At 41.6% G+C, this 56,380-nt stretch overlaps 2 protein-coding genes across 2 annotated transcripts in view; one reads left to right on the plus strand and one right to left on the minus strand.

The window, feature by feature from the left end:
* Nucleotides 1-2,122: 2,122 nt before the first annotated feature.
* LOC306756851 (calmodulin-binding transcription activator 1-like) lies at nucleotides 2,123-52,063 on the minus strand (the record flags this gene model as incomplete). The annotated part of the gene is made up of 21 exons (XM_079241745.1): nucleotides 2,123-2,198; nucleotides 2,879-2,950; nucleotides 3,029-3,174; nucleotides 3,558-3,626; nucleotides 3,839-4,085; nucleotides 4,192-4,337; nucleotides 4,624-5,156; nucleotides 5,465-5,732; nucleotides 5,810-5,888; nucleotides 5,972-6,156; nucleotides 6,466-6,614; nucleotides 10,740-10,874; nucleotides 11,321-11,447; nucleotides 12,515-14,391; nucleotides 19,091-19,244; nucleotides 21,153-21,224; nucleotides 23,324-23,459; nucleotides 29,331-29,398; nucleotides 45,451-45,554; nucleotides 49,982-50,077; nucleotides 52,039-52,063. 21 exons carry the CDS (start codon nucleotides 52,061-52,063, stop codon nucleotides 2,123-2,125), a joined length of 4,764 nt encoding a protein of 1,587 aa, XP_079097871.1.
* Nucleotides 52,064-55,462: 3,399 nt separating this feature from the next.
* Nucleotides 55,463-56,380, plus strand: part of LOC306757760 (dnaJ homolog subfamily C member 11-like) — a gene marked incomplete at its 5' end in the record, with an annotated part of 8,515 nt that continues 7,597 nt past the window's right edge. The window contains 1 exon segment of the mRNA XM_079242889.1: nucleotides 55,463-55,537. Within this exon segment, the coding sequence (XP_079099015.1) occupies nucleotides 55,463-55,537 (75 nt within the window).

The following is a 56,380-nucleotide window of genomic DNA, read 5'->3' on the forward strand; positions in this document are numbered from 1 at the left end:
GCTGAAGCACAACCACATTGTAAAGAATGTAGCACCCTCTTCCCTTTTTTGGGTCATTAGTCATTGCATTCACATTTGTAAATCATAGTCATCACCACCCTAAGCATCCTTTTCATACTTGCATCATCACCATCATCATCCTTGGATAAACTTCAGAACTTGCAGGTCTACGGTTGAGCTAATACTAGATGGTTTTCTACTGTTTAATGTCAGTGCGTGCTGCCTCTGTGAATCTAACTGTTATCTTCTGGGTAATGGTTTCCCCAACGTTACATACTGTACTGTTAGGCAAAATAGCATTCATAATAATTGGCACTACTGGCAAAAAGGGTTTAATTTTTGCTAGCCAAGAAACAAAAGCACAAAGTGTAAATGTTTTGTCGGAAAGATCGATTTCAGCTAACTTTGATTTTCCCACTTATAATTCTAACATTAGATTTTTCATTTGCATGCTTGAACAAAATGTCCTTTTCAGTAACACTTATACTGGATACTCTTAAAGTGAAGAAGTTAAAATCCTCTCACAGTCCAAAGCCACTAACATGATCTTTTTGCTGTTTCTTTGTCTTAAATCTCATGCACATTACTCCGTTTGTATCTACATTATTTACAAGCAATACAGCCATCCTGTGTACCCAGGTCTCTGTCTAAAGTTCTCATTATGGGAGTAAAATAATTTATAATCTTAAATACAGTCCTCTTATGAAAAAGTTTCAGGGTCCTCGTATCCCTTTACCTCGTCAGTTTATATACAGTAATATGCAATAGTCCAAAATATGGATTTGATCGCCCATATGGGCTACTATGGGGACCAATGCCCTATATAGGGGCAGGTTTAGGACCCATGTCCTGTACAGAGCAAGCATAGAGACCTCTCAGAGTCAAGAAGAAGTCAAGGCAATGGTATGTGACTCTCTCCTCAAAACCACAGTTAGGATTTAGAGGTTTACGCAGAACAAACTAACAGACATTTAACCATTGGAACATGTCATAGTTTATCACACGGGGCGAAACTTGTCTCAAGCTAAACCGCTCTTGAGCCAGTCAAAATAAATAATTAGACCCTTAAATAAATAAATAAAAAAAGCACCCAAAATAAGTCATTTGTCCTTACACAGTTCACATTACACAGGGCAAGGATAAGTTGATGAAGACATAAGTGAGACACAGTTACACATAGAAATACAAAAGAAACAACACTAAAGCAGTTTGGCAAGCATGCAGGAGCTCATAGCTCAAACACATGCATTGAATTGAACAAACACGGACACACCACATCAGGCAAGCAAAGTGCTGCCTCTAAGAACGACTCCATACAAAGTCCATGTAACAAATTAAGACATCGTTGTTCAGACCACTTCCCTTTATCTAACAATGCCCCTCTTACATTCAAGTGCAGTTCCTCCCCTTTTGATTGGGTGACTGTTTAGTAGGTTTGTAAGCCTGTGAGTGTTTGACGATCTTGTGAAATACTTAATCAGCAGAATGATTTGCCACTGTAGCTCTGCAGCATGATGGAGAGGAGGAATAAGCGAAAAAACCTTGCATGCAAATGCAACATAGTAGTGAGTTTTTTGGTTTATGTTTTCTTATTCTTTCATGGATTTCTGCTTGGATACAAAACACAGTAGGTTTTGCGTATTTTCTGATAGTCAAAGTAACCTTTTTTCTCGAGCCATCTGTTCTTCACTGGAACCTTTCAATCACTGCCTCGGACAGCGGGTTGTCGTCGTCGGGCGCTTCCTCTCGTTCTCTCCGCTGACTCGTCGACTTGCTCTTGTAAAGAAACATACCCATGAAGAGTGCAAAGAATGCCATGAGGTTAATGTGATGACCTCCCAGTGAAACTGTGGAGGAGGATCAGTGCTGTGGGCAGAACCAGGTCTCTGGGCTCTGTCCAGCAGTCTGTCTGTCTGAGCTGCCATGATGGACACCTATCCTGTCCTCAGTCTGTCTGGGAAGAGTTTTTTTTTTTTTTCCCCCTCTTGAGATAAAAGGGCAGGGAGGGTGAGAGAGAAGGGAAGGGAGCGAGGAAAGAAGAGGGCAGGGAGAGGGACTTGGGAGAAAGTTTGGGGTAAGTGGAGGCGAGAAGAAGATGGAAGGGGGAGGGTTTGTAGATTGCTCACAGGCTGAGGGTGCTGTGTGCAGGGCCTGGCGGTGGGCTCTCAGGACCCCTGGCCCTTTTCTGCTCTCTGGCCCTAAAGAAAACCAAGCATACGTCAGAGGCACAACCAGAGAGAAGTCTTCCAGCGGTTACGCATGTTGTTGCACGTCTTTGAGCTTTTTTCCATTTTTACACCCAAAGGCCATACCCGGTGCAAAAGGGAAAAGTTAGTCATCAAATTCCCAACCAGCACACACACACACGCATACACACATTCATATACACACACATACCATCCTGTTATTTTCCCCACCCATCAAGGCATACAAATAAAAAAATGGCAGGCCAAGCAACAATCAAAAGTCCCTCAATCAGAACATGCCCCCAAGACCATGTGCAAGAATTGCTCTTCTGTCTCAGTCATGCACTGGATATCACTCAGCAGTCCTCAAAGAGAGACAGGGAGGGAAGAAGAGAGCGAGAGAGTGGTAGGGAAAGATGACAATCCAGGATCTCCTCTCCCCCTCCCTCCACTGACATGCAAACAGGCATCAGCCTCCGGGAGAGAGGGAGCAAGAGAAGGCTCACCTGTTTCAGAGGCCTATGGTCCATCAAGGGGCTTCACAGGAACAGCAAAACAACACCAAATATTAGCACCACTGTAGTGTGTGTAGGTGTGTTAGTGGGCTCTATGTGTGAGCGTGTCTAGTATATGAGTGAGCCTTTGTTGTTTGTGCAGATGGGATTGAGGGGTTTTAGAGGTTTATGGCTCACCTGTGGCGGCAGCGGAGCAGGAACCTCAGGATCTTGCGAGCAGCCTGGTTCTGTTTTTTAGTTAGGAGGCTGCTGTAAGCAAAATGCGGTGTAAGACATTTAAATAGGATGGGAAATGTCGACGTATGTCCTCTAAGGTGTCAGAGGTACCTGAGGGAGTGCCTGTAGGAGCGGTAGTATTGCTGGATGAGGACCGCTGCTCTACGACTTTGTTGGAACTTCCTCTGTTCGTGGAAACTTCGGAAACGACTCTGGATCAGGATGGCTGCTAAGGTCATCCTCTTATAAAGTGCATACTGAGAGAAAAGACAGAGGCACTGTTCACTATTAGATAACAAAAGACAATACCATAACAAGAAAAATAAAATCACATGTATAGCACTTTTCTTGCCTTGTTGATCACTTCATTACCTCCAAAGACATCTATTCAATTTTTCCTCTTTAACACACTTATGTACAGTTTCTTTATCACAAATATTAACACAGATGGTTACACTGAAATGTGCAAGTTACACTAATATTTACACTGCAATTAAATGAACTTGTTATCCATATTGGAGATTTTAACACTGAAAAAAGAAAATTTGTCTCCTCTTTGTTGTTTCTGAATAAGACTTACTGCAGATCTGTAAAGCATCTTTGTGCCAGATGCTGAATGGATTTGACTTGTTGCTCTTACCTGCTTGTATCTTTTATAGCAGCGTTGAATCACTGTTGCAATCTCTTTGTGTTGTTCCTGAATGGGTCCCTGGAAAAAAAAAATGACAGAAGCAGCTTGTTAGAATAATTTACATATAAAACGGCTGCCATCACGATGAGGCTTTTCATTAAACTGGATTGTGAACAAGAGCGACTGAAAGATAGAAATGAATTACTCCTAAAATCCAGTTCAGCAGTAAGACAAAATGCATATCTAAAGGATGCAGGATTTAGTTTTGTGAGGGGTTGAGTCATACTCGCCTTGCTTTTTCTGAGGGAGTGCAGAGCATGCCTGATGGTTTCATGCAGCTCTCGTTGCTCTGCCTCGGTCATGGCTAGACAGGACGAGTTTGTTTTTAACCTCTCTCCCTTCATAGCTGCACAGAGGAAGGAGCCCCATTCAAAGGGGGAGGTTGGGGCTTGGTTAGCACGAGGACTCTGCTGATCCTCCAGCCCTGAGAGTGCATTTGGTTTGGGGCTAGGAGTCTGAGGCTTGGATTTTAAGAACCTGGAGAATTAAAAAGCAAAACAAAACAAAACAAAGGCATTTAGGTTAAAAAAAAAAAAAAGGGATTGGGAGGTATATAATAAATTATAGTGATATTTAGACTCACCTTTGCACCTCATCAAGGTAACCAGACAGTAACCTCACATCACTGCTGATCCCCACATTCCCAGTATCTGTCTCAGTGTCCATAGTCTGCTTAAGCCTACCAGCTGAAGCATCCATGATGTGATCAGCTAGCATAGTAATGTCCACCTGCAACATATGCAAAGCAGACATCCATCAAATATTTATAACACTGCCCTAAACTTCTATTTAAACTTTAATTCAGGCCCTTTTCCCACAACCTTCCTGATTAAACTTCACTGTGTGTGTTTAAAAAACTAAAACAAATGTCTGCTTCCACTGTGATGCATTTAGGCGGGCAAGTTTCATTTTCTGCAGGATTCTGAGTTGTGCCAATCTTCAATCATAATTATTTTATTTCACACAAATGCATTATTCCCTTGTAAGAGAAGAAGATTTAAGCTGTTTTTCGTACCTGAAAGTCCTCCGTGTTATCCTGATAGGTCAGCAGTTCTGTCTCTTCTCCCCTGTCACACAGCACTCTCCGACGCAGATGAACAGCCAATCGTTCTTTTCCAAGAATCCTCCTGGCTAAGCTACGTTGCCCAAGAGCCTGTCTCAAACTCCATCTGGAACCCCCGCCAGAACCCCCTATCCTGGCCTGCAGGTGGGAGAATGGGGCACTGGGGAGCTGAGACTGGCTGGGGCTGGAGGTGGCGAGAGGTGCATTCTGATAGCTGAGGTTAGAGGACTGAGTTTGTAAGGTCTGAGGAAGGAGCGGATGTTGAGGATCAGTACTCAGAGAAGAACAGAGGGGGGACTTGATGGGGTTGGTGCCAGGGGTTGAGTTCGCAAGCTGTTCCTGGCCTTCTGGGCTGGGTTTGAGTCTCTTTGCTGGAGGTGGACTTCCTTGCTCTCCTTGGGTTCCCTGTGGGGCTCTGTGTCCATTTTGGCTCCAGCTCTGGTTCTGCGTGTCTTGTTGGCTTTCTGCTCTGGTTCTCTTCAGCTCTAGAGAGGAAAAGATGCAATGGCATCAGAGATTTGCCTACGCACATCCTCTATTGTACCAATAAAATATGCATTAGAGGTCACACCAGCTTTGTGCAAACCATTCACTAAGCATCACAAAGAAAATCGATACACAAACACAGTTTTAGTTTGTAAATCTGTAAAACCTATATATGTAAAACTGAAGCCTCCAGCGCAGTTTCCACTACTGAGGGTTCAGGAGAAATTTGTTTTTTTGTTTTGGGTAAAATTAACCTAAACATGAGAACATTTTTAACATATTAGCCGAATGCAGCATGCTTTTGCACCTGAGTTTGGATTAGGGCTCGGGCTTTTGCTTATTCCACTGGTCTGTGACCCTCCTCTCCATCTGTCCATCCATGCATCTGTGGGCTGGCCCTGAGTTTGAGGACTCTGTTGCAGCTGCTCCAAGAGCTCAGCCAGCCGAGTGTGGCCCCGGGATCGGGCGATGTTCAGTGGTAGACGCCCCAATGAGTCAGGAATGGCTAGAGCTCTTGGGTCCCACTGATAGAGCACCAATGCTGCCTCTGTATGCCCCAAGGCACAAGCCCACATCTGTGAAGGACAAAGGAAAATAAATGTCCCACATTCAACATCAGACAGAAACACACATTACAGTACTGATTTCTCACCAATGGGGTGCAGGAAAAGTGGTCAACATTGAGAGGATCCACTTCCAGCTCAAGGTCAATACTGTCGGCATGCTTCGTGCTGCAGAGCAAAACAAGAAACGTGAAATTTACTGTCTCAGTTTGTGTCCTCACAACGGTGTGTCAGATTTCTGTGTTACTCACCGCCAGCGAATGAGTGTCTGGATGAGTCCTGCATAGCCCTGAGCTGCAGCCAGATGCAACAAGGTCATTCCTCTTGAGTTCTTGCTATGGACGAGCTGATTAGAAGAAGCCCAGCAGGGCTGAGACATCATCTTCTCACACACCACCACGACACGACCCTCAAATGTACCCTGATCAGGAGAGATCTGCAGGATTGTATAAAGAAAAGACAAGACTATGTACATCTTTGGCATTTTCTTTTCCTTACTGTATTTTATTTATTTCTGAAATGTTTATGGAGGTGTTTTTTTTTCTTTTGTTTAAAACAAAAATCCATCACAACAACTTTACACCAAATATTGGTTATAGTTTAAAACTACTATGTTCAAAGTCTAAATGGCTAACATTCACTTCAGACTTGTTTTTGTTGTCTTATCTTAGTTCTGTGTGTTTGACACTGTTGTTCAATCTATACACATTAATATAGCTGTACAGGGAAACAGAATCACTCTTACTTGAGACTGCTGATCAGTGGCTCCTCCCCCCTCTATTCCTCCGCCCTTGGTTGCCATGGCTTCTGAGCTGGGGTTCTGATTGGTTATTTCAGCCATCCTCTGCTCCATCTGCTCTAAACGCTCCAAGATGGACATCCTGAACTGGGTATCTACAGAAATGTAGTTGAAAAGGGCAAAGTGTTTGTTTGTTAAATATATTATTGTATATCAGCATTATACTTTGGAAATGCTACTTAAAGAGAGCCTCATCTGGATGGCTCAATACTGGAGAGTAAATCAGAGCTTGAAATCAATACATTTCCTGAGTGAAATGGCAAATTGAGAAACATACAGCAAGTGTGCATATGAATGAATGTACATTTAAAAAGCACAAGTACTTCCATTAGTTTGGCCTGGCTTTGTGTGATTGTGACCCCTTGTTTCACTGCTGCTGCAGTTTTGCTGCAGTGCATATTATGTCATCCCACCTGCTGCTCTCTGATTCAGTTTTCTGTTTTCCTCTTCTTTCATTTCACTCTTTTTTTTCCTTCTGCTGTCTGCAGCACATCAACAAAGAGGGTGGAGCCATGTGAGTTGCAGAAAGGCTCGGGCTCCTCCTTTTGCACTCTGACCTTGCATAGCTCAGCAGAATCTAAAGCAAAACACGCTTGGCAAACATATGAAAACAACTTTCTTCACTCAATATAAATCTGAATACAACAAGCCATTATACAAATACAGAAGCATAAACACACTTTTACAGGTTTTTTTTTGTCTTACAGCAACACATTTAAGCTACACTTATCATGAGTAGTGCAGATGTTATTTTTGTGGAAAATTACCTCTGCTTAGGAAACCTCAATAAGTCTGCCTGCCTGTCTGCAGGATCACAAAAGCTACCATGCTGATAATCATGAGACTTGACAGAGTTGTAGTTTAATGCTAAAAAATAAGTGACCTGTGGTGCTAATATGTATGGGGAATATCCAGATACTGAAGCTTTGAGTGGACTGAGAGGATTCCTGTAGCAAAACTGCAACAATCACAGTTTTTAAATGGATGAAACATGACATTAACAGGAAGGGTGATGTAAGAGAATAGCAAACATGTCTCTTTTCCACTTCTTTAAAATAAACTTTTGAGTGTGTTGCTTCTTCTTATAATTAGTTTATAATTTCCAAATAAGATAGTCAGGAAAGACACTAAATTTCAAATTTAATTCAACAATGCTTATTTCTTCCCCCAATAAGGAAACACAAGATTTAGATTTTAGCATTTCCACTTAAAGCAGGTCTGTAAGTTCTTGTTTGTGTGTATTTGCTTCAAACCCCAAGTATATAAATTAAGCATATTAAAATGTTCCTCCTCTTAAATGCATTGATCTTCAAAGGTTGTTTTATAATCACCTACAAATGATTTAAACACCCTGGTGTTGCTGTCCTGTTGTGTTTTTACACTGAAACACCAAAAAACACAAACTAGTCAAACAAATTTTCAGTCATTTTAGAATTAGGAAAAGTAACAACAAGTAATAGCTTAACTCCACATTAAACTTTTGGCAGCATCAACAAAACTTCTGTCAAAACTTAGAAAACAACTGATCTAAAACTTATGGCTTCATTAATAATAAAAATACAAAACAACTAACGGCTTAAGTTACAATGTTTTCCTCACATGCAGATAAATGATTCTCTGAATCTTTCAATGAATCATATATCTCAAAAACACACTTGGTCACGATTCAAGCTTTCAATAATAAACAGAACAATCCAACAACAATGCACTGCATGCAACCATGCAGCTCCACGCTTCCCTCTTTGTTTCTATCTGCTTGTTGTTGTCTGGGCCTCCTTCACCTCTGCTATTGTTGTCAGAGGGCTCGCGGAACTGTCCACTCCTCGTGGTGCTGAAGCTAAAGAAGTCCTCATGCACCATAACCAGGTCTGCATCATAGCACGTTCTTCTGGGTGATACAGTTAAATTATCAAGAATGACTTGTGGCATTTCTGCCTCTTTGTCTTGTTAAACTGTCTGCGCACCACCTGCCGCACATCTCCTGCGTTTCTACTCAAACCAGCCACAAAGAAAGATAACTTAACGCAGCTGCAAGCACACAAACAGCACACACCTTCACTCCAAATAACAGAGCTCGTTCAGAAGTTTAGCGTCGGTTTGAAAAAAACACAAACATGCTACGAACCCAAAACTGCGAGTCTGCTGCGCTCTTTGTTCTCGTTCCCGTTTCTGCAAAAACCTCCGATAGTTTGAGGCGTGCGACTCGCAGATCGCTACTCCAAACGTGCAAAACACAAATAAGAGAGGGAGAGGACGAGAGAGAGACACACAGAGAGAGACAAGCAGCAGCCTCCCCTCCACGTTGTGTGAGAGGGGGGAGCAGCGCTTCAAATCCGCCCGCCACACTTTGAGCTGCGGGAGGTTCGGTCGTCATCGGTACAAGAGTCTGCACGCGAGCTAAAACGAGACAATGGCATGTGGGATCGTTGTGAGCTGAAGAGGGTTTTATTAGAAAAGAGCAAACATAGCCTATATCTCTGTTTTCTCGTTGCAATGTTGAGGCCAAACAAAGGATTTGTGCAAAAATATGCAGAGCGAATAAACTATCTATCTATCTATCTATATCTATATCTATCTATCTATCTATCTATCTATCTATCTATCTATCTATCTATCTATCTATCTATCTATCTATATATATATATTTATATATGCTTAGTTATGCGCAAATGCATGCGCATATGTAGCTGATGTCCGACACTTTGAATGTCAAATGGAGCGAGATTGTGCATTCATGTCCTTGTCCCTCATTCCAGCAAGCAGCAAGCCTGCTGTGACTGAGCGCCGCATTGCCGCATTGCGCAACGCGGAGACGGGGGCGAACAGAGAGTAACCTAGGACAAGCCTTGCAATGAGACCCGTGCGTTTCTAGGCTGCAACTGCATCAGGAGATATATTTACACACAGAAGCTGATCCCGGAGCGGAGCAGATATTTGCAGTTATAGCCCCACAGAGCTGACTGGAATGACATTTAATTATCCTTCAGCTGCTTACATCATGTTTTTGTGAGTTTAACTCACTCTACTACAACCTCGCAACGCTCATATTCGTTTTTTTGCCTCCAATATACAAGCAGAATATTTATGTTCCATCAGAAATGTGAAGTCTACGGAAATCTAACATAACTTAAATGATATTGGCAATCGCTCACAGTATTAGACCAACAGGCCTCAGGCCTGTTTAATAGCAAAAACAATAAAATACTGGCCAGTAAGTCTGTAACTGTAGCCATCAACATACAAAACATACAAAAACCCAGCTTAACACGCCACAACAGCTTTTACTGGACAGACAATGAAAAGAATTACACCCAAATATAGGTATGATTTTAGCTTAAGTTGCTTACTGACAAAGTAGCACAAGCCATGAAAGGCTTTTAAAACACTTAGTACAACAGGAAAGTTCACATAAATGTTCCTTTCATTCAGAGAATCACAAAGATACCCATTACACTATTGGAGCACGTGCGCTGTGTCTTGTGATATGTACCAATCATTCAGACAGTGTGGAAAACAATAGAAGGTTTAAAGCATAAAGTTAGAGTTTCCACAATATAACAGCTAGATATGTGGTAATCTAGCTGTTTTTCTTCTTGTTCCCCCTCCCCCCCCCCCCCCCCCCCCCCCCCACCACACACACATACACACACACACGCACACACAAAACAAAACAAACACAAACAATGAAACAGTTTCTTCTAATGGCAGTGAAAAATATAAATTCTATTTATTTGACAATGCAATCTGTAGGATTCCTCTAAACAGCGGGCTCATATGCCAAATCAGGACCATGTAGATGTGGAAGGTCATCAAGTAGTGCAGGGATGTTAAGTTCGGTCCTACAATCCATCATGTTCTATACGTATTCCTGCTTCAACACCTTTGGATCAAATTAAATGGACCTAACAGCCTATAAGGTTCTGCACAGACTCATTATATTCAGTCAGCTGTGTTGGAGCAAGGATACATGGAAAACCTGCTGGATTGCGGGCCTCGTAGGACCGAACTGAGTACCCCTCCGTTTGAGCAACTGCATGCAGTTGGTGCTAAAAAGTCGCAATTCAGACCTAAGATCACCATCGTAACTGAATGAAAACTAACAGAGGTTCCAGTGTAAATATAAAGTCGACCCATCCATGAGGTGTGCATTTCTTTAATGGACTCCTGACAGCTGTTGCCAAACATTATAATCTGCTCAGTACACAGATGATTGTTCTTACCATCTAGGGACAACCAGTCGTGCTGAGATGATGGCAGGGCAGGAAGATCACGTGCTTTGTATTCAAACACCACAGAGGAGGAGATGACCTCACCACCCATGGCTACCTGCAGCATCACCAGTCCTGTGTCATGGGCTGGCAAAAGAAACATATCAAGGTGTAAATGGGTGACTTGTGGTCTGTGTAGCGTTACTTTCTTAAAGATAAATAACAAGGAATAATTTTTAGTAAATGACCATTCAAAATATTATCATGTAAATATGTAGAGCTGCCTTGCAATCCTCGCCAGATCACTTAGGTTAGGACTTACAAATCCCTCGCTGTCTCTTAAACTGACATCTAAATACAAATATAAGCAGAACTGAGTGCTTTTTGTACGTGCTGAAGACATTTTTCCTTCATGCAATCCTCTTATTGCCTAGAAAAGTAATTGCCTATAAAGTAACATCATCTCAAGAAAACTTATTTAGTTTTCTTTTATAGAAAAACTTTAGAGAAAAACCATTTATCAAAGGGGATGATGATTGGGATAAGGTTTAAATTTATTAGCTGTGTTGAGTGTATTCATCCAAGTGTGTTACCTGGGCAGTAGCACCGCAGCACCCCAGGTTGGATAAGGGCGGCAGGGACACTGATGTGGTCAAAGAGACAGCTGTACTCGCTGCTTGACTCCAACCACGGACCTGTAATCAACACCTTCACTCCCCCCTGCAGAACAAATAAAAACTTTGGTGGAATAGCTAAAAACAGCCAGCAAAGAGAGGCAAGAGTGTAAGAATCAGACCAGTCTTTGCAGTTACATGAAACTATTCTGCTGCTACAACAATGTTATTTTTCAAGTGCTTGAAGATAGTGTTAATGCTGGTTTGTTGGCATGTAAATATATGTTTATTTAAAGAAAGAATCACTTGAAAATATATTTATTTCAAAAATCCATCTGTAACCATACAACCATCAGAAACAGTACATCTTAAAGATTAGTTATTTGTTTTAAAATTTAAACTGACTTGCATTATATGCTGCCTCATTTACCAACTTACCACAAGCTTTTTTTTTCTTTTTTATTACAAAGATGACAAATTTATGACTCGACAAGGGCATCAGCAACCCCTAGAGGCTGTGAAGCTCCTTACAGCCAAACAGAACAAAGACGTCAGAACTGTCTTTATCACACCGTCATGAGTTTCCTCCAGTGTGGCTAAAAATATTATGAAGCTCAAAGAAGATACTGTGTCATACCACCATCAAAGTCATGAAGTTGTAGAACAAAACACTGAGTAAGTAAAGATTCAGAAGCGCTTTCAATTGGTTTATTTAACATAAAAAACACGATTTTTTTTTTCAGTTTTAATCTTAAACTGAAAATGGATGTAATATTGATCATTATAGGAGTATTATAGTGAAAAATAATCAATGCAACCCCAAAGTTCTCGCATCTTTTGAAAGATGGCATAAGATGAAATGTTTTCTTGTCTTTCACCATAATTTAGTGACAAGGCAGCTGTCTGTGCGACTACAAATGCTACATGATTAAACTAATGGGGGACACCCAGGGGGGTTAGGAGAAATGTTGAAGTTTCATTCAAAACCAATCAGGTGAGCTTCAAAAATTTGGCCTGCTTAATGATCACATACTGTAACCAAGCTGTCGGTACAAACTGTGCTTTCAACAGTTAACATCAGCACAAGCTTCCATCAATCATGTGGTGCAAGGTGTAATTTTACTGTGGGGAACAGTAATGAATAAATAATGATAACAAGTTGGGTTTACTAACCTCTGGATAAGACCACTCTGGGGAGTAGTCTGTCACACCAAACAGCCTCCCAGTCTCCTGCAGCAGTCCCAGAGCTCCCTGCTCCACCTCAGAGCCCTGCAGGTGGCCAGCCCCTGTGCCCTGCTCCTCTCCTGCGGCCCCTTCCTGAGGCATCAGCACCCCAGACACCGCTGCCCCCACCCCACCCCCAGACCCCTCAACTGAGATGAAATCATTGATGAGATCAGAGAATTGGCTTCCAAATGAAGCCTCAAATCCCTCCAGACTGATAGCTGCTCCTGTCCCAGCTGCTGTTGCCGACACCCCCCCACCTTGCTGAGGGATTGGAGAGCCATAGAGCGCCCCCTCCATGTTTGCACCTGCAGCTATAGACTGAGGACTGGCCACCACCGAACTGTTGCCCCCTGTCAAGCTCACACCGTTACACAAAATTTCATTTTCTCGTCCCCCTCCTCCTCCTCCTCCACCACTCCCACCACCCTCCTCTCCCCCTCCAGTGTCATCTGTGGGCTGGAGGTAATGTTCAGTCTCAACACTCGTATAGGTCTCATGAGGATCCCCAGACTTAAGTAGCAACTCTCCTCCATTTTCAGTAGGCTTGTCTAAGGCTCCAACTTCTTGATGCCCCCTGTTGCCAGGTTGGTCCACAGAAGCATCCTGCGTTGCCAGTGGAAAACATCCTACTGCTGCTGCTTGCCCATTCCTCACACACATGGCTTGTTTGGCTGCGGTGGCTTGGTGGAGGTGTGTATGTGGATCTCCATTGGCAACTGGAGGGTCTGTTGGCACTGAGGGCAGGCTTATGTAAGCCTGGGACTCCCCAGATTCCTGGGTAGATTTAGAACCATTGGTCTGGAGCTGAGCGGGCTGGCTTGTTTGAGGGGAGGCCTGGAGGAAGAGACTTGGGGAAGCGTGGTGAGCAGCCTGAGTCAGACTTTGGACACAGGATGATGACATGACAGCACTGAAATCCATCTGTTCTAGGGTGGTACTGGGGCTGAGGCCAGTTCCTTCTCCAACATAGCTACTCTGGGTCGCCAGTGGCGGCTCTAGCGGTGTAGCTTCCGTCTTGATGTTGTTGACGAGGGCTGGGTTATAGACAAAGCCATTAGAAGAACAGTGGAGTCCGCTATCATCACCATTACATCCCTCGGTCTTCCCTCCACCTCCTCCGTACGTCTGGCCCTGTTTGGGATTGTTAAGGAAGCAATCAGGGTCAAAAGTCATGGTGGTCTCAGGAAGACTGACTCCTCCTCCAGAGTCCAGAGAGCTGGACAGAACCAGCTCTCCACCCTCCCCTAAGCCTACCCCTCCAGAAAACGATGCAAACCGCTGGTTGTCAGGTGCAACAGCTAACAAAATGCCAGTGGTGGTACTCTCATGGGTAGATGCCAGCAGGTGGGTGTGGCCGGCGGAGTAAACCGAATCTCCAGTCAGTGTTGTGACCTCCGACATAAACACAGCGGTGCTCTGTGACAAGCCGGCCCCAATGGCAAGAGCAGGGCTGTCTGCCATGTCGCTGGTAATTGACAACGGGGAGCTCTGGGTGGTGTCAGGCACCTCCACCTGGTTGGTTGAGGTAGAGGAAGACACCTCCATGCTGCTTTGTGGGAGTAAGGAGGGTTTGGTAATCCGGCCATTCCTCCTCTCTCCTCCACCTCCTCTGCTCCTGCCCCCGCCAGGACCAGGCTCTGTCTGGCCTTCTGACACATCACTGTTCTGGACTTCTGTGCCATCTGCCTCCTCCGCTCTCTGGCCCACTGCTACGCTGGTGCCCACGGTTGTTCCCCCTCCTGCTGCTGCACCTGACTCCTGCTTGGATGAGATGATGCGCTGCTTGACACTGGAACATTTCTGATGCAGGCTGCTTCCAGCGCCTGATGGGAAAGACATGAAAACAAAGAAAGTGGCATATAGGTTAATGCACTGACAGTACTTTTATGCCCTTTCATTTTCTCAGGTTAATTTTTCCAGAATATTAACATTACTTCACATACATTTTAAAACATGTAACAGCACCCTCCAGTGTTGACAATCTGCAGCTAAATGAACTCATGATCACTGAGATTCAGCTGCTACAGACGCACTGAGCTTTTAAAAGCTTTGAATGCACATTGAGCAGTTGCACAATGTGATTGTTTTGCAGGGATATTTTTCTAACATCATAAAGTATTTTTAAATAGATGTTTTGAATAACATTTTTAACATTTAACTGATTGATTTTATGTGAAATTCCAAGCGTTCCTCTCCTCCAAGTAAAAAAAAAAAAGGATCAAGTCAGTGAGCCAAACACAAGTGATAAGAAACAGAACTGTGTGAACGAATCAGCATGTCTGGAGTGAAAGTGAGAAATCAAGTAGTGCACCAGTCAATGGAGCACTTAATTTTTAGTAGAAGTCCTTATTTATTCTTTTGGATCACAACAAAACATGGTTGAGATTACATGTGTGTTTGTGTCTGTGCGTGTTATGGAGTTTTGTACTCAGTGATTCTGATTCATAAATAATAAATGCTGGATACTTCGGGCACCTCTGTCTTCTCTCCTATGTTTTTCCCTTTCATGGTTGGAATTTGTGTCAGCCTCTAGGTGGCAGCATGGTGCTGACTGTTGCAACTATCTGCAGGAGGTTTACCCTGCCTTTTAAAAAAGAAGAATTCAGTCTTACAATATATTTTGCCATCCCATCATTATTATTAACCAGATTTTAAATGATCATAATGTAAATAAAACACATTTTAGTAACTTTAAATTAGTTCCTTAATATATATTTTTTTGGCTCATTGTTTTTTTGTGACATTTTGTGAGATGTTTATGTTAGATTAGATATTTGTATAAGAAAAGCCATTTTTTTTTGGCTCTGTACTTATGCATCTGTAACATTATACAACTATACCTTTATCAAGAAACAAGTCCTGCACTTAATGTTCAACCCAAACTTAAAAAAGAGTTGGAATGCTGTGCAAATGTAAATAAAACCGGAGTGCAGCGATTTTCAGATCTCATATAGCAATACTTTATTCACATAAATCACACAGAAACCACATCAAAAGTCTAAAGTGAAACCATTTCATAAAAAATATAAGTTCATCATGATTTTGATGGCAGCAAACACATCAAATTAAAGTTGGTATAGCGGGCAGATATATGGAAAAGCTAGTGGTTCTCATAAAGAGCAACTGGAGGAAGCTGTTGCAGCTAATTAGGTTAATTAACAACAGGTCAATAACACAACTCGGTGCAGGTGTAGCACTTGAGAGAGGCAGGATCTCTCAGAAGTAAAGATAATAGAGCTTCAACAATTTGCACAAAACCGCATCCAAATTTAGGAGCACTATCATATTCATGGTCAAACATGGTCAAAATCTGCTGAGATGGCAATTACCTTTAAACCATCAGGTGGTACTGCATTAAAATTTCACCTTCACAGATACATTGCCAGAAATCCATACTTTTAGAAACAGTTCATTGTGCCATCAGTAAACTGTAGCAGGTTCAAGCTCTGCCATGCAAAGAAAAACCTTTATTTGGACATGCTCCGTAAACACTTATGTGATTTTAAGGTAGGCTGATGCAGACTAGAAAATTTTTGTGTGGTCTGACAAAGTGAATTTTAAATTTAGGAGGAAATAATATCCTCCAAACCTATAACTTGAAGGAAAATTTGGCTTGTTAACAGCGCTGAGATAAAAAAAAAACTTAGCTCTATGATGGCAGGAAGGTGCACTAATGCCAACAGAATTAGCTGGTTTTACATCTGGAAAGGCACCATTGATGCTGAAAAGTGTACACAGGTTGGAGGACATTGTTTACCCATCCAAATGATGTATCTTCACAGAATGCTTTGCATATTTCAGCAAAACAATGCTTACTCACATACTGCATCATAACAGCATGGGTTTAGAAGACTCCATGAAGTGGTCTGGAGATTTTATAATCCAACACTTTTTCTACCTAAAAACATTCAATGATTCAGGAAACATCTTCAGTTAACTAGTAAACTGCCTTACTTTCCACATTTAAAATGTTACCTGTGTTCAACTGTGATTAAAATGTAGTTTTTATAACATTTATGAGTCATTGTATTCTGTACATTATTAGGTCTTTTAGAACTGCAGTTACATGTAGAAAAATGTAAATAAATTTGAAGAAAGTGTACTTAAAGTTATAAATTGAGAAAACTGTCTATCCTGGCTGCTGTATATTATGTACAGCACTTTGGTCTGCTGTTCATTGTTTTTAAAGTGCTTTAGAAATGAAAATGTTATGGTATCGTATGGTATATTACACAAATTATCCATCGATTCAAGGTTACAAAGGGCTCTAGAGTCAATTCCAGCTGCAATTGGATGAGAGAAACAGGTCTGTGCACAAGTCTTTAGTCTATAATGGGTTACAACACAAACATTATTAATTCTAAAGGTCAACTTAAAATAGACAATATGCCTGTTTTCTGGATGGAAACAAGAACACCTGGAGAAAACTTACACCAGCATAAAGGCATAATGCAAACTCCACAAAGAAACCTTGTAGAGAGACAAAAATGCTAACCAACACACCATAATGTGATCCCTGTATCATATAAGTAAACCTTTATTAATTATGTAATTAGGATCTAAATGGAGTGTTTTGATTTTAAACATTATGAGGTAAATTTATTCCAGATTGAGGAATAATCTGTTTATTAACCTGCCCTGCCCTCCACTGAAAGAACTGATTTTTTCTTGGTTGGAGAAATTGTTGAAAATATTAAAGAACACTGTCCCAGTCATCCAAAGCCCATTTAGTCAAACCAACAGTCCATACATAAAGTTATCAAATCAGCAACAGCAGCAAATCTTAACATCTGTGAAGCTGGAATCATTAAATGTTTGTACATGATGAATTGCTTAAATGATTAGCAAAATAGTTGCCAATTAATTTTCTGTCAGTCAGTTAATTGATTAATCTAATTGACTAATGGTTTTAGCTTTACTTGTATAAACAGTTGGCTGGTTTGATTAATGACAAAGCATCACATTTTTTAAGTTTAGATTTTGGACGAAAAACAGCCAGTAACTAAAACCATCTGACGTATGTGGTTACGGTTAAAATTGAAGTCAAAGGTAAAATGAAAAGATTTAAATTTAAGTACAAATTTGTACCGAAGTATGTTCATTCAAAGTTAATCAAATTAATTTATTTCGCATTGTTTTTCACCACTGCACAAGAGGTCATAGATTCTTGACCAAAGCGAGGTCAAAACTACAATTTAAAGATTCAGAATGAGACAAAACCAAAGATCAATCACAGGAAGTTGAATAGATTGAAAAAGCTGTGTTTATATTGGTATAATAACTTTATAAATTAACTGTTAAATGAGCATTCAAACCATCAATAGCTGTGCTTAGTGTGTGAAGTCCCATCTATACCCGTCTTAACCACGATGTGTCAGTAATTCTTAATGCCGCTGCATTTTGGCCTACAAGAGTTTGTTCATTATTTTCACGATCTGCATGCCAGATCTTACTCTTTTACTCAAGTAAGATCTAGTACAGGGCTGTTCAACTTGATCCCATAAGGGCCACAGCCCTCCAAGTTTTTAACATATCCCTGCAACAACCCACCCAGTGGTGTACTGGTCCCTCAAGATGTGGGTATACTCTCCAGGTTTTGCTCTTTTGTAAAAAACAGGGAAAATATAGCCTATTAAAAACACCGTCTCAGGAAAAGTGACATGTATTTAGTCTGTATATTTGCTCTTTGTCACATAATTTCTGCTCTTCGGTTTCAGGGAGGAAGAGTTATGAAATGACTAAACCAATACTGGCACACAGACTGGTGACAGTCAGGCTCATAGACATATACACATGTACCTTTATTATGTCTATGTTCAGGCTAAAGTTAATGCAGCTGATGTCAAACTGCACCAGTGTAGCATAGCTAACCTTAGCTGAGCTGTTGGGTGACGTAGGTACATGTGTAGGGATGTTCGTAGCTGTAAAAGTAGCATCACAGGGGGTTTAGAAGTGGGTATACTTAATGCAGACTGAAAAAGAAGTGGGTATACTCCGTGTTACCTGCGTACACCCTGGACTACACTTGACTGAAATTAATGAGCTGTTGTGCTGAACTTCATTGGGTCAGGTGTGTTGGAACAGGGATACACTGAAAACCTGTAGGGCTGTGACCTTCATGGACCAAGTTGAACAGCCCTGATCTAGTACTTTTTGTGAGGTCATGTGCTTCATGTCATGTTTTTGCTAATTTAAGAATAGTTTTCACAAATAAATATAGTTTGTTGTGTCATAACACAGCTATAAATTTTGAAATTGAGATAAAATAGAGATTTACGGATAAACTTTTAAGTAAAAAAGCATGTGAAATACTGAGTAATGCCCATTTTAAGATGACTAAAGGGAAGACCTTAATGAGACATGATGGACAGGATGCTCTTTGACCACTCTGCAACGAGCTGACTCGCTATGTTACTGGCCCCCAGGTGACTTGTATTTCCCAGGAGTAGGAAAAGTGTCAAGGCTGAAACGTGAGAGCGATGGAGTAGGAGGGTGGAAAAGTATTACGTAGAGGTAACTCACACATAGGTTTGAGTTGTCCAATGAGCTCTTCCTTGCTCCACTTGGCCCACTCCTTCCTATCTGTGTTGATGGAGCAGAGGACAGGACCACACGGCTTCCCGCTATCATCCACTGCAGGTACATTCAGGTAGTGCACCAGCACAATGTCTGGGTTCTACAGCACAAGGCAAAGCAAACATATACAGGTCCGCACTGTTAATGTCACACGACATCCATAAATGAACTGACTAATATATATATTTATTATACTAACATAAAGGAGAGAACAAAATGAAAAAGAATGTTTACAGAGGAAATAGGGGAGCAGGAGAAAAGGAAAGTGGAAGAGAGAGTGGAGGGCAGGGAGGAGGTCAGACTTAGCGTGTCAGATAAGATTCTTTCACCTGCCCATAAAAGATTTAACAGCTGGAGCACACTCATCACTCTGTCTAACGCTGCAGTGTCTACATGTGTGTTTGTGTGTATATGTGTGCGTGATATAGGATATATATGAAGGAAACCGAGGGAATTAAGTTCTCACTGTACTGTAGGTCACCAGCAGACCTATGGAATTTCTAGCCCATGAATGATTCAACAAGTGCGTTTGTGTGTGTGTGTGTGTGTGTGTGAGAGAGAGAGAGAGAAAGAGAGAAAGCAAGAAAGAGCCTCCTTTTGATGAAAGATTCAGTAGACAGACTCAGGTTAGAGGGTGGACCTGCTGAGGTGGAACACTTTTCTCTCCAAAGCAGGGTAACACAGTGGGCTGCTACATCGCCACACTGTGCAATGCAACAGCTTTCATGGACTGATTTATGATCATATTCACTGATGTGTTTTGATATCTGAGCAAAGAGCAGAAAATGGTACATTACAGATAAAGCAAGTCAAATTTCCCCCTTATAATTTCAGACTGCAAGAGTCCAACTTGTAGGCCATGCTTAGAAGAAAAAAATGCATATATTGGGTTGGGGCGTGATATTTCAATTTACAGAAACGGCTGACATTTCCTTGTAAAATTTTTGCATGACAAATTATGGAGAAATCCTTGTGACTGCTACTGCAACAAATTACACATGTGTGTATAAGTTTCCTCATTTGAAATGTCGAAGATTTTCTCTGAAATGAACAGCAAGATAACGAGAGGTGGTTTAAATATATGTGGACATGTTCGTGATTCATCACGCAGCATGTCATCAGAAGATGATGATGAGGTTCTGGTGACCGTTCCTTGCATCGCCAACAGAGGGAGAAACCTGTGTGTGTGTGTGTGTGTGTGTGTGTGGGAGTGTGCACACAACTGCTACTCTGTTGTTTCTCACATGAGCAGCAGAGTGAGCCCAACATCTTTATGAAAAGCAACACACTCTTTATACACTGGAGACACCTCTGCATATGTGTGTGTGTGTGTGTTTGTGAGAGCATGTTATGTGTGCTATTCGTAGCTCCAGGGTATTCTCTTTGAAAGGACCACAAAGAGAGGAGCACCTGAGTCCTTGATGCAAGTATTGAGAGTCGAGGTTAGATAACACACTGTTCTTAGGAAGTTACTGTCAACTCCTGGGGAAAAAAAAATATATATATCTTAACTGCCCTGCATGATATTGCATTGTACAAGGCCTGTATGTCATATATATTTCACAGCCATTTATATGTGTAGGAAAGACACGCCAGTCAGCCAAACAACATTAAGTTTTATTATCCACCCAGTCTTGTGATAGTGTGTTCAGCAGCCTGAGTCCGCCTCATTAATTTAGACGAGGGGGATTTTTTATTGTTCACTTATGGTTTAACTTCGCATTTTATTTTCAAAACCTCACAGGTGAAACTCTGTGTGAACTAATATACTGTATAATTTCTAGTGAGCCCCGTTTTGCAAAGAATGTAAGATAAAACTTAACATGGCTGAAAATGGTGTTATACAACAGCCATAAAGTAACTAGAAAAAAAAAAAAAACCCAAAATGAAAAAGCCACAGAAGTTCTGCAGTAATTCCCAATGTTACGATTATTTTAGTCAAAATCCACCGTTGTTTGTGTTTGAATGTGTGAGAAAAGGTAAGGTGGGAAAAGGGCTGTGGGCTTACCTGCAGCAGCCAATAGCATCTACGATGGAAGGTGGGGATGATGGAGGAGTGGACGTAGCAGCCATACAGACACTGGAGAGAGGAAAGGAGAGGACAGCAGAGGAGAGGAAATTGCAGTGGTTAACAAGAAAAGAAAAAGGGAGGAAGCAAGACAAAAATTGCAAAAGGAGAGGAGGAGGAGGAGGAGGATAGTGAAGGAGAGAGCAGGAGAGGAGAACTTAGGTTATACCCACTTAGGTCGTATCGATTGCGGTGCTAAAAGTAAATTGCAAACATGCTGTATGTGTTTTTTCCTAATGTCTCTTGTAAAATACCATCAATCTGATGCTGACAATAACAGCAAAAGAGACTGAAATTCACCACCTCTGCAGAAAGGACACAAACTAGTTGGAATTCAGGAAAAGTTGCAAAGTTGTATGATTCACCACATTGTAAGACAGACCAGTAACTGTAAATTGAACAAAGAGGATGTGTGAAAGCAACCCGTCAATGTGGACGTAATGAAGACAAGTAGGTTCAGTGTCGGCTGCATCCGGCAAAAGATGCTTATACATGGACAAAAAAAGCGTGTGGAAAAAGATCAAACATATGGAGAACAATGGTTGATGTAGAGACCTGCACAACTTCAGAGTGTCTGTAAAATTTTATATGGTATGAAATATTGAGCTGAGTATGAAATATTCTATACTCATGCAAGTCTGATACCGATGTTTCTGAACAAGTGCCAAATCCATCGGATTTTTCAATACAATAAGAATAAAATAGTGAAAGCATCAGTCTAATCAGAGAAAATGTGAATCACCATACGTTAAATGTCAAGTTTCATGTTTTCACTGTATTTTTTTTCTATAAAAAATCCGTAGTACATCGAATGTATCAAGGTTCAATACCCAGCCGTAATGAAAACAGTGTTGAGGTCTTTGGCAGATGAGGGATGAAGCGATGACAGCCTTCTGTCAAGGTCACCACCATCACTTTTTCAAACGGAGTAAAGTCAGGACTTACACACACACACCACGCATACATTCACACATATAAAGTGGCTGTTATTAAAGACAAAATTGCTACAAATGTATATATGCTGCAATCAGGCAGTATGTAATTTACACGTAAAGCAGGCTGTTTTATTTCTTCTCAGTCACACTCACACGCACTTATATTTTGTCACCATTTTCCCTCTTCTCAGAAGTAGCCCGCCCTCTATCTAAAGTGTGTTTTGCCAACGGCAGAGTGCATTTCCATATATTTCCATTCGATATGAGGAGGCTCTCCATCCAGGGTTATGTTTTTCTCTCATGCTTCCTGCCTCTCCCCATCCTCCTTCTTCCCATTTGCTCATCCTGCTTCTTTCCTCAGTCTCTCATTCCCATCCCGTGCTATAAACATCGCTTACTTGCTTGCTCGAGGGGTCCTGGGAAGAGGTGACACAAACAATTACTGACCAAGTAGCAGGAAAGAAATGCTTTCCTTTGTGTGCATGTTTGTTGGAGTTTGTGTACAGCTGCAGTGCACAAATGTGCATGAGATGTAAGTGTGAGACTTAGAGTGAGATTGTAAATAATAGAGGAATACTTGATCTCAATTATTGCCTTTATGTCTTTTTATTTTTTATTTTTTTGCCTGTTCTTGCTCACCTGTAATTCAAAAGCACCGAACCCCCCCTCCTGTAAACATTCATGTCCCTCCTCACAGTCTCGTCTTTGCTCTCCTCTCCACCTAATTCTTTATGTTTCTGACACATGCATGCTCACTTCTCTCACCTCCTGGTATATTCCTGCTGAATAATCAATTTCTGAGCTGGCTGATGTGACTCAAACACGCACACTCACACACGCACAGACACTGCCTTGAGACTGGATCGATACCCCTCTCTGTACTGCTGAAGGAGGCATTGACATCATTCCTGGCCTCGGGCCAAACACACTCTTATCCTTCAGAAAGGGAGAGAAAGAGAGACAGGGACCGGAGCAGGGAGGAAGGAAAAGAAAGAGGGGCAGCGCTCGCTTTCAGGCCACAAATTGGCCTGTAGCTTCAGCGGAGTATCCGTTTGTGTGTTCACATATGTGCCTCCTCAAAGTCAAGGAGAGGAAGTTAAGGACAAGACTGGGAGTGAAACCACACTCAGCGGCAAGCACAATCATCGACTTGTTTTTTCCACTGCAGCCTCTCACCTCTACTCCCTGGACTTTCAGCTTCATATGATCCTCTCTGGTGGTCTTGCCGTCTTTCCTCTTCTTCCAGCAGTAGCCATCTTTCCTGTACTTCACCTTTTTACGGTTGTAGAGGATCATTGAACCATTTTGAGGCCTGTTGGAACACAGTTCAAAAGACTGCGTGAGAAAGGAAGACGTTGAAAAAGAAACGTCTTCATCATATTGAAGAAACAGCAATTTCACCACCAATGTAAACCAGCTGAAGATGTAAAATTTTAATGGTTCAACTTTGCGAACTCCATTCAGCTGAAACCAGAGCAGTATTTTACACTGTGACGTCAGCTTAACTCTCCCACATTAGCTGCTCTCATGTGCCCCCCCTCCCTGCTCATACATAGCCTCACACTCCAACATGTTAATATTTTAGTAGGGTGATTTATTGGCACAGCAAGAACATTGGCCTCTAAGCTCCTTTTCTATACACACCTGGTGGGATGAACATGCATGCACAAACACAAACACAAAGGCACACGCCAGGAGTAATACATGTACAAAGACATAGATATTACAGTGATATCAGAGATGGCAGGACCTACTGCTGTGTGTTCTTTGGGCGCAATGTCAAACCTGCTGCTCAGCAATCAATCATTACACTTTAAAACATAAGGGAGAGGTGTGTGTGAGTGACTTTGCCAGTCAGTTGGAGGAGGAAAACACTTCTGTGCCTTATCTTGTGACAACAGAGAGAGAACAGACCTGTTAACGATCAATAAACTAACTTATTTACTCACAAATCCTACCTCTCGGGCAGGTTGTGTGAATGTATGAACACACACTAACGCACACACATTTATTAACCTCATCTCTCTCCTCTGCCTGTGTTCTTCTCAACCTCAAGTCCTTATCCCTTTTATCATATGATCTCCTCATTTTCTCTTTACTTCTTCTTCAGTCCCTCGATTCTCCTCTTCAGGTGTTCTCATCCTCTCATCTCTTCTATTTATTCTATATCTCCTCTCCTCTCCTCTCCTCTCCTCTCCTCTCCTCTCCTCTCCTCTCCTCTCCTCTCTGAATTCGATGTTGACACATCTATATGGACTGTGAGGATTGCGGTGTACTCAGAACACTGTGTGTAGTGAAATTGAATTTACTTTGAGCTGATTTTCTTTGACACCTTAAATCTGTTCTGTTTTGGGGTGAGCCTGCCAGTTTCTTAGTGGAGTGGAGACCCCCACCCTCCGATCAAAGCCAAGTATAGTCTCTGTCTCGAGCAGTGTGAGTCATCTTAGAGCTGCTGATTCTAATTATGTTACGGAGAAGATGGATGAGATCAAACGTGTGCTGTGTGTGTGGGTGGCAAATACGTGCACGTTCGTATGTGATTGTGTGCGTGCGCGCGGTGATACTTGCGCATGGACGGTGCCCATGTTCCTTGCAAACCTTGTGATTCAAGCAGACATAAATGCTATTGATTGTAACTAGGCTGTGATGTGTGGGATATAAAAAGCTTTTCAACCGTTCCACGGTGTAGCAGAGCAAAAACAGAGAAGGCAAGGGGGAGGAAAGGGTGGGGAGGGGGGCAGCAAGATAAAGAGGCAGAGTGGGTGTGTGAGTGAGTCCTGTAAGGGAGGAGAGAAGGAGGAGCAAGTGAAAGGAAAAGCAGAGAGGAGGTAACAGTTTTTACTTTGAACAGATGAGGTAGTTTAGTGATAGGAGAAATGAAGGTCATTGATTGTTATCCTTATACCCCCCCCTAACCTCCCTAACCACACACAGACACGCACACACACACAAGCATGCAAATGCATGCACACATACAGATACAAACACACCCAGAAGCACAGAAAAAAAAATGCATTCACATAAATGTCACCGGCTCCGTTAGCTGAGCTCCTTTCCATCTGATGGGATTAGGTGTAATCTGTTCTAATCGTGCCTCGTGTCATGTGTAAATGGGATTATATCTAACTGCTGCTCAATAACACCAATATGACTGCTGCTGCTGCTGCTGCTGAGAGGCTGAGGCTGTACGGCAGCACAACCAATCAATGAGAAATCCATCCACAACATAAACCGTGCTGGTGGCCTCCGGCTGCTCCTGAGACGAGTCCTTCAGCTGGCACAATGGGAATGCAGAGGCATCACTTCGGGCTTTCAGCGGTGTCAGGAATCAGAAATGGGGCCATAAGGTGACAGCTTCACTTGCTTAACTTTACTTTTTCTTTTCTTTCTTTCTCTCACTTTCATTTTCACTCTGTTTTTTTTTTCTACAGCATATACCTACACCTGTATTAACCAAAGTAAATGTCAATAAGGTGATTCATCAATAATTCAACTTGCCCTTTTCTACAGTCTTTCGCTTCTCTTTCCTTTCTTTCCTTGTGAAATCCACTCCTCATTCTAGGAAAAGAGCTACTTATGGTTATTTCATATCAATGAATATTCAGTTCTGACGAACGAATCCCTTTTCACACCCCGTCTTATATACACACGCTACCCCTCCCTTTACCCCCCCCATCCCATGTCTGAATTATACATCACTTATCCTAATACATTTACATTCATTAATACTCCATTTCCAGCGGACTATGCGCCTTACAGTTCAACGTTGTTATAGAGCGTTCTGTACATGTAAAGTAGGCTGTCAGCAGGATGGAGACAGTTGACATACATCACTAATGTTTTAATCAAACACAAGCATTTAATCATTTGGGATTAAACTAATCGTAGTCACTAACTGACTGAGTGATGCTGTGTTTGTACTGTGACGCTTGAAAGTTTGTAAATTATTCTTTATAATTCCCGTCAGCTTTCTCTCCAAAGAGTAGATGAAGATAAAGAAAACCAAATAAAACAGAAGTCACTAAAGTATTAGACTTGGTCATTATTCTCCCAAGAGGAATGATCCTCTATTATGTATAAAGGCAAAATACAATTATTGCAACAAATGTTTTCTTGTAAAAATTCATCTGCGTGAAGGAATTTCATCTAAAATTCTCTTTACAGAGAAGCTTCATTTCTGGGATGTTGGGTGTCAAATTGGTTGCTGCTTCTTTAAAAAGGATAAATGTTAGCACTTTAATTGGCCACGGAAAATCAGGAACATTTTACTTCTTTTATGCAATGACATCTGTTGTCTGTTAAAACACAATTTACATATTTTATATACAAAGACGCCCTGACCTGTTGTTTACAAATGTTTACAGAAACTGGTATAATTTATTTATAAGTGAGCCAGTTTATATGATCATGAAAGATCTGATAAACGGGAGTAATAATGAACTGCAATCATCGGATCTGACGCAGCTACATGCACTTCTGAAATGAGACATTTAAAAAACCCTAATCTACGTGTCTATCAAACTGTGTACATATGCATTACTGTCAGACTCAAATTCTCAGTTATTTTCAAAACATCCTGTATTTGTTGAACATTGGCACGGCTAATGGTATTTGTGTTAGCTGCGCTCATGTTGAAGTTTACAAGTCTGCAAAAACAGATTATATTTGAATGTTTTATTTGTTTACACTCCAACTTCCTGCTTCTACATGCCGTTGTGTTTTCTTCTCTGTTCTGCTTCACTTCTGTCTTTATAACATAATCCATTAAAGGACATGTATATATATATGTATGTGTGTGTGTGTGTGTGTATGTGTGGGCGTGTGTGTGTGTATAAGTGTAAAAAAGAAAGAGAGAGCGAGAGAGTGGGAAAGAAATATAGGTGTGTTAATCTGATTTCTCTATCAGATCTATATGATACTGCTGTTATTTGATAAAGCATATCAGATTATGCTGCTACATGAGCACTTGAATAAACTGATGATACCAAAAATTAGATAATGATCAACTTTTTGATCATAAGCATAAGATGGCAAGCCATCCTAAATCCTATGCAAAAAAGTGAAAGAAAAATCCTAAACCAATTTCCTCCGAGCTGGTTTGAAATATTTCAGAGCTCCAACACACCTAATTCAACTGAAATGGATCTCCTCAACATTTCATTTTCCAAATTCTACACAAGCAGAAACAGGGGAACCGTCTGAAACCTACAAATCTGGCCCATGCCAGATACTGAGTATCATGATACTTCCCCCTTATTTTATGGTATCAGAAATCAGAAACAGTTTTATTGCCAATGTCCATGAGAAGTTCCCAATCTAGGATTTTTTCCTGGTGTAATGGTGCAACATCAAACGTAGAAGTTTGAAGAAATGAAATAATAATCAGGCATGCCATGAAAAACTTAACTAAAATAGAAAATGTACATGTAATAGCTACCGGCAGTGGGGAATGGTAATATTGGTGTTGATGTTAGCAGCGGCTGGGCATGAGGCTCATACAGCAGCACTTCTCTTGGCATTACACTTCTCATTCAAATAAAAAATAAATCAACAAAATAAAATTAAAAAAAAAAAACTGTTTCAGTATTATCTGTCCTCACAAACCAGGATACACCTTTCAATAAAGGGGATCTCTACAAGCCAATTACAGACTTTTATTTCCTCTGTTTGTGCACAATTTATGTAACAGTAGACTGATGAAGTATAAAAACTGTAGAAATTACTGTGGCAGCTTTTTAAACCTAATGAGTATGAGGTATTTTTGTGCAACATGTGCTCCAGTTCATATGATCATATCTGTCATTTGTAACTTAATTTGTATATTTAACAGAACCCAACAAGCAGAATACAAGGACAAGTGTTTCCACACTGAAGAATGTGCCAGCTGTTGTTAAATGAGACACAAAGCCTGCACATTGTCAGGTGTGGAGCGTGGTGTGGGACCCAGATCCAGCTAAAAGGAGCTGGAGCCAGACAGGATGCAGGAAGCAATGTTTAATTCAACAGAAGTACAACAGGAATGATGACAGGAGGGGCTACAATGAACTGGTAAAGGCGATAGGTGATGCAAGTGGTAGCCTGTATATACTGTGTATGTATATATATATATATATATATATATATATATATATATATATATATATATATATATATATATATATATGTGTATGAAAATGAAACAGGAAACCAGAATTAGAGGTGCTTGGATGGAGCAACTAAAGCTGCACTTTTAGCCAAGAGCCTTGGTTAGATGTGAAATGAAACACACACTTTGCCTTAATACTTTATGCCCTTTGTGGCTGGGTTTGGACAAACGTTTTATGTCGTTCTTCGACGGCTGAGGGACATCCCATGATGCACTGAGCACTTCCTTCCCTTTTCATCGCTCTGCTTTTTATTTTCCATGTATACATTTATAATAGCACTGGTCATTAATTTGTATTTTTCTTCTTTTGTCTCAGCAGGTATCCCTTGCTTAGAGCTATGACGCTTGTTTACCCTTTTTTCTTGTCCTCTCCACTCCCAACCAGTCATTCAGTCAGCCGGGTTCTGCCAGAGGTTTTCATTCCTGTTAAAGGGAGTTTTTTTTCCTTTCCTCTGCCACCCGTTGTCAATGCATGATCATGATGGGGAAGTCGATCAAAGACACCTGTTTTTATAAATTTAACTGACATAGATTTTTTAAATAGGATCACAATAAATTTTTCCTGAACTCATGTCTGTAGAGTGCCTTAAGATGACTTTGTTATTAATGTCCACTATACAAATAAAGCTGATTTCATAGTAATTAACAACTGCAGTTTACGCTATAATTAATTAGTTTTACAAACTTTACATTTCAGACATGGAGGTCATTTTTCAGATAGTCATAGTTACATGTAAACTGGTTACAACAAAACTTTGGCTGGATCTGTGCTGTATCGGCTGGTTGTGAATATGAATCAGAACTGCTTGGTTAGGTTAGAAAAAGGAAAATGGTAACGGCTAAAGTATATTCTTTTCACCATGCAATCATCACTGTTATGCACGCCTTTTACAAAAATAAATGACTCAAGACAACATTATGTGTCATGCACTCGACTGGTTCCCTTTGTGTACTTTTAGGATTTCTAAGAAAACCAGATGATGCATAAAATACTGAAGGGTCGAGAAACTGTTCGACACTTGTCTGCACTCTCCTCACCTGGTTTTGGGCGATGTCGTCAGCCACTCATCATGTTTCTCAAAAGTGATGAGATATGCAGCAATCTCCTGGAGACAGAGAAAAGACAGAAAGGTTATATAGTTGTGTGTTCATTGCTGATAGCATGTGTGTCACTGGGAGATAAAACATAACAAGTATTTCCAGATGACCTGCCGATGCCCACAGAGAGTGTCCCTATCTGATTGCCACGGTGAGGCTTGGCTACTCTGATTGGTCACAGAGTAGCCAGTCAGGAGACAGATGCAGAGGACAGACCCTCAGGGCCAACAACCAATCACACTCACCGACACACTGATGTCTCCCTCCATTGGGAAGGAAAAGCTTTCTCCTTAATACACACATTCATGCTACATAAACACACTTCCCTACACACACACACACAGGGGTGCAAACCTATAGACTAGCTGAAAGAGACGACAGATAGGAAAAGTTTTCTTGCACTTTGCAGTGTGTGTGTGTGTGTGTGTGTGTGTGTGTGTGTGTGTGTGTGTGTGTGTGTGTGTGTGTGTGTGTGTCAGATAAAGCCGGCATCTAACTTGGTTCCTTATTCCTCCAGCTCTTTTTTCATCTCCTAAGCCCTCCTCTCTTCTCCACACTGCTTCTTTCTTTTCTTCCACACTCATATGAATCTAATAAGGGAAAAGAAAGTTCATACAGGTGCATTGAAAAAAAAACAAAACGTCCAAACACACACACACACACACACACACACACACACACACACACACACACACACACACACAAACAAAGGATGCAGAGAAAAAGATGCTATTGTTTATAGCGCCTGCTTTTTTGTTGTTCATGCGACTCCACCTTTTCCCTTTGCTCTGTGAACTTTCTCACCTCTGGTTTCCTGCTTCAAACATCACTCTCTATCTGTCTATCGCTGGATCCCATCTCACCCACTTGTGGTGAAAGACTATGAAATGTAAATTGTCCTCTTAAGGCAATCAGTGTTTGAAATGTGGCACAAAGAAAAAGTGAGGAAGACATTAACACTCCAGCAGTCCTTCATCAGCCCCCAGATCAACAGTCTCCTCTCCAGACTTCCTTTCTCTCTCATCTTCTGTGTGTGTGTGTGTGTGTGTGTATAATTGTGTGTGTGTTCAGGTGTTTGTTCCAGTTTGGCAGGAGAGCACTCCAGCTCGACACCGATCATACAAAAGATTCGGGACAGGAGGAGAGGAGGGCGAGAGGAAAAGATAGAGCAGCTGGAAGGTGCTGGCACTTAACTGGATTGTTTTTTTAGTATCCTCCGTTTGATCCTCGCGTCCCACCCCCTGCTGCCTCATCCTGAATTTATGGAGTTGTTTATATATGTATGTGTGTGTGTGTGTGCAGGAGGGACTGTTATCACACCCTTAATAATTATCACTATCAAGCTGGCCGCTATTAATGTCTGCCTGTCTGAGGCGCATAAAACTGCTCAGAGGCCTCCACACTGGCACATTTTTAGCAATAGCTTGGCACAACAAGACACACACACACACATAAGCACACAAGGAGTGTCTCATTCATTTATGCATCTATTCATTAGCTGTGACAGGCAGCCACCTCTCCTCCTCCCAAACCACTCCGCAGCAAGTCAATATCCTATACGGCCTCCACAGCGCTGGCCAGGCACTCGGGCTCCCCTAGTGACTGTCAGCCAGTGGGAGGCGGGAGGAGAGAGAAGAAGAAGAGAGGAGACCAGGGGCTGGGAGAGACAGAAGGATGGGAGGATTAAGACGGAGGGAGAGAGACTTGCAATTAAAGGCTTGCCCCATAAGAGCCATTAAAAAGCCAGAAACAGAAGAGTCAGCTGAAACGGCGGCCTGACACACACTCTAACACCCCCCCCCCCCCCCCCCCCCCACACACACACACACACACACACACACACACAGTCATGCGGCACACACACACACTGCTACTCACTTCCTTAACCAGGGCACAGACACACACGCCCATGTGAAGAGTGACAGAAGTGAGATGGTGAAGGTCGATCCTCAGGAAGTTACAGTTATTGTCCCGATGGAAAAAAGTGATGGAGCGTTGTGAGCATGCTTGGTGACACACTGACCCTTCAGGAATACTGTGAGTGAGGGTGTATGCATATGTGTGTGTGTGTGTGTGTTGGGGGGGGGGATGCTTGTGCATTAGCTGTGTCAGACACATGGGCAGGGATGTAGATCCTTCTCCAGAGATCCACTCTAGAAACCCAGCATGTCTGCATGAGTCTACATAATAATACATTACAGGCCCAGTTGAAAGTGTGTACACACTTTCCCCTCAACACACACAAAATCCCATCTGTGTGTGTGTGTGTCTGTGTGTGTGTGTGTGTGTGTGTGCATGAGGGAGAAAGTGAGAGAGAGTTACTTAAGCAATATCTAACAAAGCAGAGAGCATGAGTGGGAAGTTAGATTGGAGCAAGCGCTGCAGTTGGGGAAATCAACCTCCCACTCACGCATCACTGAAACCATCTCCCTCCAAGAAACTGGTGGCATGTACAGAAAAGCAGACAGACAGACACACACACACACTTGCATACACACAAACACACATCCTGGTCTCAGTGAGATTATTTCCAGGGGAAGGGAGTGGTCGCCGACATTGCAACAGACTCATCCAGGAGCTTTCCCAGTAGAGATTCCACTCTCAGGTCTGGCCACAGGCTAGGCTACATTTATATTTTTCTGATTGTGTGTGTGAAAGTATGCATGCATGTTTGAAGTCTAATGATGAGCATCACCCCGACAGAGATTTGAGGAAAACAGAGCTGTCTGTAACTGGAACTGTCACATCCGTTGGAAGTGCCTGAAATGAAAGTTGCCGCTGGCTCACTACAGGAATCATTTTGCATTGAACAGTTTATTTTGGCAGAACAGGAGGTAACAAACTGAAGTGTCCTTTTCAACTACACAATCTATATCTGCTTCTCTCCTTGAGCGTGGCAAGTCTTGTATACATGTGTGGGGGAGAGAACTGCATTAGCATTACCAGGAGAGGTCTGCTGATGCTGTAATTTGCTCCTAAGCACCTCCACTGGTTCTTTCCTTCCCAGAACAGCCCTGTCGGCATCTGATGTTGACAGACAATCCATCCAAAAATGCTGTATGTTACCACTTTATTATTAATATCACTATTCTGAAGCCTTCTCTTTCCTTTTTGTTTTGAATTTTCATAACTTCAGCAAATATTTTACAGACTTTCAAAGTGTCTTTATGTAAATTAAACGTACAAGTAGAAGATTAATACTGAAACCAAACCCTGCCAGAAATGTCCACAGCACCTCTGGGTGATGGACTGATCCAGTCATGCCCGACCTCTAAGATCCTCACTTTCATGGAGAAATAGTTGCTTTTCTGAAACCTCTGAACTAAAGATTTTGCTGCGAAGAAAAGCCAAAGAACAAAGTAACTTGCGCTCTGCTTCAAGGTGACATAAATGACAAAAACCAGACTAACAATGTGTATCAGTGGCTTTATATTCTTCTAATCTGACTGATTAAAATGTGAGGCTCTCATCACGGTCACGGACAAAGAGTAATGACAGGGATCATTTTATTCTGTCACACAATAAAATGTCATCAGGTCTATTGTTAACCAGGAGAAGTAATGTGTAGTATGTATTATATTCCCAAACAGCCTCATTCCCAACTGTGCATTACTTTCAACAGCTCTTGTATTACCTCCACTGGCTAATACGGCTGCTTAATGCTGTTTCCATAACAACTGTTGCAAAGCTCCTGATCAGAATTCCTCTCAAGCTTGCCTTGTGTTTATCATATAAACACCTCATCACACACTGAGCGACACGCACACACACACACACACGCGCATGCACAAATATGGCCATAAAAGACTTGTACACACATGCATACAAATGGGCCAGTAATACATAAAGTCACTTGGGTGAAGAAGAGAAAAATAAATGAAAACATCGCTTGTCACTGTTTTTTTTTCTCTCCTCTCTTGTTCTCTTGGTGGCGCAAACTGTATGGACCCAACACACTCACACACAAACACACACCTTAAATGCTGGCATATCAGTGGACAACAAGGTCAGACCTTCAGTGGGGACTCGCCCCTTTCACCTAGTTAGGAAATAGACACGTGTATCACATTCATCTCTGTCATACTGCGTTCATACACATGCAAAGGCATGCAAAAACACTACATGATATCCAAGAAATCCTTTCCACGTCAGTAATAAGGCATGGTGGGATGCACAGGCATGACAAAGACTACACACATTCATATGCAAAGGCACACAGAGGCTTGATCTCTAATGAATTTAGGGGCTGCCACCTACATGAACGATGGCTTCATAATAAAAAGAGTCACTTTTCCTTCTTCTCTCTCTTTCTCCTTTTGGTTTGACCCCTTTACTTTCTCTCCCCTCCCTCCATCTAACCCATTTTTCCCTCTCATCCCCATATTGACAGAGGTCCAAACAGTGAAGGTGGCCACGCACACACAGATGCACTCAAAGTACAGAAAGTAGCACCAAGTCCTTTAGCAAAGACTTGAGAGCAAGGAAGAGTGAGCTTCAATCCACTGGGGGAACATCAATCATATTTTTCTAAAGACTTCCCCTCTGTGGCGTACCTTACCTGTCCTCTTCCTCTCGCCTTGTATTTGCATTTGAGGAGACGGCCCCCTCGCTCTCAGCAGGGAGGGTGAGCACATCAAAGACGGCAACAGGTGCGTGGTGTCAAACACAATGCCGGGCTACCCTGCTGCGCCAGGGCGTCTTGGATAAAGACGCCTTGGATAAAGTCCTCAAAAACTCCAGTAAAGTTAACCAGAAGAGGATGCACACACACACACACACACACACACACACACACACACACACACACACACACACATGCACACAAACAGATGTAATTTTTAAAATTCTAATTATGAAGGTAAGTTTTCCAGTGGGAGGTGGAAGAAGACAGAGAGGTAAGGTGGTGTCAGGGTTGGTGGTGAAATATTTCAATAAAAGGGGTCTCCAGTGGTTGTGTTAACCCCTGCATGAGCTCACTGTAAGCCAGTCCTCCCTCTGAGGCTCATCTCGGCAACTGTTGATGTTATTGTGGCTGAGGAGGCTTGGTTGGCTGAGGAGAGATGAAAAGCCTGAGATACAAGACTGAAAGAGAGAGTCGGAGGGGGTGAAAGAAAGTGTGTGCCACCTCTCATTGGCATAAATACTTGTTTACAACAAGACATAAATTGGCACCCTGTCAGTCAGTCTCTCTAGCTCTCTCTCCTCTAACTCCCTTCCTCTATTTCTTTTCTGTCTCTCTCCTTCTTCTCTCCCTCTGTGCTGCTAAGCGTATTATAACACTCCCTGGTTCAGCCCTCTCTCATTACCATATTCTAATTACATTCGTTAAGGGGAGCATTTGGGAGTTTAATGAATAAATTTGAAAGATGGGTCTCTGTGGCGATCTTTAGGTTTGTCTCCTCCTCAACCAACTAAGGAAGGGCGCATATTTGTGTTCATACGTGCTCGTGTGCGTGAGAGTTTGCACACCTGTTCAGTATGTGAGTGTGTGAGTGTGTGTGCTCTTGGTAAATATCACTGTAGCAGAAATTTCCAGCAGAAACAAACAAATCTAGTTAACTCATAAGACTCATGTGGAGTCCTCTCTTCTGAAAAAAGAAAATCAATTCAGAGTTCTGTTTGTTTCTGCCAAATAAAGATTTCATGTCATTTGTTTGTTGTTTTGGACAAAAAGAATCGCAGTCACCCATGTTGAAGCCATGCATATTTAACTCTACTCAAACCTCAGAAACAAACTGCCAAAGACAAGCACCAAATTGTACATCTACAAATCGTCTGCAAATTATAGATTTACACAGACAACAAGTCCGAAGGCTTCAGAACTGGAGATAGGCAGGTGGAGTTAAAACAATCTTAGGCAATAGTTAGCATTAAATCAACCCTGCCCCCATGACAGGCTTCCACTGTTGAGCAGTTTTGATTTGTCTCTGCCTGGAACGAAGCCCTGGGCGCTAGACCTGCACTCACTGTTTCAGACTATTGCAAAATTTGATATACCTTTCACATGGTAAAATAAAACATTGCCAAATACATTCTTAACTCTGATTATTGCCAGCCTGTGCTTCAAGGAGTTGAGATGTGATTGTGCAATGCTCACCACTTTCTAAGAAACAACACATTTTTTTTAAAGCTAACCAAATGATGTGCTTTTACTGGGCTACCTTCCAGTCGTTACTGATGATTAAACAATGCCAAAAAGCAGCAGAACAAAGATGTGAAATGTAATTTAACCCCTTCCCAGAAGAATTCATTTCTACTGCAACCGCGCTTCCTTAAGCGCTTCCCTAAATTGGTTATTTCTCAAATCCCAGAACAGGTTTGTTCATTTTCTTGTTGACTTGAACAGAACTTTGGGAGTCAGCATAATTTGGGTTGAGTCTAAAATTTCTTTATTACATCTTATGATAAAAAAAATATGGATTTGTTTCATGTTGAAATTCAGCTGGAAACAGACCAGATACATCCGGAAATTTCTCCACAACTTTCAATTGCTTGGAGCCACTGCACGAAGGATGGACTGCAGTCTTCCATGTCTAACTTTATACATGAGCTGATGCCATAAGTATCTGGTGAAAAATATGCTTGACGTTAATTGTTTGTAAGTGTGTGGTATCATCATGCAAAGGGGCTCCTCTTCACATAGTGTTTGTGGTGATGATGCATCATGCACGGTGAAGCCCTTGTGTCATCACCTTCACTTCAAGCACTGTGACTCATGCAGTGGGCGCCAAAGAATGCACGCTATCTTTAACTTTTCCCTCTTTACAATGTAAGATACATGTATATAAATAAAAAAAAGGGAAGAGGATGAAAAATAACCAACATTTGTGCAGCTCAGACTAGACAGCAGGCATATCAGTTTGCCTATGGGAGACATTTTGTTTGCTTTCATTCTAGTTGTTTTCCATCCATTAACTGCATATAGCTCCGGCAAAGCTATCTAATAATTGCTAATTTAATGCACTTTTAGAGATTGAAAAGGAGACAGACATCAATCATTGCCTTCTGGGGCTGTCCTGGTAACTTTCCACCTCATATGAACTGTAATGGACTGTGACTTTCTAGTTCAACATGCAATGACACCTTAGAGCAGGCAGAGACTGTAGCTGAGAGTCTCCCTGAGAAAGTCATGCTGATGTTGCGTATTGGGCAAAGTTTTGACTTTCTAGCTGGCATGCTTCCTATAAACATTTTTTTTTAGAAACATAAGCTGTCACCATGCTTTCCATGTTTGCTGTAGTTGGGGGGGAAAAAAACACTTCCACAGCTTACTGATATAATTGGGATTTTGTTCCAAGTATTACAGAGCCATTTCAACTAAATTGAATTGTTGTTACCAACATCACTTTGAAATGCTCAACTGAATGAATGGAAACTACTTTCAATCTTGTGATTCTCAGTAGACATGTTAGTGAGACACTAAGCATTTAGGCTTCTATAATGCCCCAATCTACCGCTGAATACTCCACACTGACGCAATTAAACGTACCAATTGCTCTGCAAGTATGCAAATGCAGCATCAGTATTCCATATATAGTTTCCTCCTTTGTGTCCAAAATGATGGATGATATATTACAGCTGAGCAGGTCTTAGACTAATGACACAGCTGCATTACAGTACGGACCTCAGTACACAGCTAATATTGTAGATGGAGACAGAACACTCTCACCCAGACATACACACAAATGCCACCTTGTTTAATCCCGGGGAATCAGCAAAATTTGATTACCATGACTTTTACAAACACACTCCATATGAGAGTAGACAATCCATGCATCAGCGAGGCAGAAGAGGGAGCGGGAAGAAGAAGAAGACAGAGACAAGCAGACAGAGAAATACGTGACGCTACAACATGCTGCAGTTTGAAGCCTCTTCATGTGCACTTCTAAATAGAATTGCTCAGATGTCATAATTTGCACTGAAAGTGCAACACACACAAAAACACACAGTGAAATGTCTCCACCTATGTTTGAGTTAATGTGGAAAAACAGCATATTTGCCCGAATATGTCCCATGTTTAATCTTGTCAATGTGAACATTTTTAGGATAATGTTAGTGAAAATTGCTGGTCACAGCATTATGAGACTCACAATTCTTTCACCGTGCTGATATGATGTTCCAGGCAGCCAGTTTACACTTTAGACCTCAGTGATGAAGCCAGATGCCAACCAAAGGCTGAACATGTCAAAATGTATATAATAACAAAACATAGACAAGTACAGAGATCATCCACATTTAGAACTTAATATCTGAATCTCATTTCTTCAAATATAAAATGAGCAAACAGATGCTAAGAGATAATAAATCAAAGTGCTCCACCACAGCTGTCTGGAATTGTGTTATTAAGATGTTGTATTTCTGCTTGAAAATTAATAACATTTATCTTGCAGCAAGTCTTCAGTGTACAACTACATATTCTTACCAGATTTAATTAAAAAAGGAGCTGCAGCCTATAAGTAGTCATCAGTGGGTTGAAGCATATGAGGTCAACAGACTCAGATCCATAAGATCTCATATTAACAAAGCTAACAATCTCAACTCACACAAGCTTTACAGATCATAAACAAATGTGGTCCCCTTTCAACTTTCTTGCAAAAGAGACGAGCGGTTTGATTGCTTCAACAAAAGCTATTTGAGTTTGGGCATTCTTAATGAAACATTAACTCCTCTTGGATAAGCTGCGATTTAGGTAGTTAATAATGATGTGTGCCAACTTTAAAGAGGCAGCTGTGCATGGAAACCACAAACATATGCTCGTCGGAAATATATTCGACAAATTGTGTTCTTTAATCATGAATATTATGTTGCACTTCAAAAGTTAGACGCACTTCATCTGCATATCTGTTCAAATATGCGTTGTAGGGAAAAAAAAAAACCAAAACAAAGAAGACTCTATGGAGAATAAAACCACATCAGACCAGAAACAGTAAATTTGCAGAAAGACTCTTCCAGTGCAGAAATGAATCCAGTGAAATGCAGGCTGAATTCATACTGAGGGCTACACTGCAGCTCAGAAGATACTGATCTGTTTGTTGTGTTGGTGTAACATAGCTGTGTGATTCATATTTTTTTAAAGGCTTAGCTAAGCGGTCGAAAGGATTTTAGACATATCAAATATGTAAATGTTATTCAAACGTTGTTGTCCAGTTTACATATAGTGTGGGTTATTGTATCACGCATGCCACTTTAATTCCTGTTCATTATCGCTGAACACACATCTACATACTTTGGAAGCAATATAAAATGACTCATGTAAAACTCACACAGTCTTAGTTGTCTACAGATTGCTCACTGCATACTCATAATTTTAGAGTAGACGGCTGCTGAATAATTGTGCAGCAGGGAATGTGTCAAATCATGCAGATCTTACAGCCAGATTAGGACTGAACAGTCATTCAAGAATGTTAAGAAGGATTTAGAGATGTTTTTATATAATTCATCCATTCAGTTATTATTTTATACTCTGTCAAACTTTTCCGTGCTACTTCTATCAAACCTAAAGATTATCAGCTTGCCTTTAAAAACATGAGCGGAGAGTATGAAAGATGTACTGACTACACAAATCCTAAACTAGGCCCTGTTCTCCAGTTATTAGTAAGTCAGAAAAAAAGAAACACTTAGGAAAAACCTAATTGAAATCAAAAAGGTTCCTGCACAAATTGTGCTTGGTTTGCGGTGTGGTGTTTTGTTTTTAACTCACATTCATGTGGGGATGCAAACATACAAAATTGCCTCGTGGAACTTAAAAATATATTTGACTCCTGAACACACAGAAAAGCACAAAGTTATCAAAGTTAGATAAAGTTATACAGCTATCAAGACGAAACTCTCCACATAAAATACATTTCCCAGAATAGGATAACAAGGATTGTCTGTGTGTTCAAGTACATACACTCGCATACACATTTCAATGCTTTATCTGCCTCCAGTGAATTAAATCTAATTCACCCAAGACTCGGATATTACGGAGGTTCTACGAGGGGACATTTATGGAAACAAAAAGTATTGTCTCTACAGAACCGTCTGGCTTCTTATTAAAGCAGACTCTGCTGGTCATTCACGTCTTTTTTGTTGGGCTTGGATTCAAACGGCAAGTTCTAATTCCCACAGACACACACACACAAGCACACACCATCAAGTTTGAGCACGTACACAACACCCCCACACTCACAGCAACACATTCTCACTGTTTAATATATTTCTGTGTCTCCAGTTAACAATATTTTGTGTCAAATTATAGTGGGCAAGATAAATAGCGGGTCTGTGCAACGTGGAGAAAATAGAGCCAGAGGAAGATGCGGCGCTTCGAGTTGGGTAGGAGGACAGAGGAGAGGAGAAGAGAGGATAAGAAAGGAGAGGAAAGTCAACACTAAGTCATACCTCAGACACCAGGCTTTCATCGACTAGACTTGGAAAACCAGGTTAATCCCAGTTTCTTATGAAACCCATACTTGCTGAAAAATCTGCTCGACTGAAACTCAGTGGAACACAGATCCCAACAATCCCAGAATCTAAAAGCCATACACACAGACTGGCCCATTTGCAAATAAAAAGCTTGCCGGATAATTATTTTTTATTGTATTGTTGAACAGAAAAAAGTCTATTTAATTCTTTGAATTGATGACATTGGGTTCACAGAGCCAGTTTGGTGCGGCTGCCTGGAATTTCAGTCGCAACAGACACAAAATGATGTTTGCTGTTAATTGGGCTACGCTTGGCTCAGGGAGAGATGTAGAGGAAGACAAAGAGGAGGAGAAAAAGATGGGGGGGTGGGGGTGGGGGTGAGAGAAAGAGCCTGGAGGACTAATTAGTGATTATAACTTGGCACTCTCCAAACATAAAATATTTCTCAACTCAGAAGTCAGAGAAATAATTAAAAATAAAAGAATAGGAATCAAACACATGGAGCTGCGAAACAACCCTCTGGTCTTGTGTGTGCACATCTGTGCATGTAGACACATGTAGGCATGTATGTGCGTGCATGTGTGAGTGTGCACGCTGTCTCTTTTTGCCCCGTCATTAAACTTTGCTTTACTCTGGTAAACGGCAGCAGCACAGGGCTCAATGTCAGCTGCAGAGGTTACAGCCATAGGCAAGCTCAGGGACACACACACACACACACACACACACACATATGCATGAATAAACTATATCTCCCTCCATCATTTAATCCAGCGAATGCTAAAGAAACACATCAGCTGTACCTTTTTAAAATAAAGGTTTTAGCTAAATTTCCCAAAAGTGTGTTACTTTTCACTTCTTGTGACATTTTGCCAACATGATGCAGAGTGCGAGTTTCTCACAGTCCTACGTCTGAGTGTGTGGCACGTTAAAACTCACATGCCAGTGTCATAAATCAGGTTTCAACTTCATCACTGGATAAATGAAACATAGAAGCGTGCGACTGGTTGTCTGCTAACTGCTACACACTGGCTTTCCTTTTCGTTGCATTTTTTCTCACACCTTTATAAGTGACATTATCCCTCCTTTGTAACTTCTGCCCACACAGAAATAACTCTTCATAAAAAAGGAAAACCTAATATATCTGTTTAATGGCTCACAAACAACACTAATGACATGAATTATAAATGAAAAGTTTTGTTTAGTCGCAGAATCATAGCTCCCACAAGATGCTACAAATTGCAAGTGGGTTACTGACTTCTTTACTGTGGAAACGCATCTTTTGTCCTCCACCAGTTGTTGTTCTAATCTCTCGTGCATGATTGGCATCTAAAGCACACACACCAACTGTCATGTATTCATTATCGCCTCCGGTTTGCTGCAAAATCTTGAATGGAGTTTGTGTCACTTATGAATCATCGATCATACTATTAGCACAATTACTAACACGCAGATACACATGTAATCTGTTACCACGGCAACACAACAAAAAGCAGCACACAGAAACACACACAAAAAAGAGAGGCAGTGGTCTAAAACATGGATGACTTTTGATCCACTTCTCATTCAAGCACGTTGGTGTCATGCAGCTGCACAGCCAGACGTGAGCGTGTATAAATTGTCAACTAGTCTGCCTTTTCTCACCATATGGTCGCCAACGTATCGCTGTGTGATGTCAACAGGTGCCACAAAGAAATACTGCATGTTTCATGGCATAACATATACATGATTTATTATTAATAATAAATAATGCCAGCTTCCCACATTGCTCTTACTGCTGAGTTGAGCAACATGTAGAGCAGAGTCAAACACAGATGACGTTCATCTGTGTGATGCACCAGAGTCTGCATCAACACATTTGACAGTTGCATCACTTCAATCTTGGCAGGAGATACACAAAAACCACACAGTAATACACATTAAACCACACAGCAATATTCACATTTGCGCAGTATCTGTTTGCCTCGCTCGTAGTTTGAATCTAAGCTTTCAGTCTGGGGTCCTAAAGTCAGGATGTAAAGGGTCCCCACAACAATAATCAAACACTTTCTTCAGCTTGAGTCCCAGGACTGCAAATTCAAGTCATTTACAAAAGTTTGATCGTCTTCTTATTGAAGTTTCTACTAAAACAAGTAATCACGGATGGGTAGAAAGCACAGGCGCCATCAGTCTATCTACCTGAATGGGGTTTGTTATCTAAAACATGCCCAATGTCTATTACCATGGACAGATACACATACACCCCCAATCTATTATTGAACAAAAGGCTCACGCCTCCGCTCAGCCCTTCAGGGAGGAATCCATCCCTCCATCCCAGAATAATTTCACACATCAGTAGCTACACAAAAGAGAGGGAGAGAGAGCGAGAGGAAAAGGAAGGAAGAGAGAAGAGGACAGAGAGGAGGAGGACTGAAGGGGACAAAGTATGCATGGGGTCACGGCTCAGTGTTTCTGGGAGACCAAAGAGTCATGGGGAGCCATGCGTGACAAAACAGAGATCAGAGGATCATACATAACCGTGCACACACACACACCTCTGCACAAACAAGCACACAGAAAACAAAAGTCAAATAAAAACTTGTAAAGATTGAATTTTGGCTTAATCTGAGTTATTCTCATCCAAACATAAAATGTTAATCTCATAATCACACACACTATTTTTTTCTTATCTGCCTACACAACCACAACAACTAAGGATAATATGAAATTTATACACTTCACTAGGAGCACAAGCCAATGTATTTTATTCTAATAATTCTATCGAGACTTTGGAGATAAACTGTATTTTACACAAACACCCAAAGGCATCTCAATACTTTGTATTCTCAACACATGATTGGCTGAAGACACATCACCACACATGAGCACCATCTAGACCGTAACTGTATCACATTTTGAGCTAATACACAAACGCAGACACACTCTGAGAGGATTTGACTGCCCTGATAAATTGAAAGTTTCAAATGTGACAGCTGACTTGACAGGTGACGGCTGATTGGTCTGAAAGCTCCACATCTAGAAATGTCCTACACCATAATATTTGGTGGATAAACAAATAATAATCTGTAGAAATGTTTCTAAAAAATGTATGATAATTTTGTTTTTCTACGTGTTTCTGGTGTAAATTTGAATATTTTTTATGACGTTGGCAAGGCAGACAGTTTAAAATAACAAATACAAGGAAAAATTAATTTGTTACAGGTACAAAAGAATTTAATGCAGTCATCTAGAGCTCGGTATATCCCCAAAGACACACTCAAACGCATAGGCAAGAACACATACACAGATTAAAATGCATACAAACGCTACATGCACAGCATTCATACGCATGTCTCCCACGAAGAAAGTACCAAAAAAGAGAAGCGGTAGACACAATGGCGTATTTAAGTATGCAGAAAACTTTATGCCTGGTTGGAAGAGGAGCTTTGAAGAAATCCGCTGAGGGACACCCAACCTCCCCCTGAACTGAGTCTGTACCTCCTCATCAGAAAACGCCACGTAGAGGGGTGTGTGGTGAATGTGGGTTTGTGATGGGGGTGTAAACACAGAGAGATCTAGAGATGGTAGGTTGCTAAAGACATAGAGGAGACCATTGGAGAGTGGCTGGGAATAAGGATGGGAAAATAGGCAGCAACAAGGTGCTGCGGTCTTTTCCTTGAGCCTTGTGTATAATTGCTCTTGGTTTGGCTGATGAGAGGAGGTCCCAGACCAGCTGTGGTCACATTGTTCTGAATGGCACACACTGCTTATTCATGTGAACACACTGTTCAGAAGGAAGCATGCTTAACTCCCAGTATGACCTTCATTGAGATGGATTGCATGAAAAATTTAATGACTTTCCTGAGAGAAAAACCACAGGCCAAATCAGCTTTGTATTGCATAATAATGCTGGATCTCGTAATCAATAACACAAACACACAAGCACACATCTGTAATGGAGTGCACAGCCGGCACATGGAGAAAATGTCTCAGCAGAGACCAAGCACATCACAATGGATGGAGCAAACCACCAGTGGAGAGCTGTGCCATGCATAAACAAGGAGCTATTGATGATAAATGCCTCCATCCATTTTCACCAATCAAATATTTTCCAAAGCTAACAGCTTAAGTCTGGAACATGCGTCTGAAAAGCTTTTACCACTCCAGAAGTTTAGCTCTGGGTCATTTTTGGTCAAAAATAAAGAGCTGTCTCAAGCTTACTTTGCCCCATTTTATGTTTGACTATATGTCTAGGAGTAATACTTCAGTAATCTTTTCATGCTGCAAATATGATGCTAACCTTGCCCCAGGACAGGGCTGCCTCAGCCTGATATTAATGAGCGGTAGCTATGTGCATGTGAAAAAAAAAAAAACAAAAAAAAAAAACAAGTTACACAATTTGTATAACTCTGAAGAAACTTTAAAATGCCTTGAAGATATTCCTACTTTCCTTATTTCGTATTCAGAAATCATCTGGGTCACAGCTTTTATCGATTTTTCCTCATGCAAAATCTCTGACTTTTTCCTAAATATCTTGTGTTGTGAGATCATTTTACACACTGCAACAGACGGATCTTCTCTGAGTATAGCATAAACCAGACAAAAAAACAAAACAAAAAAACAATTAGGAATCAAAAGGTACAAGAAATTTTGCAGCCTTCTATGGTTGCATAGCAACAATGTTAGATCCACTCCACAATCTTTTTTGTCACAATATTAGACGAAATTGTCAACTTGCTTGCAATCTGTTTCCAGCTTCAGTCTGACATCGCTTTCACTCTAATCGATTTCCTGGCAGAGGGCTTTTGATTTCCCCGAACCCATCCTCCTGGATTTGTCATCATTTTAGGCTAACACAGATGCATAGCCATGCCAACATACCTGTTTGGACAGACTTTTAGGAGTGGTGTAAAGCAAAGAAAGCGTAACATGTTCCTCCATTTGACGTTCATTAGCCATGCATCAGGAGAGCCACAAAACCAGCAAACACTGGCCATTTAAACAGCCCTGTCACACTGTACAGCTTCAAACACTATACGACAGCTTGACAACAGCATTAGTCCACGCCATGCCATTAATTGGCTCAACGTTTTTTCTTCTGCCGTACTCATTGGATTGCATGTTTTTCAACCCCACAAAACCTCAAAAAAAAAAAAAAAAAAAGAAAAAAGCTTCTTTCATGTCACACTGCCAGAAGTAATCAGTCAACTTGATGGAGTGGATGAATTTAAAGGTCTGAACTTAGTCATCGCTTCAAGTTCCTTAAAAGACCAACATGTTGCCATGTCAAAGCAATGAGTGGGGATATTTGATCTAACATAGCCCTTGTTTTTGTTGTTACCCAGCAAAAGAACATTTTAATCTCTGGCCTCATTTCTTTAGACCCAAAAGCCTGTGACTCCATGACTAAACCCAGAGTTGTGTGTGTGTGTGTGTTTTTGCCTAATATATGGGGATTTTTGTGCATGAATTTTGCTTACAGATTCTTTTCCTTTATTTCCATGTGTCACAGTTTTAAGATCCACACTGAAAAGCCTGTTGTGTTTGTTTACCTCCTCTTCATCTCTAAATGTGACATTATTTAGAGATGAGTCACTCGCAAAAGAAAAAAGAAGAAACGCAGCTCATCCCACTGTCACAGATATTCCCCCTCCTGAGCGTGCCTGTATCGCTCTCTCACCTCGTTGGTGTTCCAGCGATGGCGCTCCTTGGGCAGAGAGGAACATTTGGGCAGACACTCCAGCAGTTTCTTGGGAAGGTAGATTTTTAACTGGCCTGGCTCATCTGGAGTGGAGGGAGAGGGAAGGGAAGAAAGCAAAATTAAGATTAAGTGAAGTAAGGCTTTGGCAACAAGAGGAAAGGCTTTTCAAATTAGACGCGGAGGCACAGTGAAGAGAGAATACCAACTTTCCAGCAGCTGGTTGAAGAAAAATCCCAACAAACTTGTGTTGCATAGCGTTCTTAATGGCTTCATTTGACCAAAAAACAAGTAAATTCAGTTTATTGTATAAAAGATTTGTTCAGCTGCATGAAATAACAAGCTTTAATTAATTTTGGTCCATCTTGTACTCCAGCGGGATGTTTATATTTAGTCAGAAATACAGCAGAGAATTTTTTTGCATAACAGCAAAAGTAGATGTCAAGGCTGAGTGTTTGAATGGCTCTGAGAGCTTGTCACTGCTTATTGTCTGTGTGGATCTGTCATCCAGGTTACAGTAATCCATGTGTTAGAGCAGAAAGCAGCTTTCTGGCGCTTGAACCCAGGCTTTCTCTGCTGACCAATGAGAGAACTACGAAGGGCTGTTGGATGAGAGATAAAACACCCTTAGAAACCAGCTAGAAGTAAAACTGATTCCTTTCCCCTCCTTTAATTAATGAAATGTACCAACTCTGTAACATTGCTTAATAGCAATGTATTGTCAATCAGGGTACAAAAATAGATGGCGATTGACTCAAGTGTGGTGTCCAGAGGGAGTGGCAGAGCTTTTACTTGTGGAAACCAGGTGGGGGTGCACCTGGTGTCCACCCAAAAAACAGAGGTGGATTAAGGAGAATCCATTAGCATACATTATCCTTGCATTTGGGGTTGGTTGGTAAAGATAACAGCCAATCACATGGGCATTTTTATCCCCTTTAAAAGCACAGTTCTCCCCACAGTGTTACACAGACAGTTTGGTAATAGAGTGGAGAATCCCAGAATAGCTGCTCCTGTGAGGAAACTATTTTTGTAGCAGAGTTGGAGAGTCACAAGCTGAGGGCAGGTGATGTTTAATTCGAGGTTCAAATCATGTCTCTGGACATACTGACGGTCCTGGAGGGCAACAAATCACTATTTTATTTGGAATCATAGTGAGCCAACCCACAGCTTGACAAAAAGCTGTTATGTTTTACTTCTCTGGCATCACTTCACAGTAGTGTAGTAATATGCTATATTTTCCCCATGTTTAAGTGCAGCACTGATTCTGCTGACAACTGCCTTCACTATTGCCAACATAACCTGTACCAATAATTATGTTTTGGAGGGAGCTATTAGAGATTCCTTTAACAGCGAATGTACTCATAGGTGCTGAATTACCAGTAAAAAAAAAACACTCTTTCCGTGCCTTTTCTCCCACAGTACAGCATGGCGAATCACCAAAAGAACTGATAAGGCCAAGTAAGGTGAGAAAAAATAATGAATAAATATAACTGAAGAAAGATAGACCCCCTGGTATGAGTGTGTCTATGTTTGAGTGAGTACCCAATGGGTGTGCTGCTCAAAAGTCAAAGGGAGCAAGCATTAAAAGGTTTTTGATAATCATTTGAGTAGAGGACGTCTATTCATGATTCCCTTAGGAAGACAGGAATTATACTCTTCCTGGGGGCTGATGACAGAGCAAGAGAAAGTAGAGATAAGTCAGGTGGGAGGGTCAGAAGAGACGCAATTTTAAAAGGGGGCAAAAAATCAGGAGAGGAAAAAGACTGAGAAAGTCAGAACTTGTCAAGGACTCGAGATGTGACAAGGTAACGCACGCAAAAGCAAGATGAACCACAGAAGGACAGGACTCAGGTTTATGTGTGTGTGCTCGTATGAGGAGGTTTCTGAGCATGGGTGTGTGTGTGTGTGTGTGTTTGTGTTTGTAGGGAGTGTGTTCAGGCACGTATGCTCCCCCTAATCAATTATGCATTTATTAATAGAAGGCCTGAGAAGACAGAATTTCAAACAGCTGAACTGTGCAGCAGCTTAGTTAAACAGCTGAATGGTGCAGCTTAGTTAAAGCCTAATTTCTTTTTTAGCAGCGCTCCAGCCTCTCTGCTATGAATGCCAATCAGCGTTTAAACCCCACCCCTCCTGGCTATAACCCCCTCCCTTACCCTGCTGTTCTGAAGAATTCTCATCAGAGCCTCGGCTTTGAAATGTACCAGAACCACCACATCAAACAAGCCCGTTGCACATGCGCAGGCACACACAAACACCAGCACACACACACACACACACACACACACACACATGCTCATACATACAAACAGACCAGCACATATACGCATGCATGCACAGAGCCTGCCGATCAAAGAGCACACATCACCGTGTTTGTCCTGGAGTAGCTTTTTTCTCTTATTCCCCACCAATGACCTTGGTGCCATAATCCCTTTCAAAGCACACCTTCATGGACACGACCGTCATCTTAACTTGTCCTCACATTTGTTCTCCCTGCTGATGAGGAATGAACGTCCAGCTTTGCAGATTTCTTGAATGCTGATGAGTTCTCACCCCCCCCAAAAGAGTTGCGACTTGTATTTTTAACAATCCCAAAACAGAGAGCGAGTCCCGGTTTATGAGAAAAATAAATAAACAAATAGAAAAAAAAAACTGCTTGCAGTAGTGGTGCAATTGTCTTTTCCATCTGTTTCATATGACTCTCAGTGGAGCTGCTGTGACATGGGGCAAAAAAATAACTTCTCTTGTTCTGACTACCCAGGAAAATGAACCGTCCTGGGACACAAGAACGCCACATCTGAATATGGAAATGTGGTGCTGTTCACATTCACATTTGCTCTTGAAATAATACAGCAGTGTCACTACCTGCCTCACATCAATTGAGTCCCTTCAGCGGTGAGCCACGAATTCCAGCTCTACGCAGATCACTTACTGACTTGCAAATTTATATTAAAAAAAAGAGTCCAAAAGTGTGACAAAGCCAGCATGCTAATGTGTAACTGATGGCTCATTAAGTCATGTGTGTGCTGAAAAGTGAAAATATTTCACCAAAGTGAAACATTACTTTGGTAGCCTATCAAATGCCATAATTTAGACTGTAATCACGCAGAAGAGCCGCCTCCATCTGATGAATATTTTACCTCATAAAACTGTCATCTCCATATTTAACACAGAAACAAGCCAATGCCCTTGTGAGATAGCTGTCAGTTAATTATAAAACTCTCAGTTAAGGGAGAAAAATGCTCCAAATGCAACTCTTAACTCTCCCCCCACTGATACTAGGAGGCGTCAGGGGAAATTTTCACATTTTCCCCCCATTTTTAGGGATGAAATTAATGTGACAGAAAGAAAGGCTCATTGCACAGCAGCTAGATGGAGGGATGGGAGGGATGGGAGGGGGGGGGGGGCAGGAGGGAGAGTCAGAGGGGAGGTTAGAGGCATAGGGGTGGGGGGCAGGGAGGGTGGCATGGCATGGGATGAGCAAGAGTGCAGGAGGAAGGAGGGAGAGATGAGAAAAAAGAGGGAGAGCAGGGGTTGGAGGGGTGAGTAGAGAGATGGGCGCGCATGCTAATTTTATCATTCTGCTGATAAACTTTTCCTCCAGTAATCCTCCGGCTGGGACGTGAGAACAGATAGGAGACAGGGATAGGCTCATGCAGCTTCAGCTTCTATCAACTCATCTTTTTTTTTTTTTTTATTCTGTTCTGTTTCATATTTAATTGCAATTTTGTATCAATCTTGTTCTCCTCCCTCCCACCTCCTTCACCTTACCATGTTTGTTCTCTTCATTTTGCCCCTAATTTCTCCCCCTCTGCCCCCCCCCCCCCCCCCCCACCCCCCCCCCCCCCCCCCCCCACCCCCCCGCCCCATCGGACACACATCTGCCCCATGTCCTTTGGAATCAATAGCTAATCAAAGCAGTCATTGCCCTTATAATCCTGCTAACACACCACAGCAACCACACACATGCCAACTGCACTCTCGCACACACATGCAACCCCAGATTACACACTCCATCTCACTTCCAGTTTAACAAGGCCCATTGAGGATTATAGATACATAATGCCAAGTGTACAGATTAGGTATGACAATAAACTACTGATAGCCAAAGTAAGCTCTGCCTTCTGTATGGATATGTGTGTGTGTATGTGTGTGTGTGTGTGTGCACTAATACTGTACTGGCATGCATGAATAAACATGATGTGTGACAGAGCTGAATTGGAATGGCGTCTCAGCTGAAAGACAGTGCATGTGTGTGTGTGTTTGCATGTGCGTGTGTGATCTGTTACAGGGCAGATGAGAAGGAGACCTTAGTTCCCACATCACATCACTCTGCCAGAAGGCTTTTATACTTGCTCCCAGAGTCACCCGGCACTACAGACAAATGTGCATGTGGCACTTAAAACACCCTCACACACACACACACACACACACACACACACACACACACACACACACACACACACACACACGTGCACATCAACTGTGTGTAAAGTGTTTGCGTGTCTCTTACTGTTGGCATCAGTGTCATCACTCTTGGGAGGGGTGTGTCCTGTGTAACCAACGGCGATCCTGACCATCCGCTCTGGATTTCTTATCTTCTTCAGTCCTGCAAAGTGAGGCGATAAAAACAAAACAGGGAGATAAATTAGGCAATACTTCAGATTTTGGTTTCCCTTAATTCACCCCCTCACCTCGTTCTTCCTCCACTCAAACCCCGAAACAAAACTCCAAGCAACGTGCATGCGGGCTGATCCATTTTCTGATCCACTAACTTGAATCCATTGTGTTCCCTGATCGATTGGCCACAGTAGATACGCTTCCTGCATGTGTGTGACTAACTTGTACCCAGCTTTAGTTTCTCTTCTCTCTCATCATTTCTCTGTTTCCCTGACCACTGTTGCTATGATACAAAGTAGACCAACCAGTGCAGAGGGAGATGGTCTTCCAGGCTATATGGTGGATGTTGTTCTCATGCCCACTGGTGTACTCTGCCGTTCGGCGCCACACACATCTGCCAGGGAACAGAAAGAGTGGATGGCTGTCTCCTGGCTTCATCGCCTCGACTCATTTAGCTTTCATTCAGCATGACTGATGCTTGTAAAGTATTACATCCGTTCTACTCATAACAGCACACGGGCGATGTACGAAAATCCCTCACACTGCAAATGTGTGAGGGATTTGTGTATATTATTTTACAATACGGACAAGGAGGGAGGTTTTTATGTGCATGTGCTTACCGAACTGCCCATGGGCCTTTTGTCTCATCTACAGCTCTTGTCTTAACACGCAATGGGACTCTCAACAGCCTTTTCTCTTTGCCTCTGGCAACACTACATGCTCACTTGCGTACATGCATGTTGAACTGTTGTACACCTGAAATATGTTTTGGAAAATATATGAAAGAACTTGTTCATGTTAGCCTAAAATTGCCCCTCAGAGAAATCTTGCTCAGCATTGCTCCCTAGTGTTGAGAACGCTGAAAGCTCTCTCTGTCATTTCAAACATGACTTTACATCCATCAGGTGAGGAAAAATATGATCACGAAGCTAGTGGAGTTTTATTTTCTTTTATTCTTTTTGTGACATTTAAGATCTCAAGCTTCTTTAACAGGCAGCCTGATGCTATGTTTGTTGGCTTTAGAGGTTTAATGATGAGTCAATAAAATATATGTAATACTAATTACCAGCTAGATGATGTTTATGACCAAATGTTTAGCACAGAAACTGACAAATAAAGCTTTACGTTGTTGAGTTGGAGGTATTATTCACACACTGACCAGATGAATGAGCAGCAGCCTGAATGAAACTGTGGCGGTGTGTGATGATGCCAAACCCCGAGAGTTTAGTTAAGGATATAAAAATTTAAATTAAAATCATACATGACCTAAAACTGACACCTATTCACCCCCCCCCCCCCCCCCCCCCCTCTTTCACAGCCCAAATGCAGCCAGATTCTCACCCTCAGTGCCTTAGCAACCATAAGCACACATCAACAGCCAATGAACACAAACAACAACACACAAACACCACCGTTAGATTGAGACTAAAATAACACACAGCTGGTCGGAGAGGTTGCGTGCCTGTCAGAGGAGAAAAATCTGCAATTCAGTGGTCTATTTTATGATTAAAGAGACACACTGAGCAGGATAAACACACACTCGCACGCACACACACACACACACACACACACACACACACACGGAGCATCTGAATTCCTTCAGCGTGAAACACTCATCCTCTCTCATCCCCATCCCTTTCATGCTGAACTCATAAAGCAGCTACTCAGGGGGGGAGGCTGGCAGGCGGTGAAAAACTACCCCATCCCGGCTCGGAGCGCACCGACAGGACAACTCTCCTTCTGTTATTTATTTGCTGTCGGTTAACCGAGCTCCTCAGAGTCAGTCGCTGCTTCAGCACCAGCCTCGCTGTTTTCGGGACGGGCCAGAGGAGAGGGAAAGCCCCGCCGTTATCTCTGCCCTCCTCTGAGCCTCCGTCCCCTCATCGCCTCGTCTGAAGCCCGAAGAACGGGACTCTGCCACCTCAAATAAAAAGCGTAATTTCTTCTTACCTTCCGGCTTGTTTTCGGCAGCCATTTCCCCTCCGCCGGCGCCTCATCCCTCCTCCTCCTCCTCTTCCTCCTCCTCCTCCTCCTCCTCGACTCGACCTAGTGGTGGCGGGAGGGGTGGTGGTGGGGAGGACCAAGCGCGTGCACGGAGAGGACAGCTCAAGGAGGTGGGAGGGGCTGAGAAAGGAGGGGTGATGGGTGGTGGGGGGCGAGCCTGCCGCGATCAGCCCGCTGATTGGTGGAGGAGGTGGGGACTGACAGCGGGGATCCGTGATGGTGACTCACGGAGTTCTCCATCCTCTCTGCCTTTTTCTCGTTGGCCACTCCTCCATTTCTCCCCCCCCCCCCCCCCCCCCCCCCCCTCTCTCTCTCTCTCAAAGTTCACGCGCATTGTTCCTCGCTCCCCCCCCCCTCTCTCTCACGTCACTGAACAACGTCTGTATTCGAGGACACCTTGACAGCCTCCCACAGCATCATCATCATCATCATCATCATCATCATCTCTCCCTCACACATACACGCGCACGATCGCACACAACTTCGGCCTACACGCGAGTGCGTGACACGCGCTCCTTTTCTTCATGTGCAAACTCAGTGGACTGTTGAGAAAAACGCGATGTAAGGTCGGGTCTCGCCATAAATTACGAACTCATCTTGAATTTCAATGAAAGGAAGCAGCTGAAAGATTTAAAAAAAAAAAAAAAAGAAAAAGAAAAAAAGAACCCATGCGCGTGGGCTCGTGGTTGCTGTCATTCGCTGTGGTGCTGGAGCTCGTGGTGCTGAAAGGACAGCTCCACGCGCGCGCCTACACTGTGTTCACTCACTACCTGCCTGCTTTGAGCCGTGTTATTAAACTGAAGTGATAATAGGTCAAAGGAAAACTTATGGCAGGAAATGAAAAACATGCCCCCAATGTTCTCTTATTTAGGCTCCGGCAGGAAATCGGTATATTGCTGCCATAATATCCCCGCAGAAAGTTCAGATTAGGAAGAGTTCACAATATCCTTACTGAAGGCTATTTCTTATTTAAACGTTTCTTGGTTATCCCTTCTAAACAGTGGGGCTTAAGTGGGACCATTATGTTCCTGCTTTCAGCCCACACTGTCACTCTATGCCTCGGGGTAGAATATCGCCTTTGCAGCAAAGCCTGTGGAGAGAGACAGTCATAAACACAGCAAAAGGAGGTTTAAAACGCTCCAATCCGGGCTGAGTCCGCTTTGCGTGGTGTGGAAGAGCAGAGACACGCAAGGTTACAAGACATGGGTGGAATTCAAACATGATGGACGTCACAGAGTAACATGGCCTGTCAAATGGGAATTTAGTTACATCGCATGTGGAGGGATTTTCTTAGATATGAAGTTGTCCTATGCTGAGAACAAGTTTTTTTAAATTTTTTTTATTAGTTTTATTTTTTATTATGGGAGATAAAGTCAGATTAAAGCTATTGTGCACAGATAGATAGATAGATAGATAGATAGATAGATAGATAGATAGATAGATAGATAGATAGATAGATAGATAGATAGATAGATAGATAGATAGATAGATAAATAGATAGATAGATAGATAGATAGATAGATAGATAGATAGATAGATAGATAGATAAATAGATAGATAGATAGATAGATAGATAGATAGATAGATAGATAAATAGATAGATAGATAGATAGATAGATAGATAGATAGATAGATAGATAGATAGATAGACAGAGAATTGTCAGAAATAATTGTTAAATTAAATTGTGAAAAGACTAGAAGAAGAAGGTAAAGTATCATCAACAATCCCAAAGCACTGAAGTAAATTTTTTCTGTTTTTTTTTTTTTTTTGGTTGTTTGTTGTGTATTTTGTCGCCAAACTTTTTGCTATTTGATGTTCCATAAGTGTTATTATTCTATAATAGACAGAACGGAACTGTTTTGAACTATGTAAAATTGGATTATTATTGGATGGAAATTCACAGTATTCTAATTGGTATGTATCCTCTGAAAACCTACTCTGAGAATACTTTGTTGTGAATTGGTAGAGTACAACTAAGTTAAAAAGATTCATCACGTGGCCATGCTTTCATTATATTACAGTTCAGTAGGACTTTTTTGAAAGATAGATGGATGAATGATATGGACTTTAAGCCAGTAGTTTGCAATGTTTTTTAGTCAAGACACCCTGCAGAATAACCAGGCTGCTGGTCAAGACAACTCATGTAAGATTCCTACTGATGCACACAAAATATGAGGCTATATAAAGTATTTCTGGATATATAATATAATCTTTGATGGAAACTGTGTAACCCTTTCCTCATTCCAAGATATGTTATTCTTAAACCCTCCAGGTCCTGGATTCATGCTTTAACTAGTGGTGACGCCCTCTCTTGCAGTGATTTTGGTCATAAGCAAAGAAAAATGTCAAAGTATTTACACAAAAAAAGTAGTATTGCACAGAATGATTGTTGAGTAGAAGTAACAATATATATATATAGGGCAATGAAAAGGCTCAAGTGATGTGCAAGTAACAAGCTCAAAGATGTAAAAATAAGGCTCACTGGGGGGCATCGGTTCTTAGGAGGCTCTGGGCAACTGGATGCCATGAAAGCAAATGATTGAAGAAAGCTATAATGAACGACTGATCATACAAAAGAGATACTTTATAAAGTCAATATTCATCAAATCAGACAGGAATAAGTGCGATTTGACACCGGCCTCAACTCGTTAATGTATGTACGACTAAAAACCTACGTATATAACTGTAAATGTCGTCTCAAGACATAAAAGTTTCCTCTTTTTTGTGATCAATTCAATTGCTTTAAGCTGATAAAAAAAATAGCTTTTCATGGGAATATAAAAGATCTAGGGCTGTGTTTAACTCTTTATGGGGCAAGTCTCTGTTTTTGATCACTTTATTTCCTTTCATATTCAACATGAAACTTTTTTTTTGTTAATGTAACAACAGAATGGAGATCTTGGTTCAAACCTGAAGGGCAATTTTAGGTTCAAATTTCTTATTTGTAGTTATTTCTGTGACTGCTCTATAAAGGGGTGCATCCATCTAACCAGGTTATTTTCATCTAAATGATGTATCATTTTTATATTACTGCTATATTTTATTAGAACCATTGAAAATAGTATTTCTTATTTTTTAATAAAGGTTTAATGATTTTCTTATGCAGTTTGTACATCTTTTTGGGCCCCTATCAAGTCGTGCATTTCGCATACTAGAAACACGTGCATATGATATCTAAGTGAGCAAATCAATATTCATCAGCCGCCTTTCTCCTCAAGAAGTTTCCAGTTTCCTTTGACTCGAAGCACAAACACGACCAGCAGAGGGCGACAGCGCACTCCTGGTTTGCACAGCGGTCACTGCCATTAACCAATCAGCTTCCAGAACACTGACGAGGTGGGCGGGGCCGAACTTGACCAAAAACCAAACATGGCGGCGTCTACAGATGATGATTTTGAGTTTAATAATCAAGATTACTATTCTCTTCTCAACGTCAGGAAAGAGGTATGTTTATTCTTTGATTAAATGGGACATCCATCCAGTGGACATGTTGCTGTGACTGTGTGGGAGTCTGTCATTGAGTAAGTCGGCTGCAGGCGGTGCATCATCCTGCAGCTGAATAACGCTGATCATGAAGCTCCTACATGGAGGAGGTCGAGACCAGCTGATGCTACAGATACTACTAACCCATGCACAAGCAGACTGTTGGACTCAGTAATCATTTAGCTCCTACAAGGAAGAGGTTGAGACCAGCTGATGCTGCAGACAGACCCATGCACAAGCAGACTGTTGGACTTTACATACCTTTCTATTCACATGAGAAAGTGTTGGACATTCTGAATATATCTGCAGCGTTGTGCAACATCTCTATACCCAGTTCTTTTCACTGACTGACAAGCATAATTATAGTTTATTCATCTGGTTCATGTTACTGGCTTGTGATTTAGACTGGAAACAGCTGAACAGAAAGTACCTTATACGTCTGATTTCCAAATTAATGTCTATTTGAAAATAGACATTAATTACCCAGCTAATTAGTTCATTTAACTGAACTAATTAGCTGGGTAATCAGTTACTTATGAATGAAAATAAATGGAACAGATTATTTATGTGTTGATATTAAAGTATATATATTAGGGCTGTGACAATATGCTTTTGTCCCGATTTGATTCCGATTTTTTTTGGTGCCTATTCTATTTAAATTGCGATTCTCACAATTTTTTTATATTGATGATTTTTGTAGATTAAAAACAAAATAAATGTATAAAACTTTTTCTTTTACTCTTCATTTTCTCTTAATTCAATTAGGACAAAACAACACACTAGCCAGACCATCATTCTGCTACT

The sequence above is a fragment of the Telmatherina bonti genome (assembly GCF_933228915.1).
Source record: "Telmatherina bonti genome assembly, chromosome: 6".
Classification (NCBI taxonomy): domain Eukaryota; kingdom Metazoa; phylum Chordata; class Actinopteri; order Atheriniformes; family Telmatherinidae; genus Telmatherina; species Telmatherina bonti.